At 40.5% G+C, this 55083-nt stretch overlaps 1 protein-coding gene across 1 annotated transcript; it reads left to right on the plus strand.

Annotated features, from left to right (window-relative positions):
• Window positions 1-3699: 3699 nt before the first annotated feature.
• Window positions 3700-46048, plus strand: LOC134510842 (collagen alpha-4(VI) chain-like). The gene is given in 37 exon segments (XM_063324067.1): window positions 3700-3722; window positions 4309-4839; window positions 4946-4956; window positions 5355-5396; window positions 5399-5698; window positions 5701-5916; window positions 9671-10020; window positions 12225-12303; window positions 12887-13032; window positions 13127-13219; window positions 14516-14569; window positions 17273-17344; window positions 17822-17848; window positions 20375-20419; window positions 20647-20700; window positions 20951-21013; window positions 21945-22010; window positions 23125-23178; window positions 24145-24180; window positions 27651-27713; window positions 28341-28403; window positions 29292-29354; window positions 30793-30855; window positions 31306-31356; window positions 33368-33403; window positions 33528-33590; window positions 33908-33970; window positions 36331-36366; window positions 37262-37298; window positions 37887-37898; window positions 38010-38497; window positions 41376-41466; window positions 42581-43252; window positions 44135-44228; window positions 44445-44676; window positions 44678-44714; window positions 45876-46048. Coding segments are annotated over 37 exon segments (4599 nt in total).
• The last annotated feature ends 9035 nt before the right edge of the window (window positions 46049-55083 follow it).

Genomic DNA, 55083 nt, shown 5'->3' on the forward strand with positions numbered 1-55083 from the left:
GTGAGCCGCCAGTTTTTCCATGAGAATTCTATGTGGGACAGTGTCAAATGCTTTTCGAAAGTCTAGGTTGACAATGTCCACAGCCTTTCCCTCATCCAGTAATCGTGTCATCTTGTCATAGAAGGAGATCACGTTCGTCAGGCAGGACCTGCCTTTCATAAACCCATGCTCACTAGGCCTGATCCCCTGCTTGTCCATTATATGACTTGTAATGGCACTCAAGATGATCTACTCCATGACATTCCCTGCTGCCAAGGTCAGACTCACAGTCCTATAGTTTCCTGGATCCTCCTTTCTGCCCTTTTTGTAGATGGGTGCTACATTTGCTACCCTCCAGTCCATTGGGATCTCCCCAGTTAGCCATGACTTCAGGTAGATAATGGAAAGTGGCTTGGCGAGCACATCTGCCAACTCTTTCAGCACTCTTGGATGTAACCCATCTGGTCCCATAGATTTGTGCGCATCCAAGCGGTGTAGCAGGTCACTGATCACTTCCACTTTAATTGTGATGACCTCGTTCAGCTTCCCCTCCCTGTTTCCTAGCTCATGAGGCTGGGTGCCCAGGGAACAGCTAGTTCTACTGCTAAAGACTGAAGCAAAGTAGGCATTGAGCACCTCAGCCTTTTCCTCATCCTTTGTGACTATGTTTCCCTCTGCATCCAATAAGGGAGGGAGATTTTCCCTAATCCTCTTTTTGTTGTTAATGAATTTATAGAAACATTTTTTGTTATCCTTAACAGCTGTAGCTAGGTTGAGCTCTAGCTGCGCTTTGGGTCTCCTAATTTTCTCCCTGCATAGCTTTGCTATATCCTTATAGTCTTCATGAGAGACCTGCCTCCTCTTCCAAAGGTCATAGACTCTCCTTTTGTTCTTGAGGTCCAGCCAAAGGTCCCTATTTAGCCCCGCCTACTTGTTTTTCGGCACACGGGGACAGCCTCCTCCTCTGCCTTTAAGACTTCTCTCTTGAAGTATGTCCAGCTTTCCTGTGCTCCTATATCCTTCACGGCAGCCTCCCAAGGGATTTTGTCCAGCAGTCTTCTGAACAGGTCAAAGTTTGCCCTGCGGAAGTCTAAGGTGGCAGTTTTACTAACCCCTCTCCTTGTTTCCCCAAGAATCAGAAATTTGATCATCTCATGATCACTGTGCCCTAGACGGCCACCAACCTTTACTTCCCCCACAAGTTCTTCCCTGTTCACAAGAAGCAGGTCCAGGAGGGCACCTTGCCTCATTGGCTCACTTACCAGCTGTGTGAGGAAGTTATCTTCCACACATTCCAGGAACCTCCTGGATTGTTCCCTCTCTGCTGTGTTGTATTCCCAGCAGATATCCGGGAGGTTAAAGTCCCCCACAAGAACAACGGCAAGTGACCACGAGATTTCCCCCAGCTGCTTATAGAAAGCTTCATCCGCCTCACTCCTTTGGTTGGGAGGTCTATAGCAGACTCCCACAGCAATATCAGCTTTATCGGCCCTTAACCTAATCCAAACTCTCTCCACCCCATCATCAGTATACTTGATTTCTGAGCTCTCATAGCATTCTCTAACATACAGGGCTACTCCACCACCTCTCCTTTCCTGTCTGTCCCTCCTGAAGAGTTTGTAGCCATTGATTGTGGCACTCCAGTTGAGTGAGGCATCTCACCCCTTTTCTGTGATAGCCACTATGTCGTAGTTTTCCTGGTGCATCATGGCTTCAGGCTCCCCATTTGTTGCGCATACTGCGTGCATTGGTGTAGATGCACTTCAGATGTGCTAACGATTCCAACACCTTTTTGTGAGCGTGGGCCCCATTTCCCACCAGACCCCTCTCAGGTGCTTCCATGATTTCTAAATGTCTGTCCGTTCTCTCAAATGAAATGGCAGAGTGAGAGTCCTCGCTAGTTCACCACCCTTCAAGCCCTGGCATGCCTCCCTTGGGTTTATTCCTGATGGGCCCAGTTATCTTCCCTTCCCCCCTCATGTCTAGTTTAAAGCCGTGTCAATGAGCCTTGCTAACTCCTGCCCCAAAATTCTTTTCCCCTCTGGGACAGATGCATCCCACCTGCCACCAGCAGGTCAGGTGACTCATGCAGCAGCCTATGATCAAAAAACCCAAAGCCCTGCCGATAACACCAGTCCTGGAGCCATGAGTTGACCTGATGCCTCTTCCTGTTAATTTCCTCATTTGTGATTGCCACTGAAGGGATAGAGGAGAATAAAACTTGTGTTCCTGACCCCTTAAGCCACCGCCCCAAGGCTCTAAAATCTCTTTTAATCGATTTTGGGCTCCTTCTACCCACTTCATCACCACCCACCTGAAATACTAAGAGGGGGTAATAGTCAGAGGAGTTTACTAGGGCCGGAAGTTTGTCCAACACGTCCCTGACCCGTGCCCCAGGGAGTCAGCAGACTTCCCTGTGAAATGGGTCAGGACGGCATATTGGCCCCTCCGCCCCCCTCAGTAGAGAGTCACCCACAACAGTGGCCTGTCTGCTTTTCCTTTTGGAGCCAGTTGTGATGCTGGGTCCATGGCGACTTTGTTTTTCTAACATTTCTGGCCTGGGTGTATCGTCCTCCACTCCAACAGCCAGTTCCTCCTGCAGGGCTTCATACCTGTTCTGCAGGGGCAACTGGGAAGGTGGGAGGGCCTGGGAGGGGATTCGCCTGCTTCCCCAAGCAGAGACCTGTTTCCATTCCCCCTCTTCTCTGTGATCCCCTCCTACTGCCTGGTGACGAGAGGGGAGGGGGTCCTCTGATTTGTGTGGGGCCTCAATCTGTTCCCTTTCACTCAGGGAATGGGTCCGCCAGTTGCTCTCCCTCTCACATTCTCTGATGCTCCTCAACCTCTCCACTTCTTCCTTCAGCTATGCCACCAGAATGAGCAGATCATTTACCTGTTCACATCTGACACAGGAGTTGTCTCCGCTGCCCTCCATCGCAAGTGCCAGGCTCCAGCACTCTCTGCAGCCAGAGGCCTGGACGCCCGTATGTTTGTGTGGGGCCTCTGTCTGGGTGCCCACAGTTTTTTTAACAGCAGCCTTCAACCGGGTAGCAACCATGGCTGGATCTCTACACACAAGTGACACCTTGTGACTCAACAGCCAGTTGGGGTAAGCACTGGTTGCTCACTCTGTGGCCAGGGACTAGTCCCTGCCCTCCCGGAGGCTTCCTATAACCTGGTGGCTTGATCAACTGGGGAGGTGCTGGCTCTGCCCCAGGCTCACTCAGCAGCCCGCCCACCAGCTGACAGCCCTCAGCACAGGCTGAGGGCTTTTGCCGGCTTCCAAAAGTCCCAAAAAGAGCTTTTCATTGGCCCTTTTCGCTGCAGATCCCTTCCCCAGCGCAGTCTTACCTGCCCTGAAGCTGGTCTCCGCAGCAAAGCTGGTCTCCTTTGCCTAAGAATGGTGTTGCAGAGGATGTAGCCTCTGACCCTCTGTATGATGAACAGGGGAAAAGGAGGAACTAGTGGGTGCTGAGAATTTATCAGGATAGGTGAAAAGACTATTCTGACAAGGGCCAATAGGTCTTGGATTCTGAAAAGTAATCGGGATGGAAAATTATTCTTCTATTAGATTACACATCCTGTAGGAAAACAGGAAAATTACAAAATATTTATTCAGTCTGCAGGAAAGCTTCTATAGCAGACATCATCTTCCTGGTAGATGGAACGCGTAGCACAGGGACAAAGAACTTCAAGATCATGCAAGACTTCTCGTACATAATGGTCAGTGGCTTTGATATTGGGCAAGAAAATGGCCATAGGAGAGCTTGTATTTAACCACAGAATAACTTCCCTAATATTCTGGGGTGTCCCAATTAGCAGTCACTCTGCAGGAGAATGGGAAAAGCATTTGTCTAGCAAACTTTCCTGTAGTGTGGGCAAGGGACCAGTTAAGGTATGGTGTTTATTTTGGGGATTTCTTTTATAGTGAAAATCAATATATAAATCTCTGCTCTTCAGCACTGATAGGGATTTAGGTTTCATGTTTTGTTGTAGCACCATCTTGTGTATTACCTTGAGATGATCCTTTTTGTAGCAACCTATTCTGATTATCCCATGGCGTGACTCACTCTTATCTGCCTGATGTTTACTTTGCTTTTACTGTGCTCCAGTGCGACTGTTGCAGACATTGTGTTTCTTATGGATGACTCCAGCAAAATGGGGTCAAAAAACTTACAGCTGATAGGGGCCATTCTGTTAAAAATTGTTAATGCCCTAGATATTGGTCCAAGTAATGTAGGAGTTTGGCTAGTGCTCGGGCATTGGAGGTCACGGTCAGGGGTCAAGATTAGGGGTTAGGGTCAGGCTTAGGGGTTAGGGGTCCCACAGCCCCCATGTGGTGCATGGATCATCTGGTGTTGCAGACCTGCAGTTCAAAAATGTGCAACGGCTCCTAAAAGCAGTAGCTAATGACTCAGTGATTGGGGTGAATAAAGTTCATTTTGGTGTTTTGGTCTGTAGATGCAAGTGGGAGATGAATTTCTCACTGAGTTCATACTCCTCTGAGTCTCACAGTAGAGAAGCAATATTCAACTTGAAGCCTCTGCCAGGCCAGCCCTTCACAGCAAGAGCTTTGAGCTTTTCCAGGCAGAGACTAGGTGTGAACTAGGGTGGGCATGCATCTTTCCGTGCTGTCACCAGGATCCTTACTCTTACTGATGAACCAGCTGTACCATTGGATAGAGCCAACCTTCGCATGGCTGTAAAAGCTTTGAAGGGAGGTGAAATCAACTTAACTGCTGTTGGAGTGAAAAAAGCAAGCAGAGCAGAACTTGAAGAGATTACTGAAGGTCAAGAAAGATTACTCTTTGGACAAAGCTATGATGCACTGCCAATAAAAATGCTAGGGAACTTGCTTCTGCAATGAAAATATCAGGCAAGAATTTTCTTCACTTCAGGGGTACCAACATGCTGTCTTTCTCCACAAAAGTCATGCAGTTCAAGTGTTGTGGTTTTTTTCTCACAGTGGCCATTCAGGTAGCAAGGGGATGAGTCTGGTGAGTGGGGTAGTTAGTCTGACTTACGTTCATTGGTAGGTAAAGTCTGACCTCCCTCAGCTGAGAGTTCGGCTTTGATTGCAAGCTCTGCCTTGTTGTGACTCTCCCAGCTGGTCTTTTGATGATACATAAAGATCTGTGATTTCTTCTACAAGTTAATAGTAGAATAATCTATGCATGGAATGTCTGTGGGTTGAAGTAGGATAGATGATGATGGGTTGGCCTTGTATGGCCTTACTGTGAACAGCTTCTGTGACTAAAGGTTTACACTGCAGAGAAAAAGGAAAAGTTTAAACACTGCCAAGGTTATGTTCCTCACAAGTTGTTGGTGTTTTTTTCTGTTTGTTTGTTTGTTTTCCCCTCTGCTTTTCCCCTTAGTTTGCAACAGTCAAGTGGCAGATCTGGTATTCCTGGTAGATGGATCAGCATATAAAAAAGTAACTTTTCTGTCATGAAGATCTTAATGATGGAAGTTGTGGACAGCTTTGTTATTTCTAGGGAAAAGGTATGTGTCAGAGTAGTCCAGTACAGCCAAGAAAAAAAATATTCTCTTAACGAGTTCTGCACTGACACCATGATAAAGGAACAGATCAACAGAATTGAGCAGTTGCATTCTTCTGCGTTCGCTGGCAAATGGCTGAGGCTTCTCCGGAGCTTTTTTCAGCCTGCCAGTAGAGGTCGCAAGAGCCAGGGAGTGTCACAGAACCTTGTAGTGATTACAGGTGCTCTGCTGTCAGACTGGAGGATGCAGCAATGGCTTTGAGAAGTGATGGGAGCCATGTCATTGCAGTTGGCATAAGGATTATAAATTCCTTTGAGCTGCTTTTAATAGCTTGTGATGCAAGGAGATTGTTCACAGTAGAAAACCTTGATGCAATGAAAACCCTCGGGAGGAGTATTGTCAATCAGGTCTGTGAATCCAAATGTCTTCCGAGCTAGGGTAAGTAACGTAAACATTTTGTTGGGTGTATAATGGCAAATATCCACATAGCTACATGCAGTCCCTGATAAAAATACCTGAGCTAGGTGGACAGCAATGCAGCTGTTATACCAAAGAAGACTGATGAGGTTACTCAGTCTTGCAACTTTCTAGGCTTGCACCTTGCTTCAGTCAAGAACCATTACATTCTTTAGTATGGTAAATAACTTCTGAGATAAGACAGTGCTTCACATCTAGCATTCGTTTTCGTAGCTCCTCAGTGTCTGAAAGGAGCCAGAGCAAATATGCCCAAGGTATGTTAATCAAAAGAGAGAAACAGACATGTCAGTGATATTTAATAAAGAGCCTTCCAAAAACCTAACTTTGTCATCTACAGCTGACCATACTGCTTCAGTGGGACTGTCAGCAGCAGCTGATGACAAAACTTATGTCTCACAGAGGCACTGGGGAGAGGGGTTGTGAGAAAATCCATCCTTGGATATGTGGGAGGTATTGGCAAGGTGTGAGCAGCAAATCCACAGTAATGCTGAGATGCTACCAAAAGCTTCGCCTATATAAGAAACAGAAGGTGGTATTGCTTACTACATCTTCTTGGTGGCAACAGTAGCTTGGATGCCACACAGCCTGAGAGGCTCCCAACCCCAAAGAAAATAAAGGTTCAGCACTACCTTTGATTAATGCAGCAACTTTTATCAGATGTCAGATGGTGTTTTTGTATTTGAGTTTATGCTGACTTGGTGCTGTGGTATCAGTCGCCTTGTCATGTGGGAAGACTGAAGCAGAAAACATATACAATTGCTCTTTAAAATTACATATTCATGCCAGGTATGTAGTAAGATAATACTGTAGATGTGTTTGTTAGGTTGCAAAAAGAAAAATGTAGTGAATGACAAATCAAAAGTCTGAGCTCCTCCTCCACTGAAGGTGAGGGTGACCTACTGTGGTGTAAATGGATGGCATCGATTAGGGATAACAGGAAGAGACAGTTCTGGAGCGGTTCTTTTCTCTGTGCCCATCCTTTGACTGTCCTTAAAGCTCCGGATGTTTTACATGTGTTGGATACATGCCCTTTGTTCTTTTTGTTATACCATAAAATTGATCCAACCCAGTTCTCCAGGTTTCATTCCCTTAGTGACCAGAAACGTAATGTGAGAAAGGAGCACTGGGATAACTGCACTGCTTGTCTAAGGCTTTTTTGTAACAATGGCTGAACAAATTGATAACCTTGCCTCTTCTGCACCCTGGGCTCCTGAGATCTTAATCATCCCCAAGCTGTCTGGTGTTTGCCAGAGTGTCAGGGGCCAAAACGAAGAGCGGAGCCTTCCCTCCTAAAGCCAGAAGCTATTCTATGTGAATTATATCTACTCAGCTGGTTTTTAGAGAGGACAGCTGGCCCTGTTTCAGTATGAGCTCTGCACCCCCACCCCCTCTTTTTTGCATCAAGAGCTGAGCAAACCTCCATCTGAAAAGGCATAACCCGGCTCCTGAAAGCAGAGAGAGAGGGGGCTGCTGCAGAAGTGTGGTGCGCTGCCATGGAACAGCATGACGGCTGATGTAGTAGCACCTCCTGGTGTTTCATGGCCAGAGAACAGGGAGATTCAATGGGAGATACAGCAGTAAACTTAATAATATACAGGCACACTTCTTTAGAGAGAGAGAAGTTAAGGAAAGCATATTGGCTTTGATCTCAGCAATGCATGTATTTATCTTCAGTTCTGCATAACTTTGTCTCATGAAACAAAGATCAACTTCCTGAGTAGCCTGTTTTATTTTGTCCTGTCATCTGTTTTCCTGTTTTCACTGATCTTCTTTCCTGTAATAAATCTATTAATTCCCCTTTCTCCAGTCACCTTCTCTTAAACTGCCAGATTTTTCAAATTTAAAAAACTGCATTCAAGGTATGGAACATAACAGGGGAAAGATACACCTTTGCAGCACTAAGACAGGGCAGTTTAACAATGTGGATATGTGTGGGAGGTGATTCTAAAAAGAAGTTAGCTACACAGAGGTGTTTACTCCTGCAAATAAATACAGATTATCAACAGAGTATAGAGTACCTATAGAATCTGTTTTACACATTCTCATGCACAACACATTAGCACAAAAGTGAATGCTTTGCTGCTGTTTTGATATTATTGCTGGTACACTGGGGAATTGGCAGGGAATGTTTTAAGAGCTAGGCAGTGTGGATATCCACTTGTCAGGGCTAAACTGCTGAGTCCATGGTTGCCCTTCACTCTGCTTCCATACTATGTGATTAAAAAGACCCAAATCTCAGAAAAAATTCATTGTGAAAACATACTGTGTGTGTGCTGGACACGAATACATAGTGGAAGAAATATGCGATAAATTTTATGTTCATCAAAATGTTTAATCAGAAGCATCCTTCACAATCAGAAAAATGTAGTTCCCTGAACTGATGATGGCCTTTGCATCACAGGTGTTCTGTGAGTCTTGAAATCAGATATACAGCCTTACAACCTGTGTAAGGAGCATGACTAAGGGATGTGTGTGTAGACATATGTGTGTGTATAGATATATATTCAACTGTTTAAGAGAATTTTTTTCTTGTTCTGGACTAAACAGAATAGCTGTATAGATTTCTTATGTTGCTCTGGGGCCTGAATGTTGTTTTTTTAATCTGTCAAAACTCATTCAATGTGACCTTTTACATTTAAAGACTTTCATGCTGCTTACCAGCAAGTCATACCCTCTAGGGGGCAGTTTGTACCGCAAGTAAAAATACTGAAACATAAGGATGACCACTCTGAGGGGAAATTATTTCTGGATTTGTTTTGTTAAAGAGCTGAACACATTCATCTTTTTCATAAGTGAGGGAAAACCCAGAAAACTGTAATGAAGCTTATATGGAATAATGGTCTACAGGAACTATGCCAAACTAGCAAACATAGGAAACAACCTTGTGTTTGATGAGTGTTTCAGAGTCAATGGGTGAAGAAGGAACAAAATTAGGGAGAGTGCAATTTTACAGATAAAACTGCATGCCTCTGACTTCCTTGCAGAGGTACAACAACAGATGATAATGCATGCAGGGGCACAGAATAGAATTCAGCATAGCACACGAAGAATCAAGGTACAAAAGAAATATGACAAGTGCTTTAGCAGCTTGATGAAGGCAAGATGATTGGGGAGGGAGGAGGAATTAACCACATTGCAGTATTTGCTGTTATTATCAGGAGCTATGCAAGCAATTCCATAACTGAGATAGTCCCCACCTTACAGCAGCTGTTATTCACAGTGGATATATGACATGGCATGTAGGCAATGCTGCCTCTTTCTCTCATGTTTGTTTCTTTGGCCTGTTGCTCTACGTTTGTATGTATCATCTGGTCTTGTGACAAAGTGATAAAGCACAGTCAACCATCAAACTTCCCATTACAACTGGAATATGTACTGCACATTCTCAGTTGGTAGCAAAGCTCATGGAAACATTTGCAAGACTAGGTAGGCCCTTTAAGGACACTTGACAGCTGGAGAACAGCAACCTGTTTTGCAGTTTGGGTATGTATATATGTCCAGTAATGTAGGTCCTTAGTATCTGCAAGTTCACCTAGCCCCACTGAAACTGGTGGGCTGATGGTATTTTATGTTTACGGAAAACCTATCTCGCTGATTCTGACTTCTGGTTTTAAATCTACCATATTGAATTTTGTTCCACTCCTGTGATTTTGGCAAAAGACGAGATCACAAATAATGTAGGTTTATAGTTTCCTGTTTGTTCTACTTTTTTCAGATTGCAACATAGATCTTTCTATAGCAATTGATATTTCAAGGCGCATGCAGCCAGCATCCACGGTGCTTCTGAAACAGAAATTGCAAGCATTCCTCCCCAAGCTTTTACTCCAGATGAAATTGCTGCCAAATACCAGCTGTAATGCTGGCTCTCCAGTCAACATTAGATTCAAGTTCCAAGTATTAGCACAGACGAGAGAATTCATCTTTGACTCTGATTTTGAAGAATATAATGAAGAGATCATACAGAAGTTCTTAGATACACAGACCACTGTGGACACCTACCTGAATGCAGAGTTCTTACAGGCACTTGGGGAGAAGTTCTTTAACGTGACCTCTGCTAACATTAAGGTAACTTAATGTTGTGAACATATATGTTGGAAAAATTATGCAGTTTGATGTTTATAGACTCTGATGCGGAGTACTCCAGGGAGACAAAAAGGTAGCTCAGGAATTGGTGACTCCAATAAACAGAATCACAGAGTGGTTGAGGTTGGAAGAAAGCTCTGGAGGTCATCTTGTCCAATCCCCCTGCTCAAGGAAGATCAACTAGAGTAGGCTGTCCAGGATTGTGTCCAGATGGCTTCTGAGTATCTCTAAGAATGGAGACTCCACAACCTCTCTAGGAAACCTATGCCAGTGCTCAGTCACTCTCATGGTAAAAAAGTGTTTCTTTAGGTTTATATAGAACCTCCTGTTCTTTCATTGGCCCTTGTATAACCACGTATATCATAAAATGTCATTTTATTCTGAATAGGGAACATGACCACATGCAATTTTGCTTCTTTTGGGCCTCAGCAGATAGAACTTGTTTGACATACAAGTCAAAGCAGTGCTTTTTTTCTCCAAATTGCCAATTCTGTTAGATCCCTGTTGAAGAATAGAGTTAAGGAAGACTTCTTTCTGTTTATGCATTGCTACTAGAAATAAATATGCTGTGTGTCTCAGCACTTTCCGAGTAGATTAATATTCCTTCCTGATAGTGTTTATGTGCAAATTGAAAACACAAGATTTTAGAATGCATGTGAAATCCCAATTTAATCTCCCCAGGATTCTGAGCAATAGGGTGCTTGTTCTGTAAAGATTATTATTTGTAAACCTCATCAGGGATAGTAATTCTCTGTTGTTTGCATTTCTTCTTTTCTTTATTATTTGTTTGTTTCTTAGCAAAAGAGTTGAACCTCATTCCAGCATTTTTACAAAGCAAGACTCAGATGTGTTCCAACAAGAGCTTTATATAAATGGAAGCAAAAAAATGATGCCCACGCTAACACTGCACATTCCCCCCCCCGCCCCCAAAGATTGCCAAAAAAAAGCATCAAGCCCAGGCCTACAGTGTTGTTTCTAACAGTCTGTGGTGTGTTTACCTACCCATGGTCCAGCTCTCCACTGTATCACAATCTGCTTGAGCAAATATAGAATCAGTACCGGTGCCTCCATATTGGATGTTTGGGAGCTTTCCGCCACCAAAACCAGTTAACTCTACCCACTCTTAAATTCTAGTCTCCTTGCTGCTTTAGCACAGAAGTGGGATGGTTGTTGTGGCAGTCACTTCATTTGCCTTTGTCACTTGTGGAAAAATTCGCCTTAACAGGAGTAACAGAATTCACATTGGTTGAAGCTGTGCATTGTACTGGGAATGTAAAATAAGAAGGATGGGAGGGAAGGGACTCTAACTGTGCTTGTCCGCTTGTTCGTCAGAGAGTTTAGGGGGACTTAACGTCATTACCACTGGGGGCAGGAGACAGTTTAACTTTGCAGCCTCTTTCTGGGAAACCTAATCCACTGGATGAGTGGGGCCTGAGAAGACTTCTGTGGGTTTGAAGGGGGAAGGTGAGGAGATAAATGGGAAGAGGCTGGTAGCTTGGAGGGTAACTGTAAGAAATTGTGCTTTCCTCAGCCCTGAAAGAGGCTTACCTATAGCTCTTTGGCATGAAAAGGTGTAAATGTAGCAAATGCAAAGGGTCAGGATTAGCATCCTTATGTGAGCTAAGCCTTATGTTTTAACAAGGAATAATATGTCAGAAGGTGGAGCAGGGTGATGCACTGCCTATGCAGAAAGGGCGAGGGGACATAAGCATCTGCGGGGAGGGAGGTCTGTACCCAGAGAGGATGCGCTTCCTGGTGTGGCTCAGTTGACAGCCAACTGGACCTGCTCTTGTAGAAAGGGAAATTGTTTGCTCTAAGTTCTTCTTGATATTCACATATAGGAGAACTCTTCTGATAGAGAAAGCTCTTCAGTGGATAAGTCACAGCAGAATTGGCCTTCCACCTAGCATACTAAGAAGATGACAGATATAATATAATTAATAGCAATACTATGAACTGGTCACCAAGACAAATCCCTCAAATGTGAATGCTGTCAGGGAGGAGAGGCTTTTGTGTTCTGTTCTCCTTGCTCCTCAGCTCTTTTTCCAGCACATGTTCCAGATCTGCCACAGTGTAGTGCAATTTGACCACCTCATAGCCAGTTTTCAATGCAAACTGTACTTTTTACAATGACTCAACTTTTAGTCTCTTCTCAATTGACTTGTCATTACTCCCTTTCCTGACAGGTTCTGTTAGTATTTTCAGATGGGCTGGATGATTCGCTGGAAGATCTTAGAAAAGCAGCTGACTCACTTCACTTTAAAGGTAATACAGTACCACATTGATGCTCCAGCCTCCTACTACCAATGGCCCAATGTATTGCTCCCCCACTGCGACTTATCCACGTGACGTTACCTCTCCAATATGGCATTCCTCAGGAGTCAATGGGAGAGTGTTTGCTTCTCCATGTGAACCTGTGTACATGATAGCTTGTCTGCCAGATGATGCCAGAAACACGCCTAGGGGTGCAGAGGGCCTCGGATGGTTCTGGTTTTTGGAGTTCAGCTCTGGCAGCTGGGGCAATTCAGGGCAGCCCCTCTCACTGATGAGTGCAGCACCAGAGGTTAGACCCAACTCTGACTTCTGCAGGAGAGAACAGTTTTCAACTTCTGTTTGGGCACTGAGTAGCAGTCTGGTCTGACAAGTGGGGAGAGAAGTTAATCGTAAAATTACTAGTCTGGATTTTTCTCTTATAGATTTTTTCTCAATATCTTGATTTCTTTTAACATACTGTGTTGAAGCAGTGAAATGTAAGTCTTTTAGAGAACTGCTTTTATTCACAATGATATTGTTGGTTAAATAATATAGTTCAGACATCCACTAATTTAAATCTATGCTTATGTTGAAGGTCTTGATGCATTTCTATTAGTTGGCCTGGACAATACACAGAATTTGACGGAACTTCGGGAAATAGAGTTTGGCAGAGGATTTGGATACAATGAACCTCTGAGTGTTGGGTTTGCAGAGATTGCAAACATATTGCAGAGAAATCTTGTAAGTCCTTCCGTGATATAAATAAAAGGGGGAAAAATCAGTTTTTGTTTTATGATTAATATACATAAATGAGATGTTTCTTGCCATTTTTTAGGATACTGTTGCAGAAAGGAAATGCTGTAAGGTGGTTTGTAAATGCCTTGGGGAAAATGGTGATCCTGGTGGCCAGGGAAGTCCTGGAAGGAAGGTAGGAGAGCTAAGATAGACAGTACTTAAGGATTGCTTTGTTTTTCAAGGTAGTATTTCAGAGCATGCATGCATGTGCCCATGACCTTTGCTGTTAGGACAGATGAAGGAGAAACATGAAATGTGATCATTTCTCTGCTGCATATTCCTATTTCAAAAGTCTTTTTGTAATGATGGTAATTCGTACATATAAAGAGCACTAAGCACTGTCCTTCACCAATTCAGTAGAAAATGGAGAGGGATTTAAAAATTTAAGTCTGATTAACCAAGAAGCTTATTAGCTATTGTGAATAAGAAACTTCCAGCTGACAAGCCGAGAGAAGAAAATAATCCTTCTTCCCTATGTGTGAGCCTTATCCTTTTGTTATCCTCTGTTTATTCCAAATATCCTCTTCTGTAAGTTTATTCTTATTGAATAAAATACTAGTTTATTTTCTTTAAGATTTTATATTGTCTGTTTCAAGCCTTTCAAGTATTGTAGATATCACTTCTACAGCATGCTAGTAGACTTAGTTATTAAGGTTTTTAGTATATATAGTCTCCATCTGACTACTATTGATTCCATTATTTCCAGTTATTCCAGTAACATGCTAAGTAAGTTATATCTGTAGTTCCACTCTTCAGTTATGTGATTGCATTTAAATGAATTTTTGGTTATCTTTTAGCAAAAGTATAGTCTTCTGATATTTATTCATAAACCAATTTACGATTTTTTTCCATTACTCTTCTTGATTTTCTTACATCCTTCTGTTTTACTAAAATGTCTCGATTAACATACTTAGACAAAACAGTGTTCAGAATGTAGACATAATTGTTTTGCAGGCAGACAAACTGATGCCTGGGTTGTACAGCCTACAATTGTAAAAACATGCTTTTGCAGCACAAGCTTTCCTAACAAGCTTTCAACTCCTTATATTTTTCATTCCACCTTAGAATTTCATTACTGTATAATGCTTCCTTTTCCAAATCACTAAGGAAGATATTTAATTTGACCAAACATCCCAATGAGCTTTCTTAACACATCAGGCAGTTTCCTGAAATAACATACTGAAATATTTATATTGAATATTGTTGTGTTGTGGTTTTTTTTGGTTTTGGTTTGGTTTGGCTTGTTTGTTACATAGGACTGTGCAGAGTGTCTGTGTGAATGTAGCTGATGGAACCTGCCCTCCTCAGCATAACCAGGTCTCATTTTCAGGAAATGTTTTCTATCTCCATGTGCAGAGTAATCTGATAGAAATGAACCCAGTGTGCTTGGAGAACAGTGTTACTTATTTCTCAAGTTCCTGTTTTTCAGGGAAGTACAGGGTACAGAGGATCTCCTGGCCATCCTGGTGAGGAAGGTGGAATTGTAAGTAAATATTATTCCTTCCTGCTAAGGTGATGTTGGTTGGTGCCTGAACGTGTCTGCACTTATTCATTCACTCAATGCTCGTCAATGTTAACCTAAAATGTGTTTAAGCAATATGTATCTGAAGGTAAATATACAGACTTGATTCTCTATGCTTCTCACCTCACCATAGTTAGTAATAACTTCTAACACAGATAAAGAATCAATTAGAAAGAATCACACAACAGCATTTTATGTGGTATATTTATGGCTAAATCGTACACTAATTTTTTTGTGACAGACTACCAGATTCTGTGCTGAAACGTCTTGTAGAAAAGGCCATCCCTTCCCTTCTTAGCATGTTTAGCATAGAGAAAAGGAGGTTGAGGGGAGACCTTATCGCTTTATTGCTCTCTGCAACTACCTGAAAGGAGGTTGTAGAGAGGTGGATGTCGGTCTCTTCTCCCAAGTAACAGGCGATAGGACAAGAGGAAACAGCCTCAAGTTATGCAGGGGAGGTTTGGACTGGATATTAGGAAAAATTTTTACACTGGAAAGGTTATTAAGCATTGGAACAGGCTGCCCAGGGAAGTGGCACCATCCCTGGAGGTATTTAAAAGACATAGTGCTTAGTGATATGGTTGAGTGATGGTTTTTGTCAGAGTTAAGTTGATGGTTGGACTAGATGATCTGAAAGGTCCCTTCCAACCTAGGCAATTCTATGATTCTATGACTGGATAACAAATCTAAATTTTGTAATATGTTTTGATGATTTCCAAATCCTTTGCAGTATGCTATTCCTGACCTAAACTTCAATATAATGTGCATAAGCCAAAGCCCAGCCCACTGGCCGTATTTCTGCCTCCTTTACTGTCTAGAAACAAAAAAAAATCCCCCAAAGAATAAGACATAATTTCCTTAGCACCATAATTTCTTTACACCTAGTTCTAGGTTTAGCTAGGTTACAACACTGCACCCATGACCTGTATATTACTCCTAACTACAGGAGAGAAGCCTGCAAACTGAGAACTGGCCAAGGATTTATCTCTGTACGTAACACTAAAACCCACATTGGAGTAGTTCCAGTTCTCACAGAAGATTGGTCAGCCTGGTCAGCCTTTAGTGAGGCAGCCTGGGGCAAACCTACTGTCTATTTGGAAAAAGGCAGTAGTGGAAAAGAACAGTTGTCATCTGGGATTCTCAAGAAAGTGCATTGTGATGGTGGTTTTACAATTTCTTTGGAAATCACTGGCTGTTTCCACAGAAACTGGAGCAGTTTCCCCAGCATTTACTTTTTTTTTTCAGGTGGCCTGATTTTCTGAACGTTAAGAGTAAAATTCCATATGAGTAATCTCCATAATGACTTAAAAATATTTGTTACTCAGGTATAGAACTATTTTTACATCCTTTTACAAACATGAATGACACGATATAAGTAGGAATTAGAATTCAAACCCTTAGGGGCTTTTAAAATGAGAAACATTGTGAACACATTCAAATGGGATGCCCCAAATTTTTCCCCACAGTATTTTGATTTGAAAGTTTCTAAATCTTGTCTTTTTTTAAGTGATGAAGGGGTGGAAACAATTTTGAATTTGATTTTATGTATCAAATTGAATTTCTATTTTTGACCTTCTAAGAATCCAGAATAATCTTCTAGAACAGATAAATTACAGAAGTTTTCTTTCTGAATTTTCTGGTCCCTTCGTTTTTCTTTTCTTTACTGTGGAAGGATAAGAAGAAATCATGTCCACACTTTCAGAAACTTTACACATCTCCTGCGTGTGAAGCCAACAAGAGACTTCCATGTTGTAAATTTTTCTTGCTTAAGGCTAAATTTTTTTCCAGCCACAAGGTATGTGAAGCATCCAAAGCAATTGAATGTAGTAAATACACAGCAGAAAGCAGACTGCAGGTAATAGGTTACAGAAGATGCCACAAGGAAAGGAGGTTGGGGAGATAATGCTGGACAGCTTTGGTTTATCATGGTGTAGTACTCAGCTCAGAAATTAGTCTTAATGTTTCACATAGGCAATGCAGCCAGGCCAAAATGGTTACACTTTTGTTTTTTCATATTGTGTGGTTCTGTGGTACCATTGTCTACCTTCATCTAGAATGTGATCCATGTTGCCTTTTTGCTAGAGAGAGACCTTTCTTTAAAGATGAGAAAAGAAAGAGAATGGTGTTTGTTTTTCTGATCTTAGGCTTTTCAAGTTTGTCTTCTCTTTTGCATGGTAGTACAGGAGCTCTCATGTTTACCACGTGTTTGTTCTCATTTCATTTGACATTGTTTAGCTTTTTAGACAGCAATTTTAAGGGGATCTGCTGGGAGATGATGCTTTCTTTCCGTTTTTTTTTTAGAACTTCCATCTTAACAAACATGGAGTAGAAGTCTTCAAAGATCAGTGATTAGAGGAAAGTCAATCAATATTCAGTTAAAAAACAACCCACCAAAAGGCCTACCTTCAAGCACAGAGATTTCAGTCTGAGATTGTTAGTGCAGTCTAAAACATGGCGTGATAGTGAGAGCAGGGAACCAGGTGCAACTCAAATGAATAATTGACTGTTCTCTTATGGCCGGTATGAAAATTTCCAGGTGACTTCCATATGTGTTCTTAGTTCAGTGAATGGTAATATAATTCCGTCTTGCTTAATCTTATATCGTGTCTTAAACAATAGCCATCATCATATGGATGAGTTTAAACATTCTCTTTTGTTTTCTAGGGGGAGAGAGGCCCAGTTGGTTTCAATGGCACTCAAGGAGACAGGGGATGTCCAGGTGCCAGAGGCCATAAGGCAAGTATGTCACTTTGAAGTGTTTCCTAATTTTATTTCCAACAGACCTGTTTTCTGTACTGAGAACAAATCCCTGTGCTGTTTACTTGAAGCATGGAGGGGCAGCAAGACCCAGCTGTAAGAATAGCAGACAATTTTTGCTGTCTCCTTTTGAGAGATAATTTGTGTAACCGAAGCATGGTCAAATTGCTAAGGTGATTGCTGACTCAGCAACTTGCCAGTGACTTTTCCACCACCAACTCCAGACTGGCCTTAGGTAAAGCTATAAAGCTTTACAGAACGGGCATGAAAATGAAGGCTGTACCTCCTTCCCACAGGAAGGGTGTCAATCCCACACGTGACAGTAGCAGGTTTTACAGTAGGGACTACAAATACTGAGCCCAGCATGCTTCTACACAGCAAGTTATTATACCCTGCCTCTCAAACTCAATATAAATACTTTCAACAAACTTCATCTTTGTTTATTTTTAATTTCAGGGGGCCAGAGGCTATAGAGGAAGTCAGGTTTGTGTTTTCATGTGTGATCAATTTTCTTTGAGAACAGTGTTCTGCTTCCTTTTAAGTTCCTGCTACATTGTAAGATGAAAATATCAACAAGGAAGGAAAACAGTGTAAAAAGGTCAGAGTATTTAATGTACTTCTGCTGTGGTTGTATAAGAATGGATTTAAGTGAGCTGTTAGGTATCACATTATTAAAAGCCAGCAGTCTTACTTGTATTGTATTTTTAGCATGGTTGCAATCATAGTTGATTTAGTCTAATTGACAGGAAAGGAATTTATTACTGGCTATTTTAATAATCTGTCAAGGTGGTAATTCTGATCAGCTGAATCTCATATTCTAATTGTTGAGGAAGCAGAGCAGAAGGGGGAAAAAAGATTGTAACTAATATTTATTGGTGATTTGGACAGCATATTCACTGAATCAGTATTGACACTTTTTCAATATCCTAACTTCTCTTCAGCTGTTTTTGTCACCCACTGTTCTTGCAGCTCTGCTTATTTAAACTTTCAAACATACCTGTTCAGCAAAGAGATAATGTCACCAATTTGTTAATAAAAAGTGAAGCCTGGAAGACAGTTGATCTATAATGGCAATATTAGTTACAAAGTTAGAGCAATTAAAATTGAATTCAAATTGTGTTGGGTGCTTTGGTACAAAATCGCTCCTAGAAAAGATTTAGGATCCTCAAAGACTCAGAAGGTATTTGCTTCCAAACCTGAGCAGCTGTTCATGTGAGAAAGTTCAGAGGGCGTTTCTGATGCCTCAGCTCTATGTAAAGTACTGCTCTGTACTGACTGTTTTAATCCTCCCATGTGTTTTTACTTCCCTTTTCCATTTTCTGCTCTGTTCCCTGAAGTAATTTGTTTCCCCTTAAATATACGAGACATCTGATTGTAGAAGAGGGAGAGTGCTTGCTGACGATTTTGATTTGTCCAAGTTGAATTGTATGGTAGGAGTTATGAGGAGCACAAACCCTGCTGAAATCCAATGAATATGTGAATGTCTTCATTATGTTGTGTCATGATAGCCATTAATTTTATTTTAAATAAAAATATGAAACTTTCAGCACATAAAAAAATATGATTCAATACTGTTGACTTAGCAAGGTTGAGGCAGTTTATTGAAGTGTGTAAGGCATTTCAGTACAGCTATTTGAAGAAAAAAGGCAACACTGAATATTTAATATTATGAAGTTTGGCTCAGGTTTTCTGAGGTAGGAAATGAGTATGGGAAAAATTAAGACTTGAATAAAAGTCATGATTGCTTACTTAGTGCTCAAAATTTTCTGGAATACTTATTCAAAAAATTATTGTTTGTAACGTGTTACTCTTATCAAAATGTACATCCAGCTTTTTTTTTCTTGTGGTACATACCAAACTGTTATAAGTCAATGAAAATATTCCTCGGGAAACTTAAGTAGGTGGTTTTGCATGGTCAATTTAGCATCAAAACCTACAAAGCAATTGTAGCTGTACTCTTTATCAGAGTGAGACTCCTGTTCGTTTCACTAGATTTACAACATGCTCTTGTGCCACTTTCAGTGATTTGTTGAATATCCTTTCAGCTTTCAAGGTAGTGGTCTCTGCTAATTCCATTTCCTACTGCAAATAAAAGAATCACAGTTAATTCCTTCATTTTTATCCTTGTAAAGAAAGACAGAAGCAGCACTTCAAAATGTCCTTTAAAAACTGTGTGTGTTATTTGGCCAGATCTGAAACATTGTGGAGCGTATATAAACGAAATAAAGTTCTCACAGTTATAACTACATACAGAAGCCTCACTCTTCATCTGAACAACAAGTTAACATTGCAGACTGCCTAAGGTTGGGGTGGGTGTTTTGTGGGAAAATGGCTTCCATAAATGGTTGCAATATTGTGATTCATTTTTGCAGACAAAGGGAAAAGAAGAGCAGTGTGTGTTTGAATGGGAATGTGGCTGCCGTTTATGTAGCAAGCATCACATTGCTGAAACAGTAATGAAGTTTCTTTTACACATCCTAAAGCCTAAGATTAGTCTTCTGTAATTGTTTTTATCATGGTTATTCTTTCTAGCTTTTCAATATACCATTCATGGTATGAAATTATTAAAAAAAAAAAAGAAAAGAAAAAAGCACAAACACATATGATGGTTGACACCAGCATTACAAGATTATCAGCATTTTAGATCAGATACTAGTAGTAATACTTTATAATATATTTAGATTTCGAAGGTGCTGCAGTAGGGAAGAAGATTTGAAAACTAACAGATGGAAAAGCAGATTTTAAATGCTGATGAAGACCTATACTTTTAAGAACCATTGTTCTTATTAAATGTTCTTAACTATAAATTGTTTTAGTTTTAAGTTAATAATTCCTTAGAAATATGATTTATTAATTCCTATTTATAATTAGTATTATTATTTATTCATGATAGCCATTGAAAACCACTCTTCTTATTCAAGTTTCCAAAAGTAGGGTGAACACTTCCTCCCCTGCTCAGAGAGGCAAGTGTACTGATGCTAACAGGGGTTTTTTTGCTTATTACTACAGGGTGAACATGGTGAGAGTGGCTTTGATGGTACCGACGGAGAGCAGGTAATCATTGCTTTAAATGTGTAGTGCAATTAAAGACACCTACCTCAGGTTTCAAAAGTACAGGTTTTTGTGACTTTGAATGGGCTTTAAACCTGAACAGAATTTCTGTTGTTTAGAGTTATGTATCTGATTGAAGTTGGATTCTGACAGACAAAACTTGGGATCCACCTTTATCAGAAAGAACAACCATTAATTTTTTCTTCTTTCTTCCCTCTTTATGAGTCTAGGGAGACCGTGGAATTCCTGGACCTTCTGGAGAGAAAGGCAATGCAGGAAAACAAGTAAAGTATCCTTTATAGTAATGTTTAGATTTTATGGAACCATCTTTCCAAAGTGTGATGCTGTCTGTAATGCCTGTAAGTTAAGTTGTTTTTAATAGCTGCCTCTTCTCTAATGTGATGTGGCTCCTGTTGTAAATCAGTGTAGCACCACTGACTTAAACAGATCAGTGTTCTCTTATCTGGCCTACCTCTACCACAGATACTGTTTCTTCATGTACCCAAATTGCTTGTGCTCTTTTTATGAATTTAGGGCAGAAAAGGCCCCAGAGGAGAACCAGGTGAACGAGGAGAATCTGGTCTAAGAGGAGATCATGTAAGTGTATTCCTTCGTTTTTCTTAGGTTGCACTGATTTGTGCCTGGATTTTGTCATGGAGCTGCCCGAAATATATGTGATTTGAAGAGATTTTCACAATGCTAGATGGAGCAGTACTCTGCAAGAAGTACGGTATATTCCAGGACTCCTGAACTCTTTAGATGCAGATGGACTGATGCGTTTTGATGTGTTGCTTGGAAGCAGGTGTTTAAGCCTCAGGTCTCCTGCTTGTTCCTTGCATTTTTGTTTTATTTATTTGTTTGTTTGTTTTTACCATGGGAAACATAACTCCTTTTGGAGGTACTTAGTCCTCCCTGGTGGAGGGAAATTCCCACCCTACAGAGGAATTTCTGGGTCACCTGAAAACCCTGTGCACTGACTCCTGGTTAGCAATTTATAGTGATGCAAAGGCAAGTTACTTCTTCATGCTGACGTTTTTTTCCTTTCATGCTCCAGAGGTTTGTATAAATGCAGTCCCCAAGTACCAAAATTTCAGTGAAGGCACCACGTATATTTCAAAGACCTAAAAAAAATAAATCAGGTGTCGTGGTAACTTGCCTCTTTGAGAGATCAGGATTTCACCCGTGTCTAGATAAATGGAACTCCATTCTAATGTAACTCCATCTGAAACTCACTAACTAGCTATGATCTTAACTCAATTATCTGTACTCAAACAACCAGACCAAGTTCACATTTTCAGGGTTTAATTTGTTGCCCATTAGTAATATTTCTTTTCATCTCTTTGCAAAAGAAACTTTGCAAAACTTGCTATATAGTGTTCTTACAAGCATCTTCATTTAAAATAGCTTTTGTATTTCGTGTTGGCTACAATTAATCCTCATTAATCCTTTTTCCATATTCTGCCTCTGTAATCAGAGTAATAAATGTGTGGTGCCTGAAAAGGCTAAGCTTTCTGCTTAATTTTTCCAGGGAGATCCTGGAACTAGCAATAATGTTCCTGGTCCTAAGGGTGAAAAGGGAAACCCAGCACATCAGGTAAGATAATAGTTCTATATTATGGGTAGAGGATTTGCATAATTGCTAAATTCTATTGGCTGTCCAGTGACTAAGCAACTCTTTTCTTTTATTTTGTATTTTGCCTTTAGTGTATGTCTGCAACACAGAAAGCTTTCAGTGTACAGTGTAAAAAAGAGAAAAAAAAGTTAAAAAGGATAACAAAGACTGTGGAAATGTTCTCATATTATAGAGCTAAGGGAACATATGGATTTAGTATAAATATATTCTTCTGCCAGAAATCTACATTATCAACCTGAGAGGCTTTTAGTAATGGGTTGTAAGGATACTGTTAAAAACCATGCTGGGAAAAATGCATTGGGTATCAACAGGCTGTACTCATTTTACTATGGAACTGCTATTTCCTCAGGGTGGTGGATAAACTCTGTTTTGACCTGTATCTAGAATATAAGAGCTGGGAGTGATGTCTGAATTTTTAAGAGGTGTTTGAGCAATACTGCAAGAAAAGAAACATTAAAAAAAGCACAACCCCTTTTACTGTTGCTCTTTGTTTGGAAAGAATAAGCAAAGATTATAAGTAGTTGGTCAGTAGTATATAAGTGGTGGTAGATGAAAGCTTAAGAGGGTGCAAACTAGCAACATGTGAGAAAAATCCACTATTTTGGAAGTTTGATTCTAGTGAACAAGTAGGGTTGTGCACACATGTTCAGGCATACATGTGTTCATATATGTCTATGTAGAGTGTGCTGAAATCAGTAGAAAAACTGTGAGGGTCACTCTTGAGAATAATTGTGTTTTGATGACCTTTTGGAAACAAACCTCATGAAACTTTCTCATCTTAAGAAGTCTAACTGAAAGGCTAAAGTGAACAAAAACAATTTCACAAAAGCCTTGACCAGGTATCAACTGTTAATAAGTGATGGATTGGAAATCCAAAGCAAGCATAATCTCTCTGGTTTATCATTTTTCATTGTAAATGATTTGCAGAAAACACGAATCAGCATTTAGCATGATACAACTGATTGCAATGAAATTACGTAGGAGAAGAAACAAAGAAGGAATGTATAAAGAAGAATGTGTAAGTACAAGAAAAAGAAAGAGTATTAAAGAGCTTGTTCATTACTTTGTTTTGCAGGGAGACCCAGGACCACATGGACTCCAAGGAGAGCAGGGTGATGCTGGCCCTTATGTAAGAATAGTAATCAATACAGGATGGAAGTAACTGGTACAAGATACAATGGGGTTCCCACTGAGAAAACCAATTTTTCCCTTCTTCCTTTTATCCCACACTTAAAACTCCTGCAATGAGAGGGAACAAAAATCTTACAGAACTTTTGTAGTGAAACACATTTGCCTTCAAGTTTAGTAGGGTTTGTGTATTGCAATGTGTTTTGGTTTTTTTTTAAATCAGGAATTTGTTGTCCCATTAATTTCAGGTCTAATTCATGTGAAGTCATAAGCCTTAAACTCAATGCAACCTTTTCTATGAGCCTTAATTACATCATAATTTCACTATAGGTAAATCTATCCCTTCTTCCTCCCTGTGATTGCAAGTGCCATATGCCTGTTCAAGCCTATATATAAACTCACTGGCAGCTGAGCTGCTCTTTTTAATGCACTGGAGACTGGAACTCCTGAAGGCACCTCTTCTAGTCTGTCAAAAAGATGCCTAATGCCAAAGTCAGGAATGATGATCACTCAGGCTGCAGAAACATCCTAAAGGCCTCTAGTGATGTGAGGTTTAACAGTAACATTCTCTAGTGCTGCTGGGCAGCATGCAGGGGGAAGCAGTGCAGGCCTTTTAGCTCAGAGGGAGAGAAGAGGGCTCTTGTTCTCTTTATTTTGGCCAAGCAGCAGCTGCCTGGGAAGATGTTTCCAGAATTTTGTTGAGATGCCTTCCCTCTGCTCTCACTAAGGGTCTAAAGCCTTTTTTTGTGTGTGTGTGTGTGTTTGTGATAAGGCTTATTTGTGTAAGAATTTCTTTCCCAAATCCACTCTTTTCTCATTTTTACCTTAAACCTTTCTTTGGAAATAATCTCAGCTTTCTATAAGCTGTATTTGATTTGACTGCATGTATAATGTATTGTATTATAAACTATTGTTTCACATATTGCGTGGTGTTCTGGATGTAATCTCTCATGCCACTCCTTCCCAGGGAGCAGCAGGTCGAAGAGGCCCTCCAGGTGTAAAGGTGAGTGGCTGACGCTGCTGCTACCTATGTGTATGCAGCTACATGTCCAGCCTCAGTGTTTGCTTCTCTTAAGGGAGAAATTTCAGTGTGATCCAGGAGAGATCGTTCTACAAAGATCCTCTGGTGGAAAATTTTCTCATGTGGTGGTAGGCGTGGTTTTCCTAGACCTATACCTCATGGAGCCACGATGAAAGGAAACTTTGCTGAGATGTAACTGGTAAAGACGTCACTGTGATTCTCTTAAATGAAGTTTTAGATAATGTTCTTGGAAAAGAAAGCTTGTTTGTCCCAGTGTATAAATTACAAAATACAGTTATCAAAGCAATTCTAAAAGCAAAGTGGATTACTGCAAGTAAAAGTTAAATTCTAGGAACCTGAGAAGTCCCAGATTTCTTTCTTTTTTAATCTTTTTTTTTCTTTTGATTTTTTCTTTTTAGGACAAGGTAAACAAATGTTTTCCTTTGTCCATCACCCTGGCAGGAGTCTGTAAGAACACCTAAAACCATGACTCCCATACACCTGCTTGCAAGATATATCCCTTATCTCTAGCCTATTGCTTGCTTTTTCAAGTATGGCTTATATGATCATTTCAGGAAACATATTGCTGTAGCACAAGTAGTTCAAATTTGACCCAATCTCTCTGCAGAGTTGCTAGCACAGATAAGGCAGATGGTATATGCCTTGGTTTAACATTTCCCCTTTACCTTAGTGCATATAAACCCAGGGAAACATCGCAATTTCGTGTATGACACTGTCAGTACCTGCAGAGTGGAATATGTCTTGAAGTCATACCCTGTGTTGGAGTCTGGGGAATGGGTAAAGTTGTAGCTTCTGAATAAACGTGCAAACCAGCATTTTGAATAGAGGTTGTTTTATGAAACTCTTCACTCACAAGCGTGGTCAGGGCAAAATTACCCCATCTGTTCTTTCCAAGTCATATTCATGCAATGCCAGTGCAGTTCTAATATCAAAGAGAGGACAGGATGAAGTGCATGCAGTCTTTGTCTCTGGTCTCAAGTAGCAATTGTTTCAAAGTTTCTGTTTTCTTCATCAAAGCTCACAATATGAAAGTATTTGGCCTGTACAAAACAGGCTGTTAGATGTCACCTGGTAACAGTTTCCTCGGTTTGATAAGCTTGATGTTTTACTCACGTTTTTAATTATGGACACAGTATGCAAACTGAAGTGCTTGCTGTGTTCTTAATTTGGCAAAAGGTTCAGATTTGTCATGAAACTTTTGCGTGGATTGCATGCCTTTTCTGTAACAGCAACAAGCATTTAAACTGAAGGCCAATTTTAAAATGTTATTAAATAACAGTGAGAATAACCATAATGATACAAAATAGAACATAATTTTCATCAAAGGAAAAAGGCTGCTGGAAGGAGTGGGATGTCTTTTTACATTTAAGCTGACTCAAATTAATTTTTCACTGGGAAATGACAGTGAGAAGTAAGAGTCCTGCAAGTTCCCCAAGGTAGTCCAATCACATCCCAGCTTCATGCAACACACAGGTAGGCCTTGTGCTGAAGCCTCTGCCCCACCTCGTTTCTGAAAATCCCAATTTGGATTTCACTTTGAGAATCCAGAAGTCTGGAGTATCACAGACAGGAATAGACCTGGACGATTTTGATACTATCCGCTAGTAAGGGGGAAGCACCGTGCTTTGGCTACTCACAGGGATCAGCATAACTTGAAAGAACACAAGTGTTTTATAGTTACTGTTTACTATTTCTGTCTCAGAAATTCTTTACAGCATTTATGCAGACATTTTTAGATTAAAATACTGAACAATACCCATGAAGCCTTCCTTTTAATTATTCCAATTCTTGCTTGATACCTCAGAAATCCATTTCTTAAGGAATTATGTAACTTTGTGCTTTCTTTTTCTTTTCCATTTGATTGCTGCTGAGCTCTAAAAATCTTTGTTTGCATTTTTCTGTCAGGTACCAGCAGAAAGAAAGAATCCAAGTGAGCAATGAGGGTAACAGGACAAAAACTGAAGTCTGTGGAAAAGGATTTGTACCTTATCTTTGTTGTACTAATGAGCACAAGAACTCTGGTGTGGTTAGAAAGTAAAAATGTTCAACTTGTTTAGTAAAATCACATAGTGCAGAATTAGTTGAACCTTTTGAGACAAGCTTCTTCATCTCCATGGGGGCCCCCTCCCCCAGTGATGAGGCCACCCTTTAATAATATTTTTGGGAACAAGAGACATGACTGAACCTCACAACAACAGAGATCTTCCAAACTGTTTTCATTTAAGTACTTGATCAGCTTTGACTTCTAAAAGTATAACAAAAAATATTTGCACAGGTCAGTAGGGATTAAAAACTAGGTCCCAACCCATGTTCTGAGCACAACTTATATAAATCACCTGTTCATTGAAGAGATGTAAAAAGCAAATGGCAAAGAGAATTACCCTTTTCTGTCTTGCACATCTCCTGGAGGAATTAGATAAAACAGTAGACCCTGCAATAAGAATTTGTCCATTTTCATTGCAGTCAAAGTGATTTTTGTGGAAATCTGTTTCTATTTGATTTTTTTACTGCTGGCATAAGCCTGGCATCAGTCTACTAACTGATGTTCTATATTACATTACTGTTACTGTGGCTACAAATAAGCTTGCTCAGTGCTTTTTTTTTGTTCTTATTTTTCATTTATCTTTCATTTCATTCATGTGGTGGAGAATGGGAGTACAGCCTTTTGAATGCAGGAGATTAATTCCAGAACCACCTGTTTCCTGAGAATCTTCAGACATACATACGTTTATAATTTCTCCAGTGAAAGGTGATCTGCAAGGCCTGGAATATCTTGGTGCTAATTATCACCATTTTACTTAGTCCAGCAGACAGCAAATATTTCTTAGGGATGTCAGCTAAACTGACTCATCCTTAGATAGCTACTTTATGTAGATGGGAGCTGGAAAAGGTTTGGGTTTTTTTTTCCCCTTCATCAAGGAAGATTTTACTTGCCTTGGTGAGTAACCAGAATGAAAAATGGGGAGTTATAAAGACATCTAATGCTAGGATGAATTGGAAAGTCATGGTTCCCCCTCAGGGTAGTTCTCCATGGATAAAGGTGAAGGGGATCTGCCCTTGTGGCCCTGGCTTTATGAGTTCTTGTGGTCTCTGCAGTGGATAAGGACAAGGGTAATGCAGCGATGTTGCTGAGACTGTGGTGTAAAATGTACTTAGCAAAATGCAAAGCGGATAGAACTGACCTCTTGCACTCCAGCTCTTATATTCATCACACACCCTAAACAACCAAAAAAAGCTACTCAACTTTTGCTTCTTAATTGAATTTTCTTCAACAGGAATTTGAAGCTGCTTGAAAGCTGTTTTGAAGCATTGGAAAACATTCTCTCAACTGATACTCTGTGCAGATATGAAATTATTATCTGTTGATGTACATATGACAGGTGTTAATTTATTTGGCTTGGTTGTTGGTTTGTGTGTTTTTGTTCTGGCAGGGTGAGCAAGGAGATCTGGGGGAAGCAGGTTACCCAGGAGACTCTGGTCTTCCAGGCCCACAGGTAACTAAAAGAACTGAGTTATTTTTATGTTGATCTTTTTTTGGTTTTTTTTTTTAATGCTTTGTTTACTTCAACTAATGAGTATTATAAGCAAGATTCTTCTGTGGCAAATCTCCTCTGTAACCCTAAGGAATTAAATGTGGCAAGTTTCTCTTTTGGTTTATGTGGGTGCAGCTTCTAGTGAAATGAAAAGAGGAAAGTGCATAGCAGAAATAAGTAATTTAACAAACACCTCTCTACCTTACAGGATATTATCAAGCAGATATCTTCAAAATTAATTCATTAGAAATTGCTAGCAATTGCATTTTTGAATGTACTGTATTTCCAGGGTGCATTAAAATGATGAAAATAACATACTGATTGACAAAACCAATTAGGAAAGCTTTGCATTATCTTGTGGTATCTTAAACACCACAGTAGCTTTCTGAATATGGCCCTCAGGCAGTGACCATCACAGCTGTTTCACACAGACCAATCCTTACAACCAAGCAGTCAGAAATTTCACCTGTGCATTAAGGCTTGTGAAACAGGCACTTGGATTCTGGTTGTTGCAGCAATCTAATTTTCACTGAAAGGCTATCGCCATTGAACTGACTTTTTTTTTTTTCAATGGCTTTTTTACATTAGGGCCCAAGAGGACCACAAGGGATCAGAGGACCTCCAGGACCACAAGGCATGCCAGGCCCTCTGGTTAGCTTTAAATAATATATTCCTGCTGTACACATTAGGGCTTTTCATTCTCAGTTTTGATATTATTCCTATAAAGAGTTTTAAAAATACTTATAGAAAGAAGAAACTGAGGATTTTTCAGTATAGTACTTAAGGAAGCTGATTTGCAGCCTCATATGATAAAATAACAGCCTTGAAAATACTTTTAGGTGGTGAATAAGAAGTGAACTTCAGTGTTACCAAGCTTTTGCATGATTGCAATTAAAAGCCTTAGCTCTAGATTTCACTCTCGGTTCTATAGTATCAGGACTAACAGCATGTATAAATCCAGATGTACAGTGGTGTAGCTGAGGGCAAAGTTAGATCATGGTCAGTGGTTTCATTAAAGTATGGCCTCTGAGATTTAACGCTAGGGTGTGATGAGGTTGTAACTATTGAGCACTCACTGCTGATCTTCTCACTTGTGTGATGCTGTTGATTTGGGGGTTCGTATTCTGAAATTACACCAGTGTAACTCAGGACTGTAATATCCTACTCTGTCAGCTTTGGGCATCTGCTTCAGTCATGTAGTGATGCTCTTGCGTACACACATTTGTATGTGTGTGTATATATATTCATATTGTTTGTGCACGTATGCATGTATTCGTTAGGTATCTATGTAGATAGAAAATAACATTCATGTCATACTTACTTAATAACATTTTGAGAATTTTAAAGCAGTTGTACAGAAAACAGGTAATAACTGGAATGATAGCTTGACCGGTAACTCTTACTGTGGTGCTCACAAGCCTGTTAATGTGCTAATGCTTATACCAATTCTGTAATAATTTCAAGGGGCAGTGAATCCTTGAGTTCAATGAGCCCTTGAGTCTTTGTTGTGCACCTTTTAACTGATACTTCTGATTACAGGCTAGTCTGGGGGCCCCAGGTGCACCTGGCTCTGTTGGAAAGTTAGGTGCAAGAGGAGCAAAGGTAAAGATTTTTAAGGTATCTAATTACAGCAATCTAACATCATAATTCATTCAAGAACTACCTGAAGAAGCATGAACAAACACTTGTATTGTTCCTATGGAACATGTGAAGAATGTTAAGTTTTATAGACATTTTTAGATTGCATGGGAATACAAGTGATGTGCTCACAGAAACCTTACAGGTGTCAGAGCTATACCAAGAATTTTTTAGTGTTGCCATGACTACTGTTCTAACTGCTGTTGTCATGGTTCTCAGTGGGGCTTGGATTCTCACAAAATGCAGTAGTGATATGGCAGTGCTGACTCTTGGGCTTATTTTATGATTCCTAGAATCTGTCCAATCCATTGAAAATATGTACGAGTTGACCCTAGAATATCTCAAGTTGGAAGGGACCCAACGGCCGTCGTCTCAGTGAAGAACCTTCCCTAATACCCAGTCTGAACTTCCCAGTTCAATGAAGCATAACTGCTTATTTTAACCTTTTTGTTCTAAAGATTCCTAACCAGTTTAAGGAATCTTAACTGTTACGATGTCTGTTATACAGGAATGAATGTGTTAAGAACTGAATCAACATGAAGGCCACTACTAAGTGGTCCACATTATGGTTCAGTTACTTATAATAAATGCTGTCCCTTACTTTCCTTTCATTAATTGGCTTATAATTCATTGATATGGGAGATTAAAGAAAAATAACTCATTTTAGGTATCTTTGCATTTTTGGATCTAAAAGGCATAAATAAGACCAGTTAGCTACGCCTTTCAGTCTCTTTGAAGGGTTATTACATTCACTATATTATTACATCCAGTGACAGAGAAGTATCAGAAGGTCCAAGTGCTACTGTGAGAAAAGTCACTGTGTGAAAACATAGTGAAGCAGTGACAAAAATTGGGAAGGAACGTAGGGATTTAATCCATCATACATTCCATTTTCTCAGTCTGGTTTTGTACTGTTTAATATTGGAGATCTTGTTAGAAGAAAGCTCATTAAGAAAGTCAAAACCAAAACCAAAAGAGGAAATGAAGAAAAGAAAACATGCAAGAGGACTAAGAGCACAGTGCAGGCAGCGTGCCTGAGAAATACTGTTTGCTCTCAACAGATGCTTCATGGTGGTAGAATTCCAGGCTATGTCCTGCTACCATTAATATAACTTTTTCCAGAAAATACTCTTTCACTGGTAATTCTGTATAACAATGGGATATTTACTGGATGAAGACCTTTGGAGTTTAGCTGGATGAATGCTTAGCGTATTCTGATTTGCCAAGTGCTTTCCAGTTCCACCCCAAGGAACCTTCCATGAAACATGGTCTGTAATGGAATGCTTTTGATCAGCATCAAGTAGTCTATAAAATGTATAAGCACACTTCAGTCTAACAGGCAAGAAAGAAGAATTCTCCTGGATAAGCCAAATTAATGCTTTTTATGTTTCAATTATAACAGGGTGAACCTGGTGACCCTGGAGAGAAGGGCCCAGTGGGACCAGCTGGATGGAGAGGCATGCCTGTGAGTCTTTCTGCCCAAATTCAGGGCCCCTGTAATTTAACACCCATCCATCTGAATCAGTACATTTAATTCCCTTCTATCTTCTCTATTTGATACACTTAAAATTATTTCACGTTCGGTTCTCAGTTTCCTTACGGACACCAGGTTCCTTGTGGGCTAGAGAGAATATCTTTCCCATCATGTTCTCTAGGAGAGAGAGAATATGCTAGAGGTAGGGCACATAGTGGAGAGGAACTCTGGCCTTAATCCTTTTTTTTCTCTCTACAGATTTTGCCACCATTTGCTACTGTTTTTTAGACATTTGCTACTGTTTTGATAGCTTGCCCTACTTTGTCAATCTTAACAGCCTGGACACCCTGTTGTAATGAGAGGTCTTTATTGCAAAGTGGAGTTGAATGTGAATCTAATCCTCTGTTAAAAGCTAACTTATGGCATATTCAACCTATGCAGGGAGTGGATGGCAGGGATGCCTATGGTCCTGAAGGAAGCAAAGGAGCAAAGGTGAGTGCTTAGAGTCAGGATGTCTTGCAGTGTCAAATTGAACATGACCATCCATATTCGATTCAAGAGAAATGTAAGACATGGCCAGTGCGTTCCGTAAGAGGCTCAGCCTTCCCACAACCATCCTTGTGAGAAATTCTGCAATAGGATATTCTTTTGAGAACCACTCTCTATTACTTTTTCCCTTGATGTGTGTATGTGTGTATATGGACATGGGGGATTGTACTTCTTGGAGTACACGGTGCTTTCTGCCCACTTCAGTCTGCTTGACTAGCCACTTCTGTTGGCAAGTCTTGGTGGGCCAGCCACCTTGGACTATTTTGTTCTTTCAGAGGAGGGATTCCTTGACCACCAAGGTGAGGGTGATTACCCTCCAATGGCCTCACTGTTTTAATGTGAAATATTTATTCTTCCTTGTGCTCAGCAGTAAAATCTGAGGATTAATCTCTGGATTGCTACATATTTAGAAATTTTTGTCATTCCCTTCACAGCCCTGATGAAAAAAATAGCAGTGAAATTCCTACTTCTCTAAAAATGTACAAGAATCCAGCTAAAATAAAAAGTATACAGAAAGTATGAGGTCAAAATCATGGGACCAGCAGCACGAATGAGTCAGTCCATGAGCAAAATGGTCGGGATGTTTGAAACAGCTGCAGTCGTTTCAAAGAGTTTATGTAGTGTTACAATACTAGTCCTTTTTCATTGCTTGCAAAACAGAAGTTGGTCCAATGGATCTCACTGGAGGAACATCTGTTTCACTCTCCCTTTTTGTGGGAGAAGCAGAGTGCTGCAGAAGCTGCAGAAAAGATATGAAAGGCTTCCCAGGAGCCTCTTCAACTGATGAGTTCCTTTTTCTAAAAAGGCTTTTTATTAAAATAGCTCTTGATGCTTCTTATTATCCAGTCTCTTTTCTTACCTTCTTACCCCCAAATATGTCCTTTGATGGGAGAGTTTCACAGGTTACTTGTATGTTATATGAAAGACTAGTTCTTTTAAGCTCTTGGAATCTCCCACTTACTCATTTCAGGAAACATCCTCCTTGTTACAAGAAATGAGGAAAAAAGGTTTCTGTTAAATCTTCTTGTCATTATTCGTTGTTTTAAAGGATTGACTTAAAGCCCTTCTTATATGTTGATGTGTCTCCCCAAGGTTTGGCAAGGTCTGAATTAAAGCAATTAATAAAAACAAACAAAAAACCAATTCATCCCAGAATAGTGATCCAGAAAGAGTTTGTTTCCCCTGATAGCTAAGAGAAGAGCCTTCAGTATAGGTTTTATTTAAGATCGCTATCAATTATATAGGTTCACAGTCACATTATGCTCTCTTAGGTGTAATGTGGGGCCTACATGCGTGTAATTTTTTAGAAATTATAGGATAAAGTCATATGATGTTTGACAGGCCTGCCCAATTCCATGGGAGGGAACTCTTAAAACAAGGACATACATAAATAGTGTGAATTCTGATAGTTACTCTAATGTCAAGTAGAGATACGCTTCAATTCTGATTGGTCTTTGTGAGAGTTCTCATACTTCTCATATATGAGCAAAGAATACACCAAAAACTGAAGTAACTGAAAACAATTAATGAAGTGACTTCTAATATGCCAACAAAATATTATGGTATCACTGCTTAGTATGGAGGGTACAACATTTTGAAACTGCATTCAAACACTGAGTTATGAATGTTATAATTTACTTATAATAGCTGAACATGAATTCCAACATATGTTACTAGGAGGCCTAAATAAGTTTTGATAAAACACTTACTTGAGAAATGGAACATGCTTGAAAATTCAGAAACTGATGGAAAATTTTAAGATGTTCTTCCTTTAGATGAACGAGTTGTTAATCTAAAACTATGTCATTTAAGACCAGAGTGGTAGCCTCTGCTCCTTGAATGGGATGGAATGCTAAGAATAATTTTGAAATTGTTTTTGATTTAAAGACATCAAACACTAAGCAGATCACAAAGTTCTAGATTCTTATGAAGTCTTTGTCCTTTCTTTTCGTAGGGAGAATCTGGATTCACAGGATATCCTGGTCCAGAGGTATGATCAAATGGGTGTGTTTGCTTTATGTCTTGTTTTACGTTGTTCTTGGTTAGAAATGGTTATCTGTCTTTCTGTCTGTCTTCTCCTTTCCTATAAAGTTCTGGATTTCATTAATTTTCAGGGAGAAGATGGAGACCCAGGCATTCCAGGAGCTGAAGGACCCAAAGGAGTTAGGGGTAGAAGAGTAAGAATGATGAATCTGTTAACTCTGTGAAGAGTTCTATAAGTAAAGCCCTTATGTCTTAAGTGTTTCCTCATCAAAATTTTTTGAAATTGGTTCCCACTCTGATCTTTTATTGCTGTATCCTGTGTAGAAGGTCTCGAGAGAATGCTGGTCTAAGTCTTTAGAGATGTTCGTGGCTAGTAATTCTTAGGGGTAGTATCCTATCTTTATGTAAATGCGGGATCCAACTCACAATATAGTTACAGATGTTTTCTCTGCTAGAATTCTACATCTCTGTGTGCAATTATAATGAATAAAACTTGTATTTCTATTTGTAGGGAAATGCTGGCATACCAGGTTCCCTGGGAGATCCAGGGGACCAAGGGCCATCAGGACCTATGGTAATCTATTTTTATTTTTAAAAACCACTCTTAGATTGCTCTTAAACTTTCTATTAGATTAATGGAATATTTAATAATGTTTCATTTGGTAAACTATGTTTAATCAGCCTGGCCATTGTATAGAGTTACATCTTGCCTGTGAATTTGTGTGCACAAGAGCCCCCACTGTTGGAAATCATAGAATGTGTTGGGTTGGAAGGGACCTTTAAAGGTCATCTAGTCCAACCCCCCTGCAGTAAGCAGGGACATCTTTCACTGGATCAGATTGCAGAAATGGAACTGCAAAGATACAATGCAGGCATAATTTCCTACACAGTGTTTGGTATCAACCTTAGGCAGGGTAAATATCTAATTAAAAAAGAACAGAGTACTCAAATGTAGAATTGGATTGTTCTGCTGAAAGCCAATGTATTTTTTAATTGAAAAAGAAAAGCCATTTAAAATCAGACTTGCAATTACATGCACTTACTTAAAGTTTAAATTGACAGTAACCTGTTAATCCTTATATACAAGTAGATGTCTTGATGTACTTTTCCAGTGTCTGTGATCTGCATTTTATATAACAAAAAGTTTTATTCTCTATCTAAGCAGGAGAAAGGATTGGGGATTTCAGTAGTATTTAGGACAAATGTTGTAGGCAGTTAGGAAAATCCCTATATATGTCTATCTTTATCTTGCTGCGGTTCTGCAAATCAGCTCCATGGAGACCAGAGACAATCCCTACTGTTAATTATTTTCTTGTTTAACTTTCTTAAGCTTACTCTTTCAGTTTAAATATGGAACATTATGGATAACAGTATCTTTACCTGTATAATATCGCCCACAGGACGTATGCAACTTAGAAAACTTTTTTTTTTTTTTGGTCATTATGCTGTGCTGGTCAATGAATGTAACTGGCCCACTTTATTTTATGAAGCTGAGCACAAGAATGACCAATAGTGCCAGCTGGAATGCATTGCCTTCCCTTCTGCTTGGCTGCTCACATACGTTACAGACAGACAGACCTTGTGTGCTTGTGAGCCAGATAGCTGTTGGCCTTGCCAATCTATGGTTCAAGAAATCTTCAGAGAGATTTCAAGCTCAAGATCTCCTCTTCAGGTGTAGAAGTGAGAGTGGAGCTTGGGAGGTATGGGCTGGTTGGGTTTATTGTAGTAGCAGTCCATCAGTGAAATGGGAAAGTGGGAATTCTGTGGGAAGTGGAAGAGATAGGGATGCAGGAAGGGATACAAGTAGTAGGCAGGGCCAGCCAAAATAGGCCTGTTTTACCCATCCTCCCTAACTTCGTGGCCTGATTACCCATATGGGTCAAGTCTGCACAGCTCAGTCACCACTAATAAGTTGCTGCAGTAACATTCATTAGGGCTCAGGCAACTCACAGTTAACTCTTGCTGAGCAGTACCAAAGAAGAACTGGGACCTGCTGGGAAACATAAGAAGATAAAAGCATGGAATGGCTGTGATAATGCTAACAGCAAGACAGCAGAGGAGATGGGGAAGGTAGCTCAGGCAGGAGATGGAGGAATGGAAGGTTAGTTGGAGCAGAAAGCAACAAATATGGAGATGGCGTTGTAATTTAGGGATGTAAGGAAGTATATGATTTTGGTAAACCATAGTGTCATGGTAGGGAGAGGCTAAGGTAAAGGTTGTGGGATGTGTAGTTCAAATTTTTCTGGTGTATCTCACTGCAGCCCCCTGTGAATAAGTGAAAATTTTCAGTAGTCTTGCTACATATCTGAATTGCACACATGATGACAACTTTCAAGCTGCCTTGAAAAAATGTTATTTTGCCTGTATTTTACTCCTGTTATGAAGATTAAACAATACTTTTATTTTGAAAAAAGGCGCTTGGAATCCTGGCATTTGCCCACAGTCCCAAGGAGAAGGCTGCAGAGTAGCAAAAGCTAGCTAGACTGGTCGAGCAGTCATGATGTGTGTATGGTCTTGCAGGATCTCTCAAGGTAGAACTGTGGGGATTGTACCCTGCAAGAGCAAAGGGCAAGCCTATCACACATCAGAGGTTGAAAAGGATGTAAGGTGCAGGTAACTGAACCACAGCACGTAAATTGCCGTTTAGAAAGGAAATCCAATTCTGAATTATACTGTTCCTCAAGGGCAACAAATATTGAACATTTATAAAATCAGGAAGGAAAATGAATGGAAAAATAGGTGTGAGAAGTAGTTTGCAACTCTGCTGGGAACGGGTCCATAGAAATCCATACTGGGAACTGATGTCTCCTCATATCTCAAATTCACAAATGGTTATCAGGGAAGGACTGTATGCCTGCATTTTCTTTGGGCTACAGAGTCATAGATGGAAATACGTTGTCAGGGTCTGATTTTCTGGACCTGTGTTTGGTTTAGGGCGCCAAGGGACCAATGGGCACCGTTTTAATGGAAGTAAGTTAATACTTTACAGCTAACTCACGCTGCATGGAACTAACAGTTTTAGTCTTCTTCCATTTATAAGCACTGACTGCAATGAGCACAATTAGCTGTTAGAAAACCATATCCTTTTCAAATAATTGTCAGAGTGCAGTGGGTGCTTCTGTTTAGCAAATAATCAAGGATTGAGAAACAATTATACATATGGATTAATGCTGTGTCCTAACTTTTGCAAACTGTTAGACCATTAATATTCCTTTATTTGTTCCTTCAAATCCACACTTTGAAGTTTCCAAAGTTCCATTAGTAACTCTAATCCAGCTCAGGATTAGAGTTACTTTTCACTCTCTTGTAAAGGAGGGCATTTCCACAGTAACAGCTGTTTTCACTGGGAATAGCAAGGCAGGATTTCTTCAGAATCCTAATCCCCTGTAAAATTAACACTTCTGAATAAAGGCTTCATCTAACCCTTGCATGGACAACTACCTGCAGGCAATACTATTGCAGGTGTGTTCTATGTCCAAACGGGGTCCCTCCTCTGTGGACCTCATTCTTCCTATGTGAGTTGCTATTGAAATGCCTGTTCTTTTATGAAAGTGCCATTGCCTGGTGACATCCTAGATCAGATTAGTACACAAAATAAAGAATGGATAAATGGTTGCTTAATACTCCAGATCATAAATAAATGCCAACAGAGCACGTCTAAAAAAACCCTTAGTTTCTGCAGCAGGGGCAGAGCCCCTGTACTATTTGAAATAGAGAGGAACTGGAATGTGGGATTCTGGATTTACAATAGTGAGGGTTAGTTCAGGAGCTGGGATATGACCTTCAGCTCAAACCAATAGTAAGGTTCCCAGTCTGGGATGATCTGGTATTTGCCATTAATTGCTTTTTTGTTTTGCTCCTGCAGCCTTGTGAACTTGTGAATTTTACACGAAAAAACTGCCGTAAGTAGGGAGCATCTTCTTTTACTGCTGATTCCACCTAGTCACTCTTCTTAAATGGAATAGCCTCCATTGGAGACCCTCTAGACTGGTAGTCTGTATATGGGTTCAGTTTGATGATGACTGCTAGTTGTTAACTATGAGGGGTTTTCAGCAGGTGTATGAAACAGGCTTATGCTTTTTGCTCATTTTTCCTGTGTCTTAATTACAAAAACTGTAACAAATGTGTCTTGTCCTCATTTAAGATTAAATTAATTCTTTGGCATTTTGCCTACCATTTTTGGGGAGTTATCTGAGAGAAGACAATATTTGTATATCACCTGTCCTCCAGATTTCGAGTGTTCAAGTGTTGATTCTCTCTCAGACTTATATGCTCAGCAGAACCCAGAACAATTTCTTTAATTCTCACCCAGTAAAATTGCACTATTTTAAGTATTTAATTGTGGAAGAGAAGTGCTGTCTCTCATGGACAGATTCTGTCAGTTGCCTGAGCTTTGGATCAGGCTCTTTAGTGAAAGCAAGTGTATGTGTCACTATTTTAAGGAATATGAGTCCAAAATAATTTATTTGCTCTCCACCTTTTCATTCCAGCTTGCTCATCAGGTAAGCCCGTCTGGCCTCTGCATGTCCGTTCTTTTATAGACTTGAAGAAAAAACTAACAATGTTTGAGTTGTGGAAAGGTTCTCACACAATTTTTTAATTTCAATATACAGACACGTGTCCAGTTTATCCAACTGAAGTGGTGTTTGCCTTTGATATGTCTGATGATGTTACACCAGCTGCATTTGAAAGAATGAGGAACATTGTTATGTTATTGCTGAAGACCATTAAGATCAGTGAAAGCAATTGCCCAACAGGTGCTCGTGTCTCCGTTGTTTCTTTCAATACCAATACGCGCTATCTCATCCGATTCTCAGAATTCCAAAAAAGCAACTTGCTGCTACAAGCAGTCCAGAGAATACCGCTAGAGAGGACCACTGGAAAACGTAATATTGGGGCAGCCATGAGATTTGTTTCAAGAAATGTCTTCAAACGTGTTCGTCAGGGCATCCTCACAAGAAAAGTTGCCCTATTTTTTGCCAATGGTCCATCGCAAGATGGTGTCGCCATCAACACAGCTGTACTTGAGTTGAGTGCCTCGGATATCACTCCAGTGGTTATTGCCTTCAGTGAAGTGCCAAATGTCAGACGTGCCTTCTCAGTAAGTAAATAGACTATAGAAAACTGAGTCAGTCATCCATTTGCTTACCTTTTGATAGCTGTATGTGCCTTGTGGCCAAGAAGGCCAATGGCATCCTGGGGTGCACCAAGAAGAGTGTGGCCAGCAGGTCGAGGGAGGTCATCCTCCCCCTCTACTCTGCCTTGGTGAGGCCGCATCTGGAGTACTGTGTCCAGTTCTGGGCTCCCCGGCTCAAGAAGGACAGGGAACTGCTGGAGAGGGTACAGCAAAGGGCTACCAAGATGATTAGGGGACGGGAAAACCTCTCTTATGAAGAAAGGCTGAGGGATTTGGGTCTCTTCAGTCTGGAAAAAAGATGACTGAGGGGGACGACCTTATCAACACTTATAAATACTTAAAGGGTGGGTGTCAGGAGGATGGGGCCAGGCTCTTCTCAGTGGTGCCCAGTGACAGGACAAGAGGTAATGGGCACAAACTTGAGCACAGGAAGTTCCACCTAAACATGAGGAGGAACTTCTTTACTTTGAGGGTGGCAGAGCACTGGCACAGGCTGCCCAGAGAGGTGGTGGAGTCTCCATCTCTGGAGACAGTCAAAACCCACCTGGACGTGTTCCTGTGCAACCTGCTCTAGGTGACCCTGCTCTGGCAGGGGGTTGGACTAGATGATCTCCAGAGGTCCCTTCCAACCCTACCATTCTGTGATTCTGTGATTAGTACAGGAGGCAATTAACAATTTTTGTTTTAAAATGTGACTTCATATAAAAAGGTAGTAAACAAAAATAAGCAATCCATTCTACCAGGTACCAAAAGAAAACAATTTTAAGTTTCTTTAAGGTTTCATAATATGATTCCATGTTCTCTGTCTTTTCAATTTATTTTTGGATCATCTGTGCTCAGTTTTAACTTTTTAAAAATAAAATTCCTTCCAGATGCTGTTTCTTCAAAATTATCCTTATAGAAGGAAACTATGTTTATTTTCATGTGACAAAAGGTGCAAAACTTGGAGTCTGATCTAGTAGCATCTTAAGTCATCCCTTTAATCTTCATGTTACATTTATTCTCATGCAGCCTCATATCTGTTAGTCAATTCACATATTTGTCTGGATGAATATTAATTTAGCAGAATGAAAAAATTTTGCTGGCATATGAGAAGGAAGCCTACCGCTTATTCACTGGGTTTCTCCAGAGGATAAACCAGAGCAAACATCAGTATTTTGAATTACAAATCCAAATACATATGATAACATCTGGTATTTACACAGGTACCAACTTTCCATAAATCAGCTTTCACAGTAGAGAGGTTTAAGAAAGCTGCTTAGCAGGGGGAAAGGCAAAAAGTTCACTGCCCAGCTCTCCTTTATGGTTACAGTGGCGGGAAGGCAACCAACCTCGCCACAACCACACAAGAAAATACAGTATCTCTTTTTCTTTTAGATGGACTTGCGCCCTCACAGTTGACAGTCGGTTTGATCTTCATGATCCTACCAGCCTGTAGCCACAGATACTTGCTGGCTTTGGTTAGTTTGCTTTAGGAGCCTCAGTTTGGAGATCACTTAAACAGTCATTGCCAATTCTAATTCCTCTCAAGAGGCCTATCTATATCATCCTTTACAGACATTAATCAGAAGTTAATTGTGTTGTGTATAACACACACAAAGCTTAAGTTTAATGCAAAGAAGTAATTATTTCTTTCCTCACCATTTTAGCTTATCCACATACATATTCATTTCCTGCAATATTATGGTATTTTACAGCCATTTTTATTTTTCTTAGTCCACAAGGAAATGTTTTTCCCTTGAATCACATTTGGATGGGGTTGGGTGGTCAGTGAAATTGTAGGATGTTGTTGGAGCTTCTTCAGGGTTCCTCAAGCATTTTTGCAGTCAAATCATCTGCTGGCAAAGATTGTCTTTGTTCTTCTGATCACAGGCAACATATAGGTTTTTCTAATGCTAGAATTTTCTAATGCTAGAATTTTCTCTCCTGAGAAAACATCTTCACTGTGGAGAATTACTCTTTGTCCCAGAAAAAGCTGAGATCAGAGATACTGCCATTTACTCTGTAGCGCCCTATTAAGAAAAGAAAAAAAGCGGTAGCCCTTCACTGGCAAAAAAACCCCAACAACCAAAACCAAAACCAAACCAAATCTTAATATCTTTTACCTGTGCTAAGATTTCCACTCATACGTATAAAGCTGTCTCCCCAGATTTTTAAAGAAAGTATTTTTCAAGCCAGAATATAGTGCTCTGCATTGTCAAGGAGAGAATATGGTGACCTTTACAGAAAGCTCTTGGTATATGTATTTAGACCACGAGGTTTTCTTACATTTGCATTCAATTGCAATCTCACAATGACTCACAGCCACAGAGTAGCACATAGCCACCCCAGTCAAGACCTGGGTAGCCACATGCGTACAAACAGAGAATAAAAGTTGAATGCCTACCTAATCTAGGATCTAGGAAGAGCAGAAAGACAATGTATAAAATGAATGTGAACAGAGGACCTAAGTTCAACACCATGCAGAAATATCCAGGCTAGTTTTGATTAATCTACCATGACTGTCTTAAAGCAATACTCTTAGCTAATAAGCTGTGCTAACACCTATTAATTGTCATTAGCAGCTACACTAACCTGGCAATCTCAGTGTGGCACAGCATGGAGTTAGACATTTAGGCACAAAGCAGTTTCCTTGTAATGCTTCAGGGCAGTCAGAATGCTCCAGAACGACAACTGAAAAAGTCTTCTGTGTACCCGTTCAATATTACAATAGCAGTGAAACCACCAAGTCAGGGATAGTATTTTAACAGAGAAATAGTAATGATATTGAGAACAAAGAGAAAACATCTGTATTTCACATACATCTTTTTAATGTTACTTTTGTGTCTGCTTTAAAACATAGATTGATGATACTGGAAGATTTCAATTATTTGTTTGGGAAAGACAACAGGATGAAAGTTTGAAGAACATCACATATTGTACACTTTGCTTTGGTAAGACATTTTACAAATTCCGGGTGTTGTATCGGTCTTTTTACCCTTTCAATAAAAATTCCTATAGATTTGATTTTGCCATGTGATGTTGGGGAATTTTTATGGTGCCCCCTAAGCATGTTTAAGCTTAAATATATTTAAAAAAATATTAATAAACAATACACTGGGCAGAGTCCTACTGCCATAAGTGGTTCTACAAGGAGTCTGCAAAGATGCATTAAGAGGTGATTCCTTATATACACTTATACCAGCACCAATCCTATGAGCGGTTGCATGGTGGACTCAGCCCAGCTCTGCTGCCCCAAAGTGGCCCCTGAGTGCTCGCATTCTTGGATGGCTACAAGACAATGCTGTGGCTGTTTCTTGGCATCACCAAGGGTAACTTCACCCCCTTACAGGGATTTGTTCTGTCTCTGGCATTCCTGCTTCCAGCCAGTTTAATCCCTTCTAAATTTGGCCTTCTTGCCCATGCCAGATCATTCCTTGGTTACAGATTAACACTGCTGAGAAGTTAGTTACAATTTGAATTTTCCCTTCAATGAATGGTAAGAATTAGAATCTCAAAACCACAAAAGCTGTTTAATTGGTTTCTGTCTTAGCCATGTGAAATTAATTATTGTGTTTGGCATTTCCTTTTTAACAGAAATGCACTTAAAATAGCATTATGATTCTGGGGAACCAGGCTCGTTTACTGTAAATTCTATGTTGTGGGGGTGGGAAAAGCTACTAAATTATAATATTTAAGAGTGATGAACAATGATCCAAGACGAAAAATGGACTTTGTTCCAGTGTCTTTTACAATTTTAGATTTTCACAGAAGAAAATTTCTCAAGGGAACTCTTACATGTTAAGTTTTAATTTATGAACATTTTTTGCTCTCATGACTGAATAATTTCCCATGGTATCTTAAAACATTGTTCAGCAAGACTCATCTGTTATTCCTTACTAGAACAAGAAGATTTCAAGTTGCCAAATTGATTTTTGTTTTTTAAATAAAAAAATTAACAAAAATAAAATAGATGAATAGGACTGTGTGATATTTTTTTTTCTCTATGAACTATTGCTTTTGTTGTGTTGCTAAATAATTTGCTGCCTGTTGGCTCCTCCTCTCTAGATAAATGCAAACCAAGTACCAGCTGCGTGGTGCCCTTTTCTCCCCCTGTTCTGATGGATATGGATATCACTTACATCATGGACAGCTCTCGAAGCATCAGCAGTGAAGAGTTTCAGAGAGCCAAAGACTTTGTGAGCAACATGCTAGATCAGTTTGTCATTTCCTCACAGCCAAATGAATCATACGGAGGTATCAGAGTGGCACTGCTGCAGCAGGCTCCCAGGGGCTTCCTGCCTGACAGAAACCAGACCCCTGTGGCCTTGGAGTTTGATCTAGTCACATACAGCAATAAAGATTTGATGAAGAAACATATCCAAGAATCTGTTCACCAACTGGAAGGACCATCAGCCATTGCTTCTGCCCTGCAGTGGGCGGTTGAAAATGTGTTTTTTAAAGCCCCCAGACAAAGAAAACACAGGGTCGTATTTGCAATAATTGGAAGCAAAACAAGCACATGGGACAGAGAGAAGCTGAGAGAGATTTCACTCGGAGCCAAGTGCCAAGGATTCACCTTGTTCACTCTTGCACTTGGCAATGACGTGAGTGACAATCAGCTGATGGAGCTGTCAAGCTCCCCTACAGACCAGCACTTACTGGCATTGAGCCGGGTTTCAATGTCTGAGATGGTATATGCTCAGAGGTTTAGCCGTGCATTTCTAAATCTTCTACAACGTAAGTAGCACAAAATGGTATTTGCTTAAATTATGGAAAGAAAGGGAAATGGTGTGTAGAAAAAGGTAGACAAGGTGTATGCACTATCATTCAGTTTCTAGCCGTAATTTAGCTCCTCAATCTTTCATCTTTAGTTTGCTGCCAATGCTGGACGCTAACGGAAGTGCCAATAATGACAGAATAGCATTATATTTTAATGGTGCCTTAGGCCAAAATCTGAAGTAGTTTTTTTCCCCTAAATTTGTATTTAATGTGTGGCTTTGTTGACGCCACTTTCACTAAAGAAAGACCATTCTTCAGCCAAGAGAACACAGTTATATTCCTGATTTAGGCCTACGTTTCTCCTCTGACCATTAGCAGGTCCAGATTTACTGAGCTGTTTATGCCTATTTAGGCTTTGAGGCAGTCACAAGCTTAAACATTTAGCGGATTTGGCATTAACCTCTCTTTACTGCAGCTATTCCTCGTCTGTAGAGTAGAGAAAGAACTTCTTCACTTTTCAAGACACATGCATGCAGATTAGCAGGTTTTAGGTGCTTTGAAATACAAACGAGAATATCAAGAAGGAAATGGTGACTGATTTAAAATCCTCATCAGAAGCATGTATAGAGATGTCAAAGTTTCTATAGAAGGATAAATAGTGTATTACAGAGCAAGACAAAAGTATAAAAGGTTGGTTCAGGAGTCATTCTTGTGTAGCTGATATCTAACATAATTTTCTCTGTCGTGGATGTAGCACCACTCTAGATATGGTGCATTACTTATTGAAAGATGCAAACTCCAGTTCACAACAAAAAAAAAATCATGTGATGCTTTTTATTAAACATACTGGGGTTTGGAGGACTTTAACACTCACCCGTGGTATCTGTGCTTTCCCCACAGAAGAAACGAACAGTTATCCTTCACCTGAACTTCAAGAAGAGTGTGAAAACTTAGATCAGGGAGACACACAACAGCAAGCGTCTGCAATTGAAAGGTTTGGAATTGCCTGTTAAACTTCTTGAGTGTGTATCTCAACATCAGATTTATCCCTTTGGGTTAGTAGTTACATTCAAAGTAGCTTTAACAGAAACAGGATCAGGATCAAAAATTTTTTTCACATTATTCAGAAGGAATGAACCATATGCATTTTTTTCAAGGACATAGTGGTGCTTAAATACTTCATTTGTTTTCTTTTTCCTTTCCTTGGAAGGATGCCTTTTCCCGGAACTGGTGAAACTGGTTATGGTCATGGTTTAGAAGACATTGAAAGAACTGAAAGTGGAGTCTGGGAGAATATTAGAGAGACCACCACAGAACCTGTGTACACAAAGCCAGAAATGAGATATGATTATGAGGAGAATGAGTATTTCACAGAGGAAGATACTGAAGGAGAAAAGCCACAAGGGTATGGAGAAGCTCAGGAGAACGAGGAAAACTTAATAGGCAACAGTAGAAACTAGAGCTTCCTATAGTGATTATGGTATGATTTTAGAATATGAAAATCTTTTTTAATTCAGTAAAAAGACTCTAAATTGTGAAGGGATAGTCAAATATTTATACAGTATGAGGCATTTCCATTGATTTTATTTTCTAACGTGTTTTTTCACCATATGTTTGTATTCAGTCCAAATCTATACAGCAGAGTTTGTAATTAAAGGCTGAACTGCAGGTGTCATTGTGACCTTATTTTTTATTTGTAACTTTTTGTAATCATATAATATAAAGTTCTAGTCCTCTTTACTAAAACAGCAGATCATTTTAAATCCCCAAGTTGCACTATAATTACTGAGTTACTCCTGCTGCTGACTTAGCTTAACATGGAGGAACTAAATATGTCTACAGTCTGTTCCTGTGGGAAGAACAGGATCCCTCAGCAGAGATATCCAGTCAATATATATATTCTTCATGTTTTTTACTTTGCTTCCTAATTATGCCTTTTTCTTTGCAGATTTGCTATTTGACACAATAGATACGGGATGCTGATAGTGAGATGGTTTGTCACCAACATTCTTTTAACACTATTGAGTGTTTTATTGTTTAGACTACAATTGGAGAGAATTTCTATGAAAATAATGCAATGGTGTCTGCATAGCTTTGGGTGTGGTAGCTCATTGCTACAGCTGCCATCCCTTTGTTTTTCATCCCTCTCCGTTCAAAAATGGTTCTGGGAATGTCTGGTAGCCCCACCCCTGATGAGAGAGGACCAGTGCTTTTACAAAACTGTTTTAATGTTGGATTTTTAATTAAGAGCTAGTGTGCTTCTGGGAATGCCACACATCCACAGTGCGTGACAGACTTGCTGAGCACAGATGGAATGTGTCCTGTCACTTAACTGCATGTGTAAAATCTTGAATCAGTGCTCTCATTAACCAGTGCACGAACTCTGTGGTTGCACAAAAAATTCAGTGGCTTAAGTTACTGTTTATACTTTACCAATAAAATATTTCCTGTGAGCCAGGGTTATTGCACTGATGGTGGGAGCAGTGACCTAAACCACTTATGGGAGACATATGAACTGCCATTCCCAATCCCAGCCTTTCATCTGCCAGTTTGCACCAAACATTACTTTTCCCTGAAATTACAATACTGAGAAGAGTGAATCTTTCGTTCATTAAATCTGTCTCTTATTTGCCTTTTTCAGATGCATGTGACCTTGTTCAAGATAGTGGAGAATGTCAGAGTTATATTCTGAAGTGGTACTACAACAAAGAGCAGAAAATGTGTGGTCAATTCTGGTACGGGGGCTGTGGAGGCAATAAAAATAGATTTGAAACACAAGAAGAATGTGGATTCTTGTGTATAGAGTCTTCCTAGTGCAGAGATACTTAAATTATGTTCATTCTTCAGTTATACTGTCAGGTTGATGGGGAAAAGGGATTGAAAGAGAAAGCTTTACATAGCTACTTTGCTCCCAGGTTTCAGTTGAAAGAAATACTTGATTATGAAATTATTATCTAGAAACTTAATAGAGAAAATAAAATTAAAACTATTTCACAGTTGATCTGATACAACATGTTGAGTACTGAGCAACTTCTGTTAGCCAACAGTGTATTGTTTAAAAGGGATAAAAGTATTGAAACTTGACTTTGTTCCAGAAATACCAGAATGTGCACTTTTTAAAAGTACTGAATAAAGTAAAACAATACCTCAGAGATTTTTATGAAATACCATTGGATGCAAGACACGTCAAAATGTTTTGATGCATTTTCTTGTATTTATCCTGCTAATAGAAAATACCAAAAAGCATTTAGCTCTTAAATGACATAGACTTACTAGAACTTACTTCACTTTGATTTAGAGGATTTTCTACCAAAGAGTCATTCTTGGCTTTTTATTTTTTTTCTGAATAATCCAACATGTGAGTGAAATCAACCATTCTCAAATGTTTCACTTCTGCTATTAGTTCTTGAAACAGATGTAAGCATACTCTCATAGTGTGGCTTCTCATATGTAAATATGAAAAGAATTATTTTGTGAGCAGCTGACCTGACTTCTTTGACTGCTGCATTTCGCTGAATTGTGACAGATCAGTGTTCAGCGGATGGTAAAACGTTTTAGTGAAATATTAAGTTCCGATGCCAGTGAAATATTCTGGGGTTGCTGCTTCTAGGAACTTAACAGTCTTTCGTGAGAAATCTGAGTTGATACTGTACTTTGGGTGCTGTGGGTGCTAAACTTCAGAACATTGCTCTAGGTAATGGAATACCTAGCATCTACTTTTTTTGAAGCCTTAGCATTCTTTTGAATGGCTGTGGTGTAAATGGATGGTGGAACTGTAAAAGGATCTCTAGTCTTTGCTGTAGCATGTGGTGATCTCCTTGGGTCAGGGCATGACCTTCCTTCTGCCCTGTCCCCCAGGTGCCTTTGTGCAGCTACACTTACGTAGCCTGTGCTACCATACGTCTTCTCCTGCAGATGGCTCTAGTTTGAGAGCAGACTAAACACCATAGCTCATGGCTCTAGTTTGAGAGCGGACTAAACACCATAGCTCAAGGCCTTTGTGCCAATGCTAATAAACCCTGCTTTTTAAAGAAATTAATTAGTATAGGAATAGCTGTCCATTAATACAGTAGAAACCGGGGTACGACTATTTGTACTGGGATATGACTGTCTGCCATGAGATAACATTCTCTCCTCTAATGAAAGCAGTCTTCTGAAAATGTACCTCCTGCTCAGTTGAGTGAATTAAGAGCAACCTCTCCCTGCTCAATCCCAAATTATTCCTAAACTATAAAAGAAACATGAACCTCTCAGAAGTAACAAGGAAGTGGCTTCTTTATGGATGTTGTCAGAGGCTGTATTTAGAGAGTCAAGCCACACATTTAACAGGGAGCAATTTAGTTTTGCCACAGTAAACCTGTGTATGATGTTTACGCTCTTGAGGGCTTTAGTTAGTATAATCTGTAGTTTTAAAAGTGGAAGAAGGTAGATCTACTAAACCTTACGGTACTACTGTCATACCTCAATCCAAATGCACATGTTCTATCTAAATTTTGTAATCCAGAGTAGCTGAATTCTGAGGCCAAATCCTCTGAAAGGGAAGGTGATCAACAGAGAACAGATGTCCCTAGGACCAAAGCACTGCCTGTGAGTTCGGCTGAATTAAAGTGAGTAAATTTAATGCCCTTGTTTATTTGGTTATTTTTTGTTACAAGGGTTATAATGATGTGAAAATGCTCATAATTTGTGCTAATTTGTAAAAGGTTTCAGGTTGCATTTTACATTAATTAGACCTAGTGATACATATCTGAATTAATTTAATGGGGCCAGATTGTGTTACAGAGAGAAAATATCTGAAGCGTGTTTGAGGGAAAACATCCAGCTTTCTGGCTTTGTGTTATTTTCTAGCTCCTATTGCAGAATTTGTCTGTATATCTGACAGGTGAATTGACCAGCTTTTCTAATGAGAAAGGATCCCAGATCATCTGAAACATGTAAAGGGTAAATTTTATGTTTTGTAATAAGGCTGGTACATGTCCTGGCTATAATTTGAACCCAGTGTGAATGGAATGCAAGTCTTAGGTTCTTCCTCAAGACATGAGGTGAATGCCATTGCGTCTTGGCAAGGTGCAATGCATGTGCAGAATTTGAATGGGATTGGCAATTATCAATGTGTAAGAAGTCAGTGTTGCTCTTTTCATTGACCCATAGAGCCTTGGAGCTTGCAGGGTTGCGGTAGTGGCCAGGTGCTGTTTCCCAGCATGTGACAGGCCTTCAAGAATCCCAGGTCCTGGAGACCAAGGGGATAATCTCGAGCGAGGAGAAGCTACCCTTGGTGGAAGAGGATCAGGTCAGGGAATGCTTAAGCAAACTGGACATAAGTAAGTCTGTGGGCCCTGATGGGATGCTCCCATGAGGCAGCTGAGAGGTTTAATTGCAAGGCCACTCACTTCTTCATAATCTTTGAATGGGTGATTGGGGGAAGTGACTGAAGACTGGAGGAAAGTAGATGTCACTCCTGTCTTCCAGAAGGGCAAGAAGGAGGACCTAGGGAACTACAGGCCAGTCGGCCTCACCTTGATCCCTGGGAAGGTGTCGCAGCAGCTAATCCTGGAAACTGTTCCAGGCACATGAAAGACAAGAAAATCATCCAGAGTAATCTGCATGGATTAACCAAGGGGGAAGTCATGCCTGACCAACACAACAAGCTTCTACGATGAAGTTACTAGCCTGGTAGATGAGGAGAGAGCAGTGGATATCATCTACCTGGACTTCAGTAAGGCCTTTGACACTGTCTCCCATAAGATCCTCATAGGCAACCTATTGATGTGTGGGCTGGATGAGCAGTGAGGTGGATTGAAAACTGGCTGAATGGCCGGGCCCAGAGGATGGTAATCAGTGGTGCAAAGACTAGTTGAGTGCCAGTGACTAGCACTGTACATCTTCATCAATGATCTGGATGATGGGGCAGAGTGTACCCTCAGCAAGTCTGCAGATGACACAAAACTGGAAGAAATGGCTGATATGCCAGAGGGTCATGCTGCCATTCAGAGAGACCTGAACAGGTTGGAGAAAGAGCTGACGGGAACCTTGTGAAATTCAACAAGAAGTGTGGCTTCAAGAACTTCTTTCTCATTTTTTGTTCAACATTAGATTAACAAAGGGAAGTGCAAAGTCCTGCTCCTGGGGAGTAACAACTCCCTGCATCAATATATGCTGGGAGCCACCCAGCTGGAAAGCAGCTTTGCAGAAAATCACCTGGGGGTTGTGGTGGACACAGAGTTGAACAAGAACCAGCAATGTCCCCTTGGTGCAAAGGCTAATTGTAGCCTGGGCTGCATTAGAAAGTATTGCCAGCAGATGGAGGGGGGTGATCTTTCCCTTCTAGTCAGCACTGGTGAGGCTGGAGTGCTGTGTCCAGTTCTGGGCACTTCAGTACAAGAGCAACATGGACATACTGGAGAGACACCAGCAAAGGGCCACAAAGATGATAAAGGGACTGGAGTACCTCACATATGAGAAAAGGTTGAGACTGGAGGGGGGGGGGGACTGTTTTGGCCTAGAGAAGAGAAGGTTCAGGGCAGATCTTATCAATATATATAAATACTTGAAGGGAGGGTGCAAAGAAGACGGAGACAAGCTCTTTTCAGAGGTGCCCAGTGACAGGACAAGAGGCAATGGGCACCAACTATAACACAAGACGTTCCCTCTGAACATCAGGCAACACTTTTTTACTGTGAGGGTGACCAAGTACTGGCACAGGTTGCCCAGAGAGCTTGTGGAGTCTCCCTCCCTGGAGATATTCAAAGTCATCTTGACATGGTCCTGGGAAACTGGCTCTAGGTGGGCCTACTTGAGCAGGTGGCTTGGACCAGATGACCTCTGGAGGTCCCTTTCAGCCTCAGACTTGCCATGATGCTGTGGTTCTGTGACTGTGTAGATACTGATTCTGTGGGAACTCTGCTAACTGCCAAAATACACAGCATTTTGTCCCTCGTTGAGATGGGCTTGAACAATTTGCCATGAGAGCAAACCCGCTATTGTGGTTAGAAATTTTTGCACAAAAAATTACACAAAACCATTAGCAGGGGTTTGTGTGGTTAATTGGACACAAAGCATTTACCAGTGTGTGGCAGTCAGGAAGTCCTTTTTACTACAAGAGCTCAATATTTTCCCTTCTTATGTCTTGTTTTTCCGGTCCTTACCCATTAGCTATTCCTGTTGCTACCTCTTTCACTGAGGCTTAAACTAATATGTTTTACTTAATGACTAACCCCACATGTCCACAATGGAGCAAAATAGCCTCATTTGTCATTTTGGGACATTCAAGTAAAGTTGTCCCATAACATGCAAGTACATGGAATCATGGCTGAATAAGGTAATGTTATCCAAAGGCTGCTTGGAATGAGCTGCTCAGACCTCTAAAGCAAACTGAGGGCTAGGAGGGAGCTGTGTTTGCTTTCAAAATTATTAAGTTACTTTGTTGTGCTAAGTAGGATGTGCAACACAACCATCCACCCTTGCTTTTTAACAGGTCATATACATACATATAATACACATACAAATATATGTAAGCTCTGAACATTAACTCTCCTAGCCAGCCCTGCTCTTGGTTGCTCTGGAATAACTCTGCTGCCTGCGGTCAGGTTGCCTGAGTGAATCCATCTGGAAAGCAAGCTTGCAGCAGCAATTGCGTGTTCTAGTATCCAGCCACTGTCACAAGGGATACATAAAAGTTTCTTGTTAAAAACTTTTAATTATAACTAGCAAAACATTTACATTACTTTCCTCCTCTTCAGTCAAGAAGTGGTCTGCATATCTTGCCAAAAGCAACCGCATTTGGTTCCAAAAGCAGGGTTTCCTGTAACTGAACAGGGAACAGCTGGACACATTATGCTTTATTGATGCATGACAAGCCAGCCTCAGAGACTTCAGCGTAGGGATGTGACTAACTCCACACTGAGAACTCCTGCGGAGAAGGCAGATTTCCCCATGATTCATCTCTGTGCTTAGTAGCGTTGTCTTGAGTGGAAATGCTGTGGTGCCCTGGACCAGCCCCATTGCCTGCTTCCACCTTTGCAATGACAAGTGTGAAGCTTCCTTTACTACGAATAAATTGTTGCATAGTGCCTGAGGTCCCTTTGTATGGCTGAGGGCCTGCCCTTTGCACACCCAGTACTAACTGGGAGGTCACTGCTTCTCCTTTGCCGTCTTTTCACCCTCTCAGATCTGCTGATGTAACTGCTGGTGTTAAGGCTCCCTAACCCACTTCTGACAAAATAATCCTGGTCTGGGGAAAAACAAAACAGAAGTTTTGTAAGTCTCAGGGATAAGCCTGAACATTTTACCTGATAGGATCTGGGAGCTCTCACGTAAGAAGTTTAACTGGCCAGTCTGCAGGGTGAGACACTTCCCTGGAGTGGAATAGAGACACAGAGGCTGATCTCTTCCTATATTTTGTTGGTGGACAAAACAAAACTTTTGTGACTTTAGCAGTGCAGCCTGTACGTTGCAGTCTGTAATTGCTGAGGGAATGCTGCTAGCATCGTGGCATACCTTAGCTTTCCTTAAGGCAGCAAGAATCCCTTGGGAATGTGCCGAGTTGTTGGCTGTGCGGGGACAGTGGCAGAAGTAAAGAGTATTTAACTTGCACTGAGGCTGATTCTATTTTCATAACCGTATGCTGATAAACCTGGTAACCCAGCACAGCAAACCAGTGTTATACCAAGTGGCATGCCACTGAGGAAAAGACGAGAAGAAAGAAGAACTAGTAATAGGCGTCTCCAAAAGGGCATTTAAGAACACATTTGTTCTGCATTTGTTTCATTTTTAGGAATGAAAGCACTGATTCTCTCTTCCTGGAAAAAACTGCTTTCAAAGTGTAATGCCGAAAGGATTAGCAGGAGGCTTGACCTCATTGATTTACTACAAATTACAAGAATAGATCTAGCAGCAGCTTTCTTATGCTTCCTTGAAAAAAACAAACAAACAAAACAAAAAAATTAATCTGGAAGAAGAGTTGTAAAAATTATACACAGAATGTTTCTTACTGAAGAAATAAAGTGAAATAATGGCATATAGTCTATACAGAGATGGCTGCCACTGAATACAGAACAATATGTGTCAGCTCCCCTTAAAATTTAAAATTTCCCTTTAAAAACATAGACTTTGCTCTGATTCAAAGGAATCATGCGCATGATAGCAAGCCCTTCCTAGCAAGTTTTAATTCAAATATTTTGCAACCAAGAAATTAGATATTTTTTTTGTCATTTCTAGACCAGAGATTCTCTGTGCCCTTTTTATAGCCTCACATAAAACTGCATTTCTGGAGACGGAGTATGTTATAGTGGTCATCAGCCATTCTTTCCTGTCTCTCCTCTTCCCCTCAGCTAGGACAAATCTCCAAGGAAAGCCTGTGTTACTGTGAAAGCCCGGTAGCAGGCTGTAATAGAGTTTTGTAAAGGCTGATAATTTCATGCTTGGATATTGTCACAGTCCAGATCTTTTTCAGGGCTGCCAGGTGAAGGCAGTCCCCTGGAGATGGTGTGGCAGTGTGCTCTCCCCTTCCCCCCCTGGCTCCCGCTCAAGCCGTGGCCATCTGCGGGAGTTGTTATGAGTTGCAATTGAACTTTGGGGGATGGCTGGCAACACAGCCAACACACTGTCTGGAGTGGGGACCCAGATATTTTGTTCCCTTGTGAATATGACTATAGGTCAATTATTTTACTCTATAAATAGTGAACAGCCCAAGAGCCCTTTGAGCTCTCCTGCACGGCAGCGGGCTGCACGCCAGGATCTCCCCTTGAGTGGGGATGCTCACTTAAGGTCCTGCTCCTCAAGGCTGAGAGATTCCTTGCTGCAACAGGTTCTCGGTAAGTGACTAATAGCATGCTAAACTTTGAAATCTTAGCTAAGGGATATAAAGGATTGATTGCGCATATATAATCCTTTAGACATAAACTGTTGACCAAGTCTGAGACTAGGATTGCATTCAGCTGCACCTAGACTCCTCTCCAAGAAACAGTTTAGAAAGCAAGGGGGTCTTTTCTGAACCTCATGACTCGATGGGGGGGTCTCCCTGACAGCCTGTCTGACCTCTATGCAGTAAATAATCAAGTGTACCCTGGCATCGAAACTCGTAAAACACTGTCACATTCACTACTAACTTTGTTAAACCACTGTTTTATGTTAATAAATATTTCACTACTTCTCTCTTACAAGTGAAATTAATCACTCCACCCATGACAGATGGTGCTAATCTTGTATCAGGCTGTCCATCAATGACAAATCCAGGAGTTTTCATGAACTGAGAATCTGGTTTGACAGAGTAACACCACTCTGGGATTTTTAGTCAAAGGAGGTTTCTCTGCATATGGAAATTCATCCAGGTGCCACCTTCTGCTCATTGGTGTCACCTCTGCTTTGTTGCAATGTCCACTAACTGTCTGTTTTATCTTCCCAGCCTGATCTTTGTGCCCTTTTCTATGTGGTACGTGCTCTGCTCTTGGGACTTACTCTTTCCCATGAAATGAAAGAAGAGAGAAGGAAGTGTCCAAACAGTTTCTGAACCTCTGTAGCAAGTGTCTTGGCAGCCCCATAGCAGTGCTCCTCTCCAGCAACTCTGCAGGTCAGTCTGTTAGCAGGTCTACATCACCGTGTCTCTCACTTGAAGCCAAAGGAAAGATTCCAATGATTTTAGAGGTAACTGACATAAGTCCAACTTACATCAAACCTGAATGGACCTGCTGGACAATAGACACCTTCACCATGTACATCCACTGTTTTCTGGAGTCAAGTGATGTTGTGAAGCATCTTGTATGACCCATTTCTGCCCAGACTGCTTTCTTTCTGGGTGAACGCATGTTTCATGCTCCAGGGATATCTGTAAGCAGTTTTACAACAGCTTAGGGAAAATCAAGGATTACTTACTTCCAAATCCCATCCCCCCTTTTTGAAAAAAAAAAAAATCTTATTGCTAACTCTAAAGTGTGATGGCAGATCATCTCCATTTCAACTGAGAAATATGGTGTTTGATTGTGAAAAGCAAGGACTGACTGAAAACATGTTAGGTAGAAGCTGCGTATTACATCTTTCCAGATATTTATTGCAAGCCTCTAAAAATAGCTGAGAACACATGAACAACCAGTTCACTTAGATCTACAGCAAGGGAGGGCAAGGATTTACTGTAACAGGGATGCGAAGAAAAAGATCAAGTGTTCTCTAGAAGAATATAAGGGGGAAAGGACATACGATTCCTCTTTGATTAGTTTTCTTGGCTAATTTAAACCACAGCTTTAAATTCTGAAAGAAGACTAAGAAATCTCTGAGTTGCCCCAGAATTCCCAAGGCAAGGCAGGGCTAGCAGCTGCGGCCACAAGAAAAGGCATGTCTGAAGGGCCATCAGGAGCCAACTCTCTAGATAATTACTGTTGAAATGCAGGACTGTCAGCACTGGCAAATAAGGTGTTCTAGTAGTGAAAGATCATGTTGTAATTATCCTGTCCTGTCCCTGTTCTGTTCCTGTCTCCCTATCTAAGCTGTGCCTAACTTACCCTCAGTATCTGGCAGTAGACTCTGCCAGAGTCCATAGATTAGCAGAGCCTGAGCTTCTGAGGAAACAAAGTGCTCGGCTGTAACCTTGCTGGAGTTACAAAAGAGCTACTGGCTTTATTCCCAGAAATACTGCATTGCTGTAGTTTACACTAGAGTTTGTCCAAAGCTGGCTGTCTCAGAGCAGTCTTGCCTATCCAAGTAGTGGTGAAAAAAAACCCATTTCTCCTATGATTTTGAAGGGATTTGAAGGGCCCTGTGAAGGTGAAGCACAGCTATGGGAGAACATCAAACATCTCCTCCATAAATAACTTGGAGAGTATTTCCATGGTTTTCCCTTTGTGAGGTGAGGTCTGTGG

The sequence above is a fragment of the Chroicocephalus ridibundus genome, chromosome 2, assembly GCF_963924245.1.
Source record: "Chroicocephalus ridibundus chromosome 2, bChrRid1.1, whole genome shotgun sequence".
Lineage (NCBI taxonomy): Eukaryota > Metazoa > Chordata > Aves > Charadriiformes > Laridae > Chroicocephalus > Chroicocephalus ridibundus.